General features: G+C 36.9%; 2 protein-coding genes across 3 annotated transcripts; one reads left to right on the forward strand and one right to left on the reverse strand.

Annotated features, from left to right (window-relative positions):
* Nucleotides 1-8,388: 8,388 nt before the first annotated feature.
* Nucleotides 8,389-38,460, reverse strand: LOC145981699 (UDP-N-acetylglucosamine transporter SLC35D4-like). Its single transcript, XM_083115097.1, has 5 exons — nt 38,125-38,460; nt 31,123-31,335; nt 27,149-27,310; nt 25,466-25,593; nt 8,389-9,069 (listed from the first exon to the last, which is right to left on the reverse strand). Exons 1-5 carry the CDS (start codon nt 38,245-38,247, stop codon nt 8,736-8,738), a joined length of 960 nt encoding a protein of 319 aa, XP_082971223.1. The 5' UTR covers nt 38,248-38,460; the 3' UTR covers nt 8,389-8,735.
* EloB (transcription elongation factor elongin B) lies at nt 17,956-51,126 on the forward strand. Of its 2 annotated transcripts, none has more exons than XM_083115098.1 (4): nt 17,956-18,090; nt 39,836-39,929; nt 41,468-41,609; nt 50,264-51,126. In XM_083115098.1, exons 1-4 carry the CDS (start codon nt 17,977-17,979, stop codon nt 50,373-50,375), a joined length of 462 nt encoding a protein of 153 aa, XP_082971224.1. In that variant the 5' UTR covers nt 17,956-17,976; the 3' UTR covers nt 50,376-51,126. The 2 variants fall into 2 exon arrangements, with proteins under 2 accessions (XP_082971224.1, XP_082971225.1); XM_083115099.1 differs by lacking the exon at nt 17,956-18,090 and adding an exon at nt 38,423-38,608.
* The last annotated feature ends 3,814 nt before the right edge of the window (nt 51,127-54,940 follow it).

The raw sequence follows: 54,940 nt of genomic DNA on the forward strand, positions 1-54,940 counted from the left end.
TTTTTTTTAACTATGCTTGCCTAACCTAACCTAACCTTACGGAAAATGGTTTGTTGGGCTAACATGAATGGTTTTTGGGGCTAACATCAATGGTTTGTGGGGTTAACGTCAATGGTTATTAGCATAATTTCAAATCCGGGCACAAAAGTAGGTATTTTCCGGTGAACAAGGTTGCAACACTGCACAAATCGAAAAAGCACTCTCACAACCAGTACGCTATCGCCATAATGTGTGTTACAGAATCGAAATAACGAGTAACAGTAAGTACTCGTAAATGTACGAAATAGGCATTATTTTCGTTACAAATTCATTATGTCACCTAAAGAAATGTTCCGTATTCCAGAATAGTACGTTAGCAATGTAAAAAAGTGCAAAATAAATTACTTATACGTGTCACCCCTTTAGTAAAGTAGTACCCCAATTTCTCGATTCCTGCTTTCAGTGCCATTTTCGGTTCTTCTGTTAAATTTTGGCTACAGATTAGAACCAAATATAAATGTTGGAACATGTGACAGCTGATGGCTTTACAGGCAGTGAGACAACCACTGCAAGTGATAGACTAGTGGCATTTACAGAATTTCTAATAGTAGTCATGTCTTCAATACAAGCAGCTTTAATATCAGTTACGCAAATTGGTTGTCTGTCACATGACTCTCAACTGTGAATTGTGCAAAAGGGATCATCACTGTATACAATCACAGCCATTTTTTCTTCCTCTTAAATGTATTTTGAAGACCCTTAAAATGCATTTTAGGAATTTATGGACTGATAAAATGCTGTTCCTTGTTTCGAACCACATGAAAATTCTATGTTACATAAGAAGCCAAAATGAGTTTTTTATATTAATTTAAGACTGTCTTGGCGGACGTTTCCTGTTGTTACGTCATTCCTGCCAAGTAGTTGTTGCTACTGTGGAACTCTTCACAAGTACCAGTACACTTCCTTATACTTCTCGTCGCCCCCTTGCTTCCATCATATAACTCACCCCATCCCCCCCCCCTTACCAGTTTACCCAATAGTATACATTAGCTATCCTAATCATTAAGTAATCCACAACAGAAGATTGTGCTTGAGGGTACATACATAGAGGCATATATTTTTGATAAATAAAAAAGCAAAATTTCGGTACAAAAACAAAGTCAATTTCGGGTTCAAAAGCGGTAGATAAAATTTTGGTGTTATAGCGGTGAAAAATCGGATCACAAGTGATATATGAAATTACATTTTGGTTTTAAAATTGTGAATACAATCCTAAATTTGATTTAAAAACTGCTCTTATTACACAAAATAAACATATTCCTTCTAATAGCACATTTATGATGAGGAAAATCAACTTCTATGCCAGAGACTGAAAACTGTAAAGAATGATGACATTTTTATCATTTTTACTAAGAAAAGTATTTACGAAAACTTGTTTCTGCAAAGTATGAAATGCTGCAGAAACTGAAAACTTCACCGCAGAATGCAGCAGAACAAGAAATAATCAATTTTGATGTAATGATCTTGCCTTTTGTGTAAAGCAACAATATTATGCCGTTGTTTCCATTATGTACCTGCAGATGGCTTGAGCATCGAAAGTCACGCGATCTCGCCAGTCGAAGAAGGGTTTCCAAACTCACCTTTTTTTTTTATGATAAATTGGCATGTCCTGGATGTGACGTATGATAAGTTAATCTCTCAATTTTTACTGTTAACCTAACTTAACCTACCTAACTTTGCATGTTTCGTGACTTGAAAGTACAATTTCAAAAACCCCATAATTTGTGGAACATAGCCATTTTCTTGCATAATAGAGTTGGAAACACTGATATTCGAAAACAAAAGCAGCATTATCATTCGCAAAGCAAGCGATATCGCACCGTGACGTGTGTTCGGTAGCACTTAAAAAAAATGGCTTATTTTAGTAGAAAAAGTGTTTGTTTTTGTGTATAAAGCATAATGGCACCTTGAACTATGTTCCGCAATACACGACTGGGAAGTACGAACCATGCGAAACGCAAAATATCATCATCCATGAAACTGGTAATATGTTTTCTCTATTTCAACCTTTTACATATTACCACACTGCCTCTCACCACCCATACATACACATACAAATATATTTACAATGTAAAGGGTCTGTGTGATTCAAATGCACCCAAAAATTCTAATTCAATTCAATTAAACGGTATATAAATATAATTTAAGATGCGGAGTTTACAATTCCCATTTCACATACTCAGACTAAAAATACATCTACAAACACAAGTCACAAAATGTTACGGGTTCTTCTGCAAAGAACACCAACAAAGTAAACGGATTGTGAGAATTCTGTTTTATTTTACACACAGTTTTATTTTCCATCCTCGATAAAAGTAAAAACTAAACTGTGAAAAGCTTTTAGGGCCATGGGTATCAAGATTATATGATACAATATTTTATTGTATCGTGATATCAGCGATATATTGTCTCCATGATAAATATTGCCAAATATTGTGACGATATATCAACGACAAGATATATATATATATCACCAAATATAGTGGATATATCGCCAAATATCGTGATGATATATTGCCTACAGAAGGATTCCCAAACTTGATCGTTTCACGGCACCCTTAGTGTTTCAAGATTTTTCCATGGTGTCACTTGCAACGCTCAGTTAGTGTGGTTATGTTGCTTGCCGTAGGATGAAAAATAAACACATATTTCAAATTCAGAAACATTATTATTTGTAAAAAGTACTAAATAAGCACATATTTGGAATAAGTGTCATTTCGGTGAAAATATTTGAACACTTCACGGTGCCCCTGTAAGCCAGCCACAGTGCCGGATCACTTTGTGAACCTCTTTGTCGTTTCTGATCAGTAGCCTACACGTTATATATCACCAAAATGTCGTGACTAGGGCTTGGAAGTTGAGGAAAAATCATTTTTTTTCCTAGTGTCCAAAGACGAGGCCCAACATAATATATGTTCATTTTTGGCCATTTTAGGCCCGAAAAAGGTGAGTTTTATTTGTCCTTTTTTGCCTTTTTCGGCTTATTGGTCCTATTTTAGCCATTTTTTTAGGTCTTAACGACCTTTTTTTTTTGCAATTTCACCTTCTTTCGACTACGTTTTTACTGCCCATTCTCAATTCGAATCATCATCAGTTCATCACCTCTTAAACATCCATTCTGTAGTAAATATATATATTTAAAAAAAAGATAAAAAAAAGGTAAAGTGCTCCTCTGTGCATAGCACCACACCATGAAGGCGTATAGGAATGTGGAGGTAACGCCCCACACTTTCTTGATTCGGTTGTGAGTGGGGGTGATGTGATCAGCATCATGCCCCTCACTGCCTTTACCCCTCAGGGTTTCCCCAAGGTACCCATGTTATTTGACGCTGGGTGGGCGCCGGGGCCGCTTCCATCGTTAGAAAAGTTCCCGGATTTGAACCGGCCGGGGATCGAACCTGGGACCTTTAGCATGGTAGTCAGATGCGTTACCGACTGAGCCACCGCGGCCACTTTATATTATATATATATATATTTGAACCATCCCTGAAATGAGAGAAAAACATTTTTGGATGACTGAATCAGGTACGGTACAAGGTCCTTTAACGGTAACTTGTCTGGAAGGTCGCGCTGTACGTAAGTGGCAACCTTCTCTTGTTTTGAGGCTTTCAGTTTTTTCGCACTGTGTGTTCCATACCACCAGAATTTCGTATTATTTTTTATTCATTAAATATGTAATTAAAACTGAAGTTATTAATTAATTTGGATCACATTTATACGTCCTTTTTTCTGCTTCTAGGTCCTTTTTGATAGTTGTAGGTCTTTTTATAGGTCTCTTTTTGGCAATTTATAGTTCTTCAACTTCCGAGCCCTAGTCATGACAATATATCGCCAACACGACACATATTTCCAAATTATCGTGACGATATATTATCTAACTGACATCGCCTGGACAATATTTTTTCAATATCACTATATATTGTCAGGATGATATATCACCCAATGCTAGTCAGTATATACGCATTAAACTGTTATGCTACTTATTTCTGCTCCTTGTAAAAACTGTCCCTGATGTACATTTCAGAAGCCAAGATAAACTTGGTACACTACAATTACATAGCATACTGCACATGTTCATTACTCGTGAATCATCATACTCTAAAAGCCAAATCACACAAAGCTAGATTCCCTACTGGAACAGCCTTGTTGGTGCTGGACTGGCTAGAAATGGCTCCCAGACTAGTTTTGATGACTAGAACATGTTCTAATTCTAATTTTCTTCCTAAACCTTTAATTTTGGCAATTTTATGGAAAACAGCAGCATTAGCCATTCTCCTATGACATTTCTATCAGCAAGTACGGTAATGTGAATCATGCGAGGCAAAAACTAGCAGGTGCGTAAGTACTACAGCACAAGTGCAAGTCAAAGCAGCATATCTAGTAGGAAATCTATTCTTGTGTGATTCAGGCTTAATGTACAATTCTGATTTTCCCTGTGATGTGCAACTTGATGTCATTTAGTCGCATTCATTTGGTTTGAATCCTTCTATTCTTGAAGCATTTTGGAGACACTGACACGCAGCTCTGTTGTGAATTAGATGTTAGTTCCATCTAAAGTATTGAAACCAAACTACATTTTGGCAGAGAATAATCGAAAACACCATCATTGCACAATTCTATCTCAGCATAACACAATATACAATGCTCGGCAATTCACTGTGATATAAATTAACATGATTTTGAGAAGTTGCAATTCTCTTCATAATGTAAATCACAATACTCAATAAAATTGGAATATTCTTGGGTCTACACAAACATGGAAACAGCATTTGCCTAGTAATATATTCTTTAAAAGGCCTACATACAAAAATAAATTCATCCGTAGTTACTATATATTTTCCACATATCGAAAATATATCTTGTCAAATTGTCAAAACAATAAAAAACTAGAGCTGAGCTTACAACAATACAGAACAATTATGAATGTTGTAATATAAACACTACATTGCAACCTTACTCATGTTGAACCAACAATGTTACCCTTAATAATTTATATTGTTAGGTACACTGTACTTGAGCATTATAGCAAATATAAATGTTAGCATCTAAGTATTGTACTGTACCTGTAACCCTTTCTTGACTGTTCACATAATCTACTATATCTGGATTTACGTCAATGATTTAAAGCCTTACCTGTTTTAACATATTGCTCCTTTTAGCACTAATAATCTTAGTACCAAATTTCATGACAATATAGTGCATGGTTGAACCCCTATTTATAACAACAAAAACTACCCTGACACTATCTTGGGCAAATAGAAGCTTACAAACTGACAAAACATCAGACCTGTGTCTGTTGCCTGTTTAGCCAGATTTTGAAATGCAATTCATCTAAAGAAACATTTAGTACAATGATGCAATATCTTCCATCAGACTATGAGGTACAGCAATGGCAACTAGGGAGATATTTATATATTAACCCTCCGTTATCCACGTCATAGTAGCACAAATGTCCCACGTGCGACACTCAGTGTCGCCCTATCAAAAACAACATTATTTACGAGAATTATTGATGCAAATTGATGTTGAATTACACTAGCACTTACTGGAAATCAGGCGAAATACTAGGGTTATTTTTGAAGTAAGGTCCATTTTGCATTTTTTTAAAAAACATTTCCTTTCTGAATTTACATACACTTCTCTATTTTTCTACATAATTCCCTTGCCGGTTTAAACATTTATCGTAATGAACTATGAGTTTTTGGATACCCTCCTCATAGAACTCTGCCGCCTGTGATGATAGCCAGTTACTCACGGTCGTTTTCACTTCTTCATCAGTGTCTAAACGCTTGCTGCCCAGGAAGGTCTTCAGATGGCGGAAGAGGTGGTAGTCGCTAGGTGCAAGGTATGGACTGCATGGCGGATGATGGAATACCTCTCAGCCAAAAGATTCGATCAGATCTTGAGTGTGAACTGCAGCATGTGCCTTGCATTGTCATGAATCAGTACGACACCGGCTGACAGCATTCCACGCCGTTTGTTCTGGATTGCTCGACGAAGTTTTCTTAGGGTCTCACAGTAGGAAGCTGAGTTAATTGTTGTTCCTTGCGGCAAAAGTCCACTAACAAAACACCCTGCCTGTCCTAAAACACAGTTGCCATGATCTTGCACTTTCAAATTGTCTGTTTTGCTTTCAATTTGACCGGCGATGATGTGTGTTGCCACTCCATTGATTGTTGTTTTGACTCAGGAGTCATGTGGGACACCCATGTCTCATCTCCTGTGAACATATGGCTCAAAAACTCATCACCTTCCTCGTTGCAGAGGGTCAAAAATTTTAAAGCAATTGGCAATCTTTTCTTGTGTTTCTCACTCATCAGTTTAGGAACCCATCGACAGCACAATTTCTTGAACTGTAAGGAATTCCGATGACAACTTGGAAATTGTGAATCTCCTGTCTGCGTGAATGTGGGTGTCAATTGCCTGCACCAACTCATCAGTGATTGCAGATGGCCGACCAGCCTGTGAATCATCATGGATGTTTTCCCGACCTTCCTGGAACAATCTCACCAATTTTCGCACTTTACTGTCACTCATTGTATTGTCTCCGTAAACTTCACATATCTGGCGATGAATATCCGCTGGTTTCATGTTTCTTGCTGTTAAGAATCGGATGACTGACCGTATTTCACAGTTGGCGAGGCGCTCGTTTTTCTTAAACATTACAATAAAGTGTACAACCGACACCATGAATGCAAATGGCATCGGATGCTGCTCAACGAATGTCGGGAGCCTGCACGTGCACTCATTCCCACACGCAATTTCAAACAGTATTCACAAACAGATCTTGCGCCTAGCGACACTAACTGGCTATCATCCCAGGCGGCAGAGTTCTATGAAGAGGGTATCCAAAAACTCATAGTTCGTTACGAAAAATGTTTAAACTGGCAAGGAAATTATGTAGAAAAATAGAGAAGTATATGTTAATTCAGAAAATAAATGTTTTTTTAAAAAATATTTACATACTTCGTTTTTATTGCAAAACAGACGTTACTTAATAAATAACCCACGTATATATGAATGCAAACATGTCCAGTTCGGATATTTAAAAACAATTCAAGAAATTGTCTCATAGAATTACAAGCTTAGACTCTTGAAGTAAATACTCCAAAATATTATTCTACAAATAATTAAAACTTTGCCATATAATGAAGTAAAAATCAACTCATCATTCACAAAATTTTCAACGTATTTTCAAAAATTTTGAAGTATTTTTCAAGAATTTTCAACATATTTTTCAAAACGAATTGAAATCGTACAATTTCTATGGATTTAGAAAGCAAGTCTCAGTCAAAATCTTACTCACTCGCAGAAAAAGGAATCAAATGCAAACTCAAAAGAAAATTGAAAAATATTTTTAAAATGTTAAAATCTCAATCTGTTTCCCCTACTTTTACAAGATATACGTAAAAAAAACATACTGACTCAAATAAAAGGAACAGAACGTTGTCACTCTTCAATATCGTTATTTTGACAACTCTGACATTTGACATGGTTTCTCCATACAAACAATTTGCATTCCGAACAATGTACTGTCGTTTTATTCTTATTTCCACCAAATTCATGGCTGGATTACTATGATTTAAGGTAGGAAAAGTTCCCGCACAGGGTACTGAGTGCCGCCTAAGGGGGACCAGTCACTTCAGAGGCGTGTAAGCAACTGAAAGAATGCCAGAAGAAAGGCATGAACGCCTCTATGTTTTCGGGGGAATAATGTAGATAGGTTACATAGTACTTCCCGACCATTATTTCACTGGTAAGAAACATTATTCAAAATTTAAAAAGAGGCAGCACTCAAGTTGCTAATCTTGTCATCCAGTGGAGAGACTTACACCTAGCAGGCTTAGATTCTTGCAACACTATTGCAATGAACAATTGACTTCTCAGTAGGGCTACGTTGATACCACTTTGAATCATTGATTGAATTGTTGTTTTAAGTCCACTTTATGCACAGAAAGGCTAATCGGGACTGGACCTACAGTCTTAAAGTGGGATCCAAACCACTGTGCCATGTGCCTCCACCGGGTATCGAACCCGGGACACCTTGATTACAAGGCAACAACACTACCACTGTGCTATTGGAGAAGGCCCACCACTTTGAATCAAAATAGTCACTCTTACATATTCCCACTGATACCTATACTTTAAAATAGTAACAAAAGTTGATGGAGATTGTCTATAAAAATTATAACAAAATGGCATACTTTTGCACTAAATTACAAGATATTTATAGATATATATTGGATCAGTAAAACGATCGGTAATTTTACCGATAAACCTATATCGATAGAGTACCGAGTAAGCTGTCCCATCCCTACTGTTATATAATCATAAATACAGCTTTTGCATATAATATTTGTGCAAAATCAATGGAAGCTTCTGATTTTGCATAACTTCCAGAATAATTAGACACTGTGAAAGTGTCACATGGAAATGCAGACCCCACGAACGATCAAAATGCCGGAGAAGTATTGGCAGGTGTCAATAAATAAAATCCAACCGGTACTTTCTGAAACCAATACCAGTGGTATCAGCAATACCAATCGATGAGTATCGGCTCAGCTCCACATTTCAGACATGAAAAGTTAAGCAGCAGGATGAGCAGTTGGACCCGAACCCTCACATTTGAGATAACCCATTCATTTGCCACCAAACTGGACTTACAACCCTCTAGTTGAGCAAATAGAACACGCACACTACACATCCAAAACATCCGCTTCGTCCTCAGTCGTATCAGACGGTACAAAAATGCTGGAGACGACATTTACAGCAATGGAAGCCCAAACAATGGTCGACAGCTGTGGCTGAAAAGTTGGCACTGCTAGCAGACAAGTTAAAGCCTTCGCTATCCCCTGCACTTTACCAAATCTCTTGTCCAGTCGGATGCGACACGTCCACACGTTCAGAAAAGCACCCAGAATGCCGCTGAGCAGGCAGCCAATGTAAAAGCGGATCTGGCGCCTGTGCTGGAAATGGAGGACAAGGAATGCTTCTTCTAGGTACAGGCTGCCTGGAGCAAGGACCACCACACTGGAACACAAAGAGTTCAGCATTACGATACGTACAGAAGCATCCTGCAATATTAGTAGATGCTCAAATCCAAAAAGCAGAATTTTTATCATGATTTCAGAAATCTATTTTTAAATATCAGCAGCCACATATCTAGAAATATGTTTTTGGGGGAGGGCTGAACCAAGTGCCGCATAATTAGGGCTCGGAAGTTGAGAAAAAATCATTTTTTTTCCTAGTGTCCAAAGATGAGGCCGAATATAACGTAACGCAACTCCCATGATGCATTTGGTAATAACTAGTTTTACACTGCCGTGCAATTATTAAGGGCTAAACAATAATATTTCATTGATGTTATTCACACCGAGAGCGTCAAATAGACGAAACATTCAATCTGCGATAATCCTGGCATAATCTATAACCCCCCTTGCCTTCTTTACAAGGATAACTGGAGAGTTAAAGGGTGATTGTGTAGGAGAAATAACACCTTGCTTTAATAAAGTCTCAATCTGATCTTTAATTTCATCACGAAGGTGAACTGGAATTGGATAGGATTTTAAGTGAAATTCTGTGTCATCTTTTAGCTGAATTCTATGTTTATAATTCGTGGCTCTACCTATATCATCCTTTGACCACGCAAAAATATGTGGATATTTCATTAAAACAGCCAAAAGTTGCTCTTTTTGCTGGGGTTCTAAATTCGGATTCACATCAAACCGACTAGGGTCTGCCCGTGCGTCATTGACGTTCCCTGACACTTCCGTTGCGAAAACCTGTGCCTGTTCACCAATTTCATCCTTATTCTCATCATTATTGTTACTTGTGATTGGCCTATCCCATGTTTCAGCTTTCCTGATTATAGTGCCCTACTTAATTGTAACATTATAATTTAAAGGATTTGTGATCCAAATGAGATTCGAATCCGGATTAATAATTGCTCTGGCAACCATCAATCCCATTTTCTCTTGAAACTGTAGGTCCAGTTCCAAGAGTGTCCTATCTTTGTCAAATGAATTAGCCAATTTCAATGGAATGCACAAATGTGTCCTGGGTTTCACTTTTATCTTTTTAGCAGCTACAAATTCTGGTTGCAAAACATGCTGTAACAAATGGGAAACTTTGATTGACACGTCAAAAGCTTTCTTATTCTCATTTTTAATTTGGTTTCTAGGTGTGCCAAATCTATGCAATATAAGCTTATTTTCCTCAAAATCTAACTTAGCCTTCTGTCCCTTCAAGAAATAATTTCCTAATATAGTAAAAAGGTAAAAAAGGTAAAGTGTTCCCCTGTGCATAGCACCACGCCATGAAGGCGTATAGGGGGTGTGGAGGTAACGCCCCACACTTTCTTGATCCGGTCGTGAGTGGGGGTGATGTGATCAGCATCACGCCCCTGACCACCTTTACCCCCCAGGGTTTCCCCCAGGTACCCATGTTATTCGACGCTGGGTAGGCACCGGGGCCGCTTCCACCGTTAGAAAAGTTCCCGGATTTGAACCGGCCGGGGATCGAACCCGGGACCTTTAGCATGGTAGTCAGACGCGTTACCGACTGAGCCACCGCGGCCTAATATAGTAACTTGATTAAAATCCTTAACGATTCTAAATGGATGAACAAATGTTTGGTTATGTATAGAAAATGGTAGTAACACAATTTCCTTAACCGTCAGTTGACTATTAGTGACCCCTCTAATCGCAGTATTTATATTAAATCGCTTGGCATTGACTGGTATGTTCTTATCTCCCGTAAGCGAAATTTGACTTCCACTATCCAGGATGAACTGTCGAATTTCCCCATCTACTTTCACATTGATGTAAATCAGATCTTCAGAAGGAAAAGTAGAGACCGTTAGACTTTTCCCCGAAGGTCCTACACCTAGGTCCCCGTCATATGCAGGTCTTACTCGTTTAAAATTGCTTCTGTTCTTACGAAAAGTAGAGTGATTTGTATTTACAACCTGATTAGTATGGTTATTTGGATCTTCGTGTCCCTGTTGTTGCTCCAAAAATGTTCGTGGCGATGAAGATGAAAAGTGCGAACGCTGAAATCGAGGGTTACCGCGATTGCGCCATTCGCCCCCTATGCGAGCTTTGCGACTGTGTGTCGAGATTATTATTGTGGTTGTTATGCCAAGTATTTCTATTCTGAGCTCTATGATTACTATTATGATAATAGGTTCTCCTATTGTTTCTATCTCTAGGAACATTTTCTCTAAGTGGATATGAGAATGATGACTCAGTGAATGAATGTTTTTTCCGATGTTCTGCAAGTGCATTTACTTTAGACTCAAGATTCTGAAATTGCAAAACTAAGTCTGACTCATGAGACTGGAGTCCCGTGTTCGACTGTAATTGATCAAGGTCTTGTTGTAGTGCATTTAATCTTTCCTCGATCTCCCAATTAGCCTGAGAATATGTTATGTCAACATGACCATTGACCGTGCGCTGCAACGGGATAGCTTGCTGAGTCGGCATGTATGCTCGACTCGATTCAGAACACGACAGAGATTTTGTCTCACATTCAGTTTCTAGAATTTTACGTTTTTGCACAAGATATTTGAATTGTTCAACATTTTTCAGGTCTCGTAACATTTCATGCACTGAATCATATTCCCTGTTATAAACTTCTTTCATAAAGTTAGGTTGTAAACCCCCGCTTATTTGCTTAATTTGCTCACTAATGTCCATGGCTGGATCTAATTTTAATAACAATAACTGTTTTTCTCTCACATATTTTGAAACAGGTTCATTTTCCTGATGGAAGCGTAATCTGATTTGTTCTTCTAATTGAAAAGTGTCACCCGGTTCCGTAAATTCTTCCACAATTTTAGTCTTTAAAGTTACAAAATCTATATCCTGTGCTTCCTGAGTTCGACTCCAAGTATTGAACCACTCCAATGCTGAATCACCCAAAAATGCCGGTACCATTTGCCTTTTCTTTAAGTCATTCCACTCATTAAGCATAGCTAAACTTTCAAATTTGTCAATGAATTTTAATACATCCTCGTGAATGTTACCTTGAAACTGGATAGTTTCGAGAATGTCGGGGTGGATAAATCTAGATTGTTCCATGATTCTATGATTAGCCTATGCGCAGGAAAAATGCTTGATTAGCTTAAAATTAGCACTAAGTTGCTTATTTTCATTTCTCATTACCCCGTGGCTTTGACAGGACATTATTAGCAATTCAATTGTTTACTCTCCCAGAAATTTGATAAGTTAGGTTCAACAATCGCGTAACAGAGTGACGACAGTACCGAACACATCTTTAAAATATTTAACCAACCTTTATGCAACATCCTAATGTTCATTCTCCTTTTTACACAACCCAATCGCCGAAAAACCTAGTTGAAGCTCTACTCTTATTTATTTGTGCCTTACCGCGTAGCATATTGCTAGGCCTACCTTTTGCTTTCTTTTCTTGATATTTGGTAATAATTGATTATTAACACAACGTGAAGCGCTAACAAGTGAAAATTCCGGCACCATATCGCACGTATGTAATTTGAAAAGCTAGAAGGCTCTATTACTTTCATCATATTTCGGGATGAAATAGATGAAAATCGCAGTATTTCATGTACTGCAGTGTTTTCTCATCGCATTTGCAAAAAAAAAAATGGATGAGAAGCCCAAAGCACATCCACCACGTAACGCAACTCCCATGCTGCGTTTGGGATCGAACCAAGAACCTCTAGATTGAATTGGGTGATGTAGTTATTTCTCATTCATGTCTCAGATGGTTATCACTCGCTTGGCCTAAATGTGATAAATGCAAGAGGTTACCTTTTAAAGGAATGGCGATAGAAATTAACTTAGACTAGATATGGGTTTTATACTCTCCATGACTGAACCGATATGGATTGGTTTAGAAAAGGATATTACTTGCCTTACAAATAGATGAAGATTGTTCCTACACTTGTGCTCTCAAATGTCACTGTCTGACCTCCCCGTCAGACATCGATCCAATCACACACCATCATCCAATAATCGTTCTCCACTTTGCTTCTCTCTCACAATCCGCAGTTCTTACTCTCTCTCGTATTCTCGCCAACTGATCATACCTCCTGACAATTCCAACACTCATGCCACATACGCCTTCCAAGTCAATCACCCGACCTTTGTCTGATTACTTATTCAGCATTCCTATCCCTGTTACCTGCTATGCTAAGACTTTATACTTCTTACCCAATACCTTGGATACAATACGATAATATATGTTCATTTTGGGTCATTGTAGGCCAGAAAAAGGTGGGTGTTATTTGTCCTTTTTTGCCTCTTTCGGTGTTTTTTGGCTTATTGGTCCTTTTTTAGCCTATTTTTAGGTCTTAACGGCTTTTTTTTGCAACTTCACCTTCTTTCGACTACGTTGAAACTGCCCATTCTCAATTCGAATCATCATCAGTTCATCACCTCTTAAACATCCTTTCTGTAGTAAGGAAATAATATATATCATCCCTAAAACGAGAGAAAAACATTTTTGGACCACTGAAGCAAGTACGGTACAAGGTCCTTTAACCATAACTTGTCTGGAAGATGGCGCTGCAAGTGGCAACTTTCTCTTGTTTTGAAGCTTTCAGCACGGTGTATACGACCAGACAGCACGCGCCTGCAAAGATCTCAAGTCAGATAAGGAGGTTTTGCGGATATTCATTAAATATGTAATTAAAACTGAAGTTATTAATTAATTTGGATCACATTTATACGTCCTTTTTTCCGTTTTTAGGTCATTTTTTGATATTTTTAGGGCAATTTATAGGTCTTCAACTTCCGAGCCCTACTCATAATAATAATAATGTTTAAATTAAAATAATAATTATATTAAATTAATTAATATTATATTTTTATTACATGAATAGCTTAAGGCACTGTACGAGGATAGTGATACAAGAGCACCTATTCAGTATGTAGCTTACGTGTAGTTAAGGTCAACAAAATTTGTAAAAAACTGCCCTGGCAAGGAAATTTATGACAAATAGTTAAAGGATTGAATATCATAAAAAGGATATTAGATCCAGTTGACGAAAAGTAAAGTTCCTGGTTAAAGTTTATGCATTTTTTATAAGTAGTCATAAATCTTGCATAATTCTTCTTTGGTACTGTCATTCAAAATCATGTGATACTAATATAATCCTTGCCTTCCAATAAGTTTGTCAGAAATAAATAACCCTCGATTAAACAAGTATATTTTCATTATTTAAATTTGATACTTAGTACTTTTTTCTGGCGGGAGGGTCCTAAATATGTTCTTGGATATCAGACATTTATTGTCATCTAAATATCCAATATCAATCATTCAGAATATCCAGATTAATTGTTCCATATAAAATGAATATTGGATAATCTGAAAGTCACATAATCTTTAGATTTCTTATCTAGTTCACATTGGTGGGTAGCAACATTATGAGTATCAAGTAGGATGTGGTACTTGGCAAAAGGTAATGTCAACAAAAATTGAACCTGAATGTAACCTTAGTATGGAAATATGTACAGGTTGTTTTAAGTGGCATGGTTTCATGTTACTATCTCAACACTCAGTGCAACAATGCTCCTTTGTGATATTTATAACAACAGAACTATCTTCAAATTTATAAACTGTGACAACCAGAAATATACATACCACAATCTTTCTGATTGTTGATATTAAATCCAATATATTAGGTGCATCCAGAAAGTAAGTTTCCCTGGGGTCATGAACAGAAAGGAAACATTATTTCATTCAATGATTTATTGCCACAGATACAACACTTGTCCAGTTACTTGTCAACGTAATTCCGCCAGAATTTAGGCACTTGTCATAGCGTGGGACCAACTTCTCTATACCTGCATCATAGAAGTCTGCCGCCTGGGCACCGAACCACTGTGTGACAGCCATCTGAAACTCTTCGTCACTGTGAAAATGTTGACCGGACAGGCTCTATCAGGTGCAAGAATAGGTGGTAATCACTGGGAATGAGATCGGGGCTGTACGATGGATGATTGAATACCTCCCAACTGAACCTGTCCAGAAGGGCTGCAGTACACATAGCCATATGCGGCTTCGCATTGTCGTGCCAAGATCACTTCGGCACTGACCTTACCACGTCGCTTATTCTGAATGGCTTGGCGTAATGTCCCCAGTGTTTCACAGTAATGGTTAGCATTCACAGTCTCACCTCTGGGCAGAATGCCTTGTCTGTCCCAGAACACCGTGCACATCACTTTTCACGCAGACACAGTCCGTTTGAACTTCGTCCTGCATGGACATCCACTGTGACGCCAATGCATGGACTGCTGCTTGCTTTCTGTGGTGCTGTATGCAACCCACGTTTCATCCCCTGTGCTGATCCGGTTGAGAAAATCGTCATCATCATGGTAACGCTGCAGAAATGTCAGCACCATACCCATGTGTTTTCCTTTGTGTTCGGGCATCAGTTGTTACGGCACCCACTGGGCACACAATTTCCAGAACAAGAGGCGTTTGGTAACAATGTCGTGCAACAAAAACCGAGAAATCTGCGGGAAATGGCTGCTGAGTTCTGTGATTGTGACACGACGATCCTCCAATATGCGCTGCTGCACCTGCTCCACAAGCTCGTCCATAACGGCTGATGACCGCCCACTGCGCTCGTCGTCATGCACATACCGGCCTTCAGTAAATGTCCTGCACCAACGACGCACCATTTGCTTGCTCATGATGTCTGGCCCATACACCTGGCACAGCTGACGATGAATTTCGATCAGCTATATGTTTTGTGCGTTAAAGAACTTGATCACCGAACGAACCTCGCACGTGGCAGGAATAAGAGCCGCCATGTTTCATCGGTGCCGCGACGCTACTGAGGACTTTTGGGAGGCATCTTCTAGGACATTCACTAGCCAGGGCATGTGACTCTCACGCATGTGCAAAACCGGTTTCAATACGCATGGCCTGCCACCTGTGGGCAAGTGGAAAACTTACTTTCTGGATGTGCCTAATACAACATAGCTCACACTGCATATTGTCAACATTAATTCACAGTAAAATTCCACCCCACATATTTAATAAAAAAACCTGAAATATTGCTTTTCCAAATACAGTAAGACCTCGTTAATTCGGACCCCGATAAGCCGGACTTTGCTTAATCGGGACAGGCAAAAGGCAAAATAAATAAATAATAAAAAAAAAGCAGAATGCAAGGTTATAAATGTGGATACAAGTCAACAAGAGAACTTCCCAAAGAAAAGGCAGTCAACCACTGATGAAATTCTGCTTCCTGCAGACTTTGTACTGCATAGTGTATGTAGGCCTATGCCCTTTAAATACACCATAATAAACGTGTTTTGGTGCTATAAACAGAGTGTTAATGCACTTTCTACTGTTCTTTTAGGTTATTTCAGTTAATCCGGACTTTCATTAAACCCGTCAACTTATCCCACTCATTAGTCTGGAATAATGAGTTTTACTGTAACATTGATTTTTTTTACTTGCAATTGTATTATTAATTATGAAACATACAAAAACTGTTTGCATATCCCATTTATATGAATGGTGCCTTGTATCAGACTCTACTACATATTAATAATGATTTGCATAGTGCTGCCATAGTGTGGGTTTTCTGTACATACAGTGGTGCAAGTCTCAAACTAATCATCAGCATAAATTGCATCATCCACTGTGCAGGCCAGACTTGGCTACTTTATGTTTTAACATTTGCTCATATCATGCAATAATGTTTTGGTGGAATAGAAGTTCTCAGATAAACAATAAAATTGATTCAAAGTTGGATGACGGGGAAGTTAGCCACGCTTGTGTTCTGAACCCACAGGCAGGATTGTTCAAGGTTCAGGAACACACAAATTCTATTGGGTTCCGTAACAGGACCGGACCCTTTTTTTTCACACAATTTAAATTTGGTCCAAGTTGCGTATTGTTTCATTTCAATACGGAATTTGGATCCTATTTAAATTGATCCGGAAAAAGGGTTCCTGGACCGAATTGGAATACTTTACAGATAAAAAGGTTCTTAACGATCCAGAATCTTCTGGAGGCAAGTTACCAGTACTGAAAACAAGGAAAGACAATAAAATGAAACCTTTCTTGATCTAAATTTGTAGGACAAACACCGACTGATTTCTCTGTATTTTAAGTATTTTTGTTATGTGTGTGTTCATGTTGTATGTGCATTTTTTACATTTCTTAAAGCATGTGTATTTTTGTTTTGTCTTTTTTCTTCTTTCTTTTTGTGTGTTTTTTATCCTTTTGTATTTTTTCTTTTTTCTTTGGTATTTTGATGTTTTATATTTCACAAACTGTTAGATATTTGAACTAAATTTGTAAAATGTGAAGTAGAGATGGTTAAGTGTAAGAAAAGGCTTGTGACTTAACTTCGCCATCCAAAAGAAGAAGTAAATAAATAAATATTTACGCTTGCTGATTTTCTCTCTCTGGACCAGAATGGAATTTATTTAAAATTCCTTAACCTTTAACAACCCTGGCCAGAGGGACTGGGTTTGAGTCCCAGCTGAGACTTCAGTGCTGTTTAGCAATTCATCTTTCACATATTTCATCAATTCACTTTTCATCAGTAATTCAATGATTACTCTAAAGGGACAAAATACAAGCCAGTAAAAACTTTCTTTGAAACTATTACTAAAAATGTACTAATGAAATTTATTGAACGCAATATGGATTAGATTAAAGCTCATGCAAAATAATTATTTTGTTGCATGATGAAAGGGTAAATATGTTGACAATGTGGTGAACGCAAAGTCCCATTCATGCATACCTTAACGGACTTGTTTACAAACATGACATGATGAGGTCATAGCATGAGTGATAAGACCTCATTGTTCTTCCCGGAAATGCTTGCTTACTACATACCAGCATGCTTTGCATGCAAGTGGCCAGGAAGCACAGACCTGCCAGTTGAGTCGTGGTGGCTGTGGGTGTGGTACGCAGTTGGAAGCCAGGATGGGAAAATTCGCTCGTATCTTGGGAAAAAATGCTTGCAGAGAGTGCCTGCACAGGCTCGGCTCGATAAGGCTGTCGCAGTGCCCACCTCCAGCTCAGGAGATCACAGATCATGTAAGTAATGTACCTTTAACTAGTACAATTTACTTACTATAACCTTTACTGGAAGAGAATCTCACATGCCTGTAAACTTGTTCCAGATGGGAACATTTCAGGCATGTGCTTTCCAAACTTGGACTGAAGTGCAAAAGAAATCGTAGCTCGAGAACTAATTGTCATAGAGATGATTTTTTTTAACTGGCAGGGACTATAGAAAAAGTAAAATTTATGTATTGTACCTCACAATAATGAAAGATAAAGAAAGAAGAAAAAAATCATTTAAAAAAAGTGGCACTTGGCATGTCCCTGTGGCTCCAAAAATAGACCACAGTAAATTAAAAGTGTGTGGTATATAGTAACAGTGGTACATTCCTACAATGATGCAAAGTTTCATTGAAAATACATTGATACTTCTTGGAGGCAAAAAATAATGTATAATAACCAGTCTTGCCAGCTTACAGAAAAACCAAGAATTTTGCTTCTACCGTCAACCCTATGGATGCTGGATGGAACAAATTTGCAGAGAAGCATATGTAAATTGGGGGGGGGGGGGAATTATGCAACATTTTTAAGTTGTAATTTTCTGGAAATTTTAAAATATTGGTCTTTGCTCCTGGACCTTACATGTTGTTAAAGTGTTATTTTGTTCTCATTATTACATTAAAAAAATATGAAAAAAGTGGCGGTTGAGGAGTTATAGACCATTTTAAACCTCCGAGGGAAACGAAGGACTCGTTCAAACTCAACTTGTTAATAAATAATAGTTACAATGTATACAAATGTACAAAAAAGACAGAACTGAAATGATATGGTATGTTAATTTCTGTCACATGGAGTTGGTAGTACATATTTGCAACCAGCTGTCGGGAGGAGGTTAACGCTGAAATCTCAATGTTGTATAGCTTAATTTTATAGCATGTTAGGCAGGGTAGCTACGATTTTTTGATTATGAAATTCCCTGACTTTTCCAGGTTTTCCAGACCAGAAATAAAATTTTTCCAGACATGTGTGTCGTTATGATTTTTGCTTTTGAACCTCATGTTTTTCAATTAAATATGCAGGCACGTTAATTATTATGAATATGAATATACACAGTTATTAGCTGAAAATTTACCAAGTGATTAAAATAATGCTATTCAATGAAAAAATAAATAACTATTGAACTTCCCCATTTTCACTAAGTAATTACAATTAAGGTGGTGTAAAAAAATCAATAAGAAATGTGGCATATATATCAAAGCTTTACAATGTAACCTGTATACAACCTCAATTAGCCTATATCAATACAAATGAGAAACAACAGAAAATTAGGTCATGTACCTTTAGAAAATATGCAATAAGTTTAATGATTATATTTTTTAATTTATTGAAAATAGTACATATTACGGAAATTCAGAACTTGAATGGGGCCGGTGACCAACCATACACCTAAAAAAAATATATACGCGGGCCATACTTTGGAATCAAATATCTCCATTATTTGAGTTTTCCACATGCTGGAACCAATTTTATATTACGGAAAACATCGAAATCTGTCTTTTAAAAGGTAACAGTTCTGAATGTTTTATGATTTTTTTTTTCAAATTTTCCTAGCAGGAAGACTAATTATCATAGAATTTTGGCAATCATTGTGACACGAAATTTGAACCTTCCTTAAAATAATGAGCACTATTTGGATTCGAAAAAAGTTATTTATGTTGAAAAACAAAAATTCAAAATGACCTTACTCAATCATACACGCTTCCCACGGACAAGGTATTCTCCGGTTGACAAGCGACAGTAAGTATCGTAAACTAGTGGGAATGAATGTAGAAATAAATCGGAACCTTAGTAGAGAGCATTCAGGGTCTTTATTTTAATTCTAAGACAACCAAACCTGACATTCCTAACCTAACCACAAAAGCATATATTGACAAAATCTTAAGTAATCGCTAAAACTCTGCAGTATGTGTTAACAGACATAAATAGAAATCGAACCATGTAAAAGTTGCATTTGTAGCATGATGAAATCGTAATAAAACAAAAGGAACTTGGGCTCATTTTCACCACTTTTCAGCATAATTTCATTCTACACGCAAACAATATGTAAAATTACTATCAGCATGAAACCAACATTAATAGCCTAACAACGATGTGTGACCAGCGTACGTTTAATTCCTCTATTTCGCACCAGTTTTTAAAACATAAATTCGTTCTACATGCACAAAACACGTGCATATTCTAATAATGACGTCACTGATACTGCATAAAAACACTAATTTCTCGGGTGTAACACATCTCTGCAATGTAAAAACTACGACAACGAGCAAATGAACTAGTTGATCAGGTTGCTTCTGAACGGGTCGCAAACGAAGGACTCAAAATCACAGAACGGGTTCACGGGGGGAACGAAGTAGTGAGTCCCTTTGTTTTTACTCGGCGTCCGCACTAATCCAGTGTGACGTCTACCACAGCCAGTTACGTGAAATTCTGCTCTTCAAGCTTTATTGCAGATCCAAAACCAATGAACTGTCCGAACACCAACCTGCTCCGCTTCACGTATTAAAAGAGAACGGGTTCCGAACGGGTGTGTTCTTGAAGAAAGAAAATTACCTCACCACGCACAAAGCTAAAGCAACATTTTTTCTGCAAGAAATTCTGAGGATGGCTGGTGCGTAGGTTTCGTCTTGAGTATCTTGTTCTCTAAGGAAAAATCTCACGCTTCTCCAAATTCCAGTCTTCAACAGGTTCACAAGAACGAGTCGCAAAATGAACGGATCCAAGAACCTAGATCAGAGAGTGAATAAATATAGAATCGAAATGCCAAGGAACCATAATTTTGTACGTAACAGACTAGAAGTCATAATGACGAGAGGAACAAGTTTCTGAACTGAATCTTTTGGGGGGACTGGAATCACAAGAACCGAATGCGGAAGTGGAAATGAACCGTTCGTTCATTTTGTAACTGGTTCTCCTGCAACTCCAAAATGCGCGTAAATTCCAGAAAATATGCAAAATTCCCCGACTATTCCATGACTTTTCCCTGACCAACCAAATTCCCTGACTTTTCCCTGTTTTCCAGGTTTTCCAGTCGCGTAGCAACCCTGTTATGTTATTCTGCTAAGGCATCAAGCTACAAGGGTGAGCTATTTAAAGTAACGTAAGTGCCAACGAGAGAATTAAAGAAAAGTTCTGGAAAAGTCCACTTTGCTTTACTTCAATGTCTGAAGATGAGAGTGAAGTTTATTCCAAAGTTTATCTTAAGCCTACTTTATGCTGACTGAATTTACAGTTTAACTGTTAACTGCCGAGGCTGATTTTCAGCATGTAGGTGCCAACGCCGTGTGTGTTTCCAGCAGGTAATTTAAAATTATGTAGGGTTTTGAATAAAAATTTATATCTTAAACTCCGTACCAGCTAACTGTAGACCAGGCAAACGAGAACAAGTCTGCGCAAGTAGTGATGCAAGATGGCTCCACCAATGAACAGTGAGAGGAACGGGATTGCGTAGTGGGCGACGGAAGTTACCTGATTTCCTATGCAGCGTTGCAAACTTTTGAAATGGGTAATACCGAACGCACACGGCAAACGGATCGTAATAACTCCAGGTCCATACGATTGGTTTAAGAATTTCTTAAGGAAATATTAGGGATAAAACTGCAAGAGCAAATTTTGACAAGCCGTGCATTTAGCGTACGGACTAAGGTCTGGACCGTACGGTTGGCAACACTGCACTTTCACAACTCGATTTTCCTCCTCCTCCTCTGCTGATATGCATGGTCCTGCTCTACAGTTAGCTGGGACAGGATATAGAAACTACCAACGCTAGAGTTACAAATTTTGGCTCATTTTGTTCAGTACAGATTAGACTGTAAGCCTATGGTAAAAAAAATATTTTATCAACTAGAAAAAGAAGAAGTAAAAAAGTAGTTTCTTTTTTACAAAATTTGAACTTCGGGCAGCCCGCCATGTATGATGTAAGGGTTCAAAATTGTAACTCCATATTGCCGGAAACGTGTTCCATTCTTGCAGCAAGAACTGCACACTTCCTGCTGATACTTTCCGAGAAAAACAGATTTTCTAAAGTAAAAGCTGTGCTTGTTTTTGAAGGGTCCTATCCTCCCACCAGAAAAAAATATATAGCCGGAAACTTCATGAATTACTAGAGGCACATATTTTTGGTAAATAAAAAAGCAAAATTTCAGTACAAAAACAGAGTCAATTTCGGGTTCAAAAGCGGTAAATAAAATGAAATTTCACTGTTATAGCAGTGAAAAAGCAGCATATAAAATGACATTTTGGTTTTAAAAATGTGAATATAATCGCATCTTAGGAATAGCGAAGAATGCAAGCAAGAAAAAGGAAAACAGAGAAGAGAAAGAGGAAGGGATTATCTACGAAGTGAAATGTAAAGAATGTCAGTGTGTGTACATAGGAGAAACAAAAAAGAGGCTGAAAGACAGGTTGAAACAACATAGGGATGATGTACGACTTAAGAGAGAGAGAAATGCGATATTTAAACACATGAGAGAAACAGGACATGACATAGAGTGGGGTGAGGCTAAGCAGATAGGAAGGGAGAAGAGAATGCTAGTGAGAAAATGGAAGGAGGCCAAGGAAATAGAGAAGAAAGGTGAAGAAGACACAATGAACTGGAATGGAGGACTGAAGTTAGACAAAGAATGGAAGAAGGTGTTAGAAAGAGTGGAAAGGACAAGACAGAATGAGGAGAGGAGAAGGAAGAAAAATGAAGGAAAAAGAGCGTGAGATAAAAAGTCCAACCACATTCTATATGGAAGTAAATATATTTAGCCTTTTAGGTGAAAGTACAGTTGACAAGGGAAAGCCACCTGCTAGAAAGTTCCTGTACAACTTTCTAATAGTCTGGAGGGAGTAATGTTTGTGTATATATAATGCCCTGTTTTTGTATCTTGTTACATTTGTACTTGATACAGTCTCTGAAGAAGACCTTGCTAGAAGGTTGAAACGTTACGTTTAGTTTATGTTTTAAATAAAATAAATTACTGCCTTGGTCAGCATATTTAGTTTTTGAAAAATGTAGTATGTAGCAGTAGTACATTCCTACAACGATGCAAAGTTTCATTCAATGAGACTGATAATTCTTGGCTCAAAAAAAATAACAACATTGTGTAAAGTGGCAGCATTGCCAGTTTACTGCACGATTTCCGGAATTTTGCTTTCATCTTATGGATGTTGGATGGACCAAATATGGAGGGAACCACGACAAAAGATCACTGTATGAGAACATGTAATACCCATGCTGAAATATTTCAGAAATTTTGGGTAATTACGAAAAATTTTGAGCTTTGGGCCTTTGCCCCTGCATTCCCACTGAACCTTTAATTGTCGCATGTTGCTTAAAATGTCTTTTTTTTTTCAAAGGGTGCTTGTTAATAGTAGTAACAATGGATATATTCTTTTGTACAAGGTGTACAACTTTGCTTCCGCCGTTTTCCGACAGGTGGCAATAACAGGAAGTAGCGGTCGAAAGAAGCAGATCGCCGACGTCACGCAGTTAGCTTGGACCTCTGCCAAGATAACCCCATTCAAACATTAGTCGAGTGGTGTGTGCATCGTGAAGTTTTTCGCGATTGAAAATCTCAGTGTACGAGCCAAATTCTCGCCATTTGCGGGAGGTTCTACTTTTTTGTTTCAATATGAAGAAAACTGCGGCTGAGGCTCATCGAATGCTCTCCACTACGTATGGTGAGGACGCTATAAGTGAGAGAACCTGTCGTGAGTGGTTTCAACGCTTCAAGAACGGTGACTTTAACGTCGAAGACCGGCATAGTGGTGGAAGACAGAAAGTTTTCAAAGATGCAGAATTGGAGACATTGCTGAGTGAAGACTCGCGTCAAACTCAAGAAGAATTGGCACGATCATTGGGAGTGACACAGCAAGCCATTTCAAAACGCCCGAATGTGATTTTGCAGCATGACAACGCACGACCCCACGTTGCCAAAGTGGTGAAAACGTACTTGGAAACATTAAGATGGGACGTCCTACCCCACCCGCCTTATTCTCCAGACATCGCTCCCTCTGATTATCACCTGTTTAGATCAATGGCTCATGAACTGGCTGACCAACACTTACGATCTTATGAAGAAGTCAAAAAGTGGATCGATTCGTGGATCGCCTCCAAAGATGAACAATTTTTTAGACGCGGCATTCGTACGCTGCCCGAAAGATGGGAGAAAGTAGTGGCCAGCGATGGACAATACTTTGAATAATGCCTGGGTAAGCAATGTTTTTCATTACAGCGTTATATTTTTGGGGAAAAACGGCGGAAGCAAAGTTGTACACCTTGTAATTCAAGTATGCCTTTAGAGGTATACTAATGAACAAAATAGGTAAGAGCTCAAATATACAGTCCCGTGCGAATTTATCGGAACAAGATATTTTTATGCATGATAGAGTCTCAAACTTGACTATGGTTTCATGTTGATGAATCTATGACATATCGTGTAATACAAATTATATAACAGAAAAAACATATTAGCTATTAAGAAATATTACGAATATGTAATTTATTGTTTCTGAATAGTGTAATTGATGAATTAGGGTATAAGTCCAAAAAAAATACATAAAGTGTGTAGTTATTGTCTTATTTCAATTAATTCGCACGGGACTGTACGTGTGTGTGAATTCGCCCACTAATAAATGTATGAACGTTGAGAAAATATTTCAAATAAAGTAGGCCAATCAGAAATGAGGTCTACAATCCCGTGCGAATTAATAATTGAAATACGACAATAACTACACACTTTATGTATTTTTTTGGACTTATACCCTAATTCATCAATTACACTATTCATAAACAATAAATTACATATTCGTAATATTTCTTAATAGCTAATATGTCTTCTTTCTGTTATATAATTTGTATTACACGATATGTCATAGATTCATCAACATGAAACCATAGTCAAGTTTGAGACTCTATCATGCATAAAAATATCTTGTTCCGATTAATTCGCACGGGACTGTAGTGCATAGTTTTCAATAGTGTTAATTCTGCCATGTGGTCAGGGCAAATTTCGAAAATCGGGCCTTTTCCCCTGCATCCCTATCCCTCCTGTTCCCTAATTGCAGTAGTTTAGAAATTAGATTAATTAATATAAATCTATCCCGTATATCACAGGGATAACAAATGGAAACAAAGGCACTTCTTAATAATAGTAACAATGGATATAATGTTTTGTTATTTGAGTATGTCATACCTTCATATGTATACTAAAGACCAAAAAAGACAGAACTGAAATGTTGTTTGTAGTTTTCAAGAAATGGCACGTTAATTGCTGCCGCATGCTGCTGGTCGATATATCAACCATCCAACCTCGAAAGGTTTAAGAACATAAATAATTAGTAAATGAGAAACAAAAGTGCTCACCTGAATATGTAGCTGTAATATAACTTGTCCATTTCCCCATAACGAGAGTCCGCAATGCGACTGTGTAGAGATTGCACGGTCATCAGAACAATATGAACCAACATCCAGAAGTAAGGATAATCTGAAAGCTAGAAGTTAAACATATTACACCACAGTTTTTTCTCTTTCACGTGAAGCAGAACTTATAACATTAATAACATTACTAAAGCCAAACTCAAGATAAATAGTAAACAGGAACCTTGAGTTCTTGCAATGGTGATAACTTTAAAAACATTAATGTTACCAGAAAGTAGCTGTCAGCAGATAAAATAATAACAAACATATTTCCTTATGCTTGTTTGTTTGAGTGTGTGTTTCACATCCACTTTATGCACAGAAAGGCTAATCGGGACTGGACCTACAGTTTAAAGTGAGATCTGAACCACCATGTGCCTCCACCGGGAATCGAACCAGAGACCTTATGCAATCAAAGTTGGAAAATAGTCTTCTCTTTATGTAGGTATATGTTCATTGAAATTTTGAACATTAAAATTTCTTTACGATGTTATTGGGCCTCACTGATGGCATAGCTGTAATGTCATTGCTTTGTAATCAAGGGGTTCCAGCTTCGATACATGCTAGAGTCACATAGTTGTTCGGATCCTACTAGAAGCCACTGTGCATAAAATGGACTTAAAACAAAAACTCATATATATTATTTAAAACTGTTATTGTGAGTTTCTACAAGGAGTTGTTCACAGCACTTGAAAATTTCTTCCTTGTCTAACTAACTCTCTAGCTTTCTTAAACCTGAAGGTTCATGGCTGCAGCAACACAGGCCTTCCATCTGTCCCTATCCTAAGCAAGATCTACATACTCTTTTCCCATCCCTACCGATTTCCTTTAGGTCCATCTCAACATTATCCCTCCATCTTCGTCTTGGTCTTCCTACAGGTCTCTTACCATCAGGTTTCCCAACAAGAATCCTGTAAACTCCTCTTTCCTCTCCCATTCGTGCCACATGGCCTGCCCACCTAAGTCTTCTTGATTTAATTATTTTAATAATATCTGGACATGAATATAAATTATGTAGTTCTAAATTATGTAATCTTTTACACTCACCTGTCTCCTCATCCCTTTTAGGTCCAAATATTTTCCTACGGGTCTTATTTTCAAATACTCTCAATTTATGTTCCTCTTTCACAAGTGTCACATCCATATAATACTACAGGAAAAATTATTGTTTTGTATACTTTAACTTTCAGTTTCTTAGATATTAAACGAGAAGACAATTATTTATGAAGAGAAAAGTAACATGCATTTCCTGAATTAAGCCTGCTTTTTATTTCCTCTTTAATATAATTTTCATTTGTTAATATTACTCCTAAGTATTTGAATTTGGAAACTGGTTCAAACGAGTTGTTATCAATAATTACATTTTGATTATTACCTAACACTTGGTTTCGGCCTGTAAGCATATATTTAGTTTTATCTTTGCTAACTTCCAAACCTAACTCTTTAGCTGCTGTGAAAACAATTTTAGCACGATTCTTAATTGTATTTATATCATCCCCTAATAAGTCCAGAGATTGTATCTTCTTCCTTGACACAATGTAAAGTTCTGTTTTCCTGTATGCATAACAATAATAACAAAATCCCAGCCAAATATAATGGAAAGAACATTTTCATCAACGCAATACTTACTGTCATATTTATGTCTAGAAGAATCACACATATTGCAGTTCCGAGGCACAGTATGGCTGCAATTGAACGAAATATTCCTGCGGCATGGAAATTTATGGAATGGTCTAGCAAGAAAATCGACGCCGGCAGCAAATTGCATATTGACAGGAACACAGGAATTGGCTGTAAATAAGAAAAAATGGAAAACATCTGTCTAAAATAATTGATTGATTGTGATTGAGTTGGTGTTTTAAGTCCACTTTATGCACAGTAAGGCTAATCGGGACTGGACCAACAGTTTAAAGTGGGATCCGAACCACTATGTGCCTCCACCGGGTATCGAACATGGAACCATTTGATTACAACGTGACGGCGCTACCACTGCACCATCGGGAAGACATTTATCTGAAATAAGAATGTCATGTCACCAATACTAATATCTAGGGATGGGCCAATATGAAATTTTGGCTGATACCGATATGAAATTTACCGATCCCAATATTCTACCGATCCGATATAAAATTAGAAATGGTCCTTGAAGAACCTGAAATGTTCGTTCATCTCCTTAATAAATGTGCGTTTCAAGGTGACTGCAGTGCAAAAGAAATTGCATATTTAAACATGTACTTTTTTAGAAAGTGGGGCATGGAGATTATCCATAAAAATTATAACAAAATGGCAGAATTTTGCACTAAATTATCAGATCGGTAAAATAATCGGTAATTTTACCGATAAAGCGATACACCGACATGCCTATATCGGACGATACTGATAGAAAACCGATTAATTGGTCCCATCCCTACTAATATCATTTAAATATGGAAAAATACATACAAACAATATTGAATATTTCCAGACTTTTTAGTCTGAAGTAAATTTCCATGACTTTTCCAGACATTCCGAGATTTTGTATTAATTTTAATGTTAGTTAGCCATGGATTTGTAGAATAGGGTTACCAGACATTCCGTAAAATATGGAAACATCCCGTTTGACGTTAAGGCATCCCTTTGTCCCATATTTGAACGATAAGAAAAAAGTAATGGAGTTTGTTATGTATATCCCTTGTACTAATTCAAGTGCTGAACGGTTGTTCTCTGAAATGAACTCACTGTGAACCGATGAGAAAAGCAAGCTGTCTGTAAAAACTGTGAAGTCATTTTTTATCGAGGATTGTGTCATTTCACAATAGGCTGCTTCAAAACAAACAACTCTTGAGTGAAATCAATTCTCCAGAGAAATATTTCAGTAGAGATTCAGACTTATAATACTTTTTCACCATGTACTATTTTCTTTTGAGTGCCTCTACTAAGTTAATTTCAATGTGGTTTGTCTAGAAATGTTTCAATTTAATGTACTATGTTATGTACATTTTTCCATTGACACATTCTCTGCGAGTGATTAACTTATAAAACAATGACAATGAGTGATAATACTAGAAAATTGCATCCCAAAAATGAAAATTATCGCTATTTTCACTGAAATTCAATCAATGATATGATTGTTTCAAATACACCCGCTGCAAAATGACTTCAGACCTCATGTGAAATCTGTCGTAGTAAATGGTCTATCACTTCGTAGCCTTGCATCTAGTGTTGTTTTGTTTCGAACATGGAAATGTTTCTGCATGAACGTATCTGGCAACAGCGTATTACTGCTGATAAGCGAATTCATTTCATTTTGTATTGTTAGTTGACACAGGGAGGGTGACTTTCTGCTGTAGTGTGTGTGATAAATTGCTGTGCTTTCGTGTGGTGCACTTTGTGTTGGATATTTTCCTACTGTATTTGTATTGGATATCTGACTACTGTACAGGTGTATTTGTGATATGCCGGGAAAGTACTGTAGTAGTGTGGAAAGAGCCAGCGAAGTGAAAACGTCCAGATAAAGACGATATGTAAATCAACCTGCTTCCGACTGTCATTCCAAAGCACAAATTCCGTGGTGGGAGGCAAAGAAAAACAACCAAATCTACAGACGCTCTCCTAATGAGAGAAATAAAGGAAAACCCTCGTCTGACAGCGTCAGAAATGCACCCGAGTCTGCTGGAAAAAGTTAGTGTTCGCAAGATCCAGCACCGTTTACAGAAAGACTTGGATTTGTCGTGTCGTACCGCTGCTAAGAAGCCGCTACTCACAGCCCGCATGAAGAAAGACCGCCTTGCTTTTGCAAAGAAATATGCACACTGGACACCAACACAGTGGAGGAAAGTCATGTTTTCCGATGAAAGCTCATTCCAACTGTTCCGAATGGAAGCTGCTAAGGTTCAACGTCCATCATCTTTAGATTGATACGACTGAAAGTATACAGTTCCGACCGTTAGGCACTCCCAGTCTGTAATGGTGTGGGGCTGTTTTTCAGGTGAAAAGGGTAGGGCAGGTTTATATTTCTTACCGCAAAACGTGACGATGAACGCAGACCGATATATCAATGTTCTTAAGGACCATTTAGTGGATATGCTTCAGATCCATGAGTGTGATATTTCCATGCATGATAATGCTCCTTGTCACATGGCTAAGAAGGTAAGGAAATGGCTTGAGGAACAACAGATAAAGATTGGCCTGGAAATAACTCCGATCTCAACCCAATTGAAAATTGTTGGCATCGTATGAAGCAATTCCTGGGAAAGAAGAAGATTCAGAACCTACAGACCCTCCAAACAGAACTAAAAGAAAATGAGGTGCATCGAGATGGAAATTACTTCCGAAGTCTTAGTGATTCCATGCCCAAGCACATCCAAATGGTTCTCAAAAGTAAAGGCAACATAACTCCATACTAATGTATGCATTTTTTGCTGTATCTAATAGCTTAATAATAGCTTTTCACATGAATTTTCTGTATTTTTGTGCTTTTGTTATGAGGTCCGAAGTCATTTTGTGGAGAGTGTATGTGCTTATTTAGTAATTTTTACACATAAAACATATCTGAATTTGAAATATGTGTTTATTCTTTAACTTAAAGCAAGCATGCAAAATAACCTAACACAGTTATTTTTAGTGGTTTCTTATTTGATTTTATCTGCGACATTTCGTTCTGGTTTCCCAGAACCCTTTCAAGCTACACATACAACAATGCAACCTCAGAAGTGTAGAGTGACCAGCCATGTGAGGTTGTTGTTGTATGTGTAGCTTGAGAAAGTTCTGGGAAATCAGAATGAAACGTTGCAGATAAAATCAAATAAGAAACCACTAAAATTAACTGTGTTAGATTATTTTGCATGTACAAAAGTGGTTATGCGAACCTTCAAGAAGAACATTGACATTAAGTCAAGCAGCGGAACGACTTGAGATGACCGGACCCCTCTCTGATTTTCTTCATATTTCGCATACTCACTAATTGAGGCCTCCTAATCACGAATCTGAAGTTAAAATTTGTCGGAAACACCTAGAAATTGCAAAATAAGGCGTTAGTTTTCGGAATGGAAACTGTCGATTTTCGCGAAATTTTTTGTTTCACAACCAAATATATATATTCCTGATACTACCACGACACCAAATTTTAACTATGTTTGCCTAACCTAACCACGCGCCAATGGTTCGTGGGGCTAGCGTCCATTCGTTCGCAATTTCTAGACATGACCGACAAATTTTAACTTCAGATTCGTGATCTGGAGGCCTCAATTAGTGAATATGTCAAATATGAAGAAAATCGGAGAGGGGTCCGGTCATCTCAAGTCATACCCAAGCAACCTAACCACACTAACTGAGCATTGTAAGTGTTCGTTAGGCCTACATTCTGACTTGGGCACTGCGGAAAGACCTTGAAACACTTAAGGGTGCCGTGAAATGAAAACGTTTGGGAACCTCTGCATTAGAAGAGCGACGCATTGTGCACGGTAGACTTCAAAAATGAGTGTCCAGTAATTTTTCTGAAATATCTGCGAACCCTATTGAAATACATTTATAATCACAAACAAGGATAAAAAGTTTTAATTATAACATCATACTGACAACAAACACAGGAAAATCAAACCACAACAATAGAGAATCAAACTCACCAAAACAGCCAGTGCTTTGGACCCAGCAACAATGGCCCCAACAAAGAAAATAAAATGTGGAAGAAGGCTAAATGCAGCCGTCCTATCTAACGGAGTAACCTCTACTTTGTACTTTTCCTTCCACGTCAGGCATTTCAAAATTAAGAATCCAATAAGCGTTTGCCATCCTTGGAAGATGGTTGGGTACGTGAACATTAATACTGACAAAACATACTGAAAGAGAAAAACATGTTAAGAACATGCAATTTAGAATAATAGATCAGTAACTACAATACTTATATGCAGCTGAATCTTAGTTTTACACTAGATATGGGCCGATATGAAATTTTGGCCAATATCGAGCTAGGAGCCAGCTCTGAAAATCAGGCGCCAGGAAACCATCTACTAGCAATTGTGCATACTACAGTAGGTTTCAAAAGTCACGCAATCCAAACTTTGAAAACGTATATCATGAAAATCGTAAGAGATATTTACACCAGGTTTTCTGCACTAAACTAATCCTGTAGGCTATCACTGGGTTCATCAATGCACATGCATTGCTCCAATGAATACGCCATGCTGAATCAATTAAATAAACAGGCACAGTAGTGGCAAAAGTGAGCGAAGAGAATTCAATGTAACCAGGAGCAACCTAGGATTCTCTCAAGAGTCCAATTTCGGCACAAAATCTTGATTTACAATTTTTCACGTAAATGTATAGTCAATGCATGCGACTGTTGGCAATATTTCGACCTGCTGGTGTTGCCATATATGGAGATATGTCCCAAAAATGGCACTTTTTACTCAACCCATAAAATCGCCAGTCAAAAATTCATCAAATGTTGCACATGACCAATATTGGTCGCAAAATGACAGACTGACATGGCATCAGTCATCAAATGTCTAATTATGACCCTTCGATAATTTTTTACATATTTTTCTTACTCAGAAGTTCATTTCTGGAAAAAATTGAATGCTGCTTTCAGTCAGTTATTAATTTATATAATTTTTTGTACGGAGTGAACTGATAATTTTAAGCATTGAGAAAGTGTGGGGCGTTACCCCCACACCCCCTATAAGCCTTCATGGCGAGGTGCTAAGCACAGGGGAACACTTTACTTTTTTTTTTAAAAAAATATCCCAATGGGTGAGGCTTTATAATGCAAAAAACCCGGTGTAAATATCACTTACTGTTTTTATGATATACATTTCCAAAGTTTGTGTTGTGCGACTTTTGAAACACTCTGTATAAGATGCTGAGCATCACGGTATTCAAAACATCGCTAAATTATTTGAGAAAGCAGGAAATGGGGTGTTGGGGGATAAAGGGTAAGAAATTGTTATTGACTCTATGGAATGTTCACAACGTTGATAACGCTGAATCTTAGTTTTACACTAGATATGAAATTTTGGCCAATATCGAGCTAGGAGCCAGCTCTGAAAATCAGGCGCCAGGAAACCATCTACTAGCAATTGTGCATACTACAGTAGGTTTCAAAAGTCACGCAATCCAAACTTTGAAAACGTATATCATGAAAATCGTAAGAGATATTTACACCAGGTTTTCTGCACTAAACTAATCCTGTAGGCTATCACTGGGTTCATCAATGCACATGCATTGCTCCAATGAATACGCCATGCTGAATCAATTAAATAAACAGGCACAGTAGTGGCAAAAGTGAGCGAAGAGAATTCAATGTAACCAGGAGCAACCTAGGATTCTCTCAAGAGTCCAATTTCGGCACAAAATCTTGATTTACAATTTTTCACGTAAATGTATAGTCAATGCATGCGACTGTTGGCAATATTTCGACCTGCTGGTGTTGCCATATATGGAGATATGTCCCAAAAATGGCACTTTTTACTCAACCCATAAAATCGCCAGTCAAAAATTCATCAAATGTTGCACATGACCAATATTGGTCGCAAAATGACAGACTGACATGGCATCAGTCATCAAATGTCTAATTATGACCCTTCGATAATTTTTTACATATTTTTCTTACTCAGAAGTTCATTTCTGGAAAAAATTGTATGCTGCTTTCAGTCAGTTATTAATTTATATAATTTTCTGTACGGAGTGAACTGATAATTTTAAGCATTGAGAAAGTGTGGGGCGTTACCCCCACACCCCCTATACGCCTTCATGGCGAGGTGCTAAGCACAGGGGAACACTTTACTTTTTTTTTTTAAAAAATATCCCAATGGGTGAGGCTTTATAATGCAAAAAACCCGGTGTAAATATCACTTACTGTTTTTATGATATACATTTCCAAAGTTTGTGTTGTGCGACTTTTGAAACACTCTGTATAAGATGCTGAGCATCACGGTATTCAAAACATCGCTAAATTATTTGAGAAAGCAGGAAATGGGGTGTTGGGGGATAAAGGGTAAGAAATTGTTATTGACTCTATGGAATGTTCACAACGTTGATAATAATAATAAAAAATCATTTGCTAACTTACGCTGTGCTGCAATTTGAACTTGGAATCATCAAAATTTCGTACATATTACAGCATAAGATCACAGTAGCCAGGCTGAATTTTTTAGTCACCATGGCGACCAAGATTTTTCGAGCCCTGGCGATAGAGTACCGATATAAAATTTACTGATACCGATAGCCAATATTTTTACAGACCCAACATAAAATTGCAAATGGTCCTTGGAGAGCCTGATTGGTTCATTGACCTCCTTATTACATGCAGGTGAGTGCAGAGCAATAGAAATTGCATATTACAGTTACTTTTTAAAAAGTAGCTCATGCAGTTTATTCATAAAAATTATTAAAAAATGGCAGAATTTTGCACTAAATTATAAGATATTTATAGATACATCAGATCGGTGAAATAATTGGTCATTTTATTTAAAGATCCAGAAGGCAGGAAAATGGGTCCCACATCATCTGAACGACAGACAAATGGAAAAGGGAAAAACGGTGTGTGAAGTGTTGCTTTCTCGGCATGAAAGAAAGTCTTTTTTTCTGCATCGGATAGTGACTGGGGACGAAAAATGGATATACTTCGAGAACCCAAAATGCAAAAACTCATGGGTTGACACAGGACAACCTTCAACATTGACCGCAAAACCGAATCGCATCGGAAGGAAGACAATGCTGTGCATTTGGTGGGATCAGAAGGGTGTGGTGTACCATGAGCTTCTGATACCAGGTGAAACAGTGAATGCTGTTCGCTACCGTCAACAACTCATCAATTTGAACCATGCATTGATTGAAAAGTGCCCAGATTGGGCGACAAGACACAGAAAAGTGATTTTGCAGCACGACAACACCTCATCACACACAGCCAAAGGTGTCAGACACACAATTTCTGCACTTGGCTGGGAATTCTTGTCCCACCCGCCATACTCACCAGACTTAGCCCCTTCGGACTACCACTTGTTTTTATCAATGTCTCACTCACTTTCCCAGCAACACTTCACCAATTACGAAGATGTCGAACAATAGCTTGCTGACTGGATCGCCTCAAAATGTGAACGATTTTTCTGGAAGGACATCCACAATTTGACTGACAGATGGGCACAATGTATAGCTAGCGATGGCGCATATTTTGAATAAAGCATTTGTTACCTTTCTCCCCAGATACACTTGTTGTCTTTCGGATCAATTAAGAATGATGAACCGGCACACCTGGTATAATTCTAAAATACACCAAGCAAACATACTTGTGCACATGAAAATACTGTTCTACTACAAACAGCACTCGCTGCATACAGAATGCATTTCATGTTGTGGAATGCTTTCTCTGCATTTATGCACAATGCTATATATATTTTCCTCAATTACCATGTCACAAATGCAACTTGACATGCAGGGTCATGGGCATCCAGAAGGGGGGGCAAGAGGGTGGTGCCCCCCCCCCTGGAAAATGAAAGTCAATCAAAAATTATATATTTTTCACATATAGTTTCATTTCAGCCACAATAATATGTGTTAATTATTGCATGAATATGATAAATTCAAATTTAAGCAATGTATTTTGAGGGAACAACACTATTATTGCAGAAAATGTGCATTGTTTGTTCCCCCTTGGAAAATAATACCTTCCTTGCCCCTCACTGGAAAAAATCCTGTGAATGTCTATGTGCAGGGTGGTCCAAAAAAGACTTTACAACTTTGAAAGGAATGTAGAAATTTCAGCGAAAAATCGTACTACATCACCTGTGAGTGCCTAATCTTCATGAACTTCGTAAGTGTATAACAATTATTTTGGAAATGATACAAAACTGGTTGTGGTGCCATTTTGTAGGGAAATACACCATGTTTGACTACTATTGTGGAATAGTACCAAATTCCAACAACGCTAGCACCAGTTCCATTAAAAATAGAAGATCTTATGTTCCACTTTCACCTGCTAATCTAGCTGAGATCAGAGCATGAACCTATGCTGCAGTCAAAAAAGTGGAGCCTGAAATGGTGCTGAGGGCATGGCAAGAAATTGACAGTAACAGTATGGTATAGTGAAAACACATTTCACTCGCTTATTTCCTAATTATTTACATTTGTACTTACCTGCTATGCATAGCGGAACATTTTTGAACTTGGGATTACGCTTTTTCCGGTGAAAAAAGCATAATTTTCCACATTGCAAGTATTTATTGTTCGTTGCTAATTCGCTTTCGTTACACACAATATGGTGGGCGAATCTTGACTGACGTTGTCTATCGTCAGCTGATATGCAGTGCTTCCAAACTTATTAACCGAAAAATGCTGCACAAACTATTCGCAGAAGGTTTTTAAGTGAAAATTGATCCACAAACCATTCACGGAAGGTTAGGTTAGGCAAACAGAAAATTAAATTGGAAAAAAAAAAAAAAAATTTCACAATGCAACCTTCACTTATTAACCGAAAAATGCTGCACAAACTATTCACAGAATGTTTTTAGGTGAAAATTGATCCACAAACCATTCACGGAAGGTTAGGTTAGGTTCGGCAAACATAGAAAAATAAATTAGAAAAAAAAAAGTTCACATTGCAACCTTCACATGTCATTTTGTAAAACTACCGCGTGGTTGCTACACTAACAGGGGGTTACATAATCGAATGCACGGAACATTTGATTCACGTAGTCGACAGTAATGGTGGTAAGAGCTATCGTGCATCGGAGATACATTTATGTCGAAAAATACACGATTTACCTGCCGAATAAGTTGAACAAAGGGAGAAAACACTTCCACAAGCTTCCAAAAGTCTACAGAAACTCAGTTCCATAAGTAGTTTCTCCTGTAAATTTGAAGAAATGTGTTTTCACTATACCATGCTGTTACCGAAATTGACTTCAGATGGGAGATCTACAGTATTACCAATGGGAGCCACATCGATCCAAAATAGCATTTTTTTTTTTTTGGTAAAACTTGATGTACAGTACTTCCTTAAGAAATGACACAGCAGCCACAGACTCACTGTACTTTCTCTCCTGTACTGTACTAGGGGACTGTTGGCATGTGATACTGCTTTTAAATTTGAGGTGAAAAGGGAATATTCGAGTATAAAGAAGGGCCCAAGTTCCTTTTGTTTTATTGCAATTTCATCAAGCTACGAATGTAATTTTTACATAGTTTGATTTCAATGTACGTCTGTTAACACATACTGCGGAGTGTTAGTGATTACTTAAGGTTTTGTTCAAAATATCCTTTCGTGGTTAGGTTAGGCAGGTTAGGTATGGTTCCCTTAACATTAAAATAAAGTCCCTAAATGCATTATACTAAGGTTCTGATTTACTTCTACATTCATTCCCACGCATCTACGATACTCACTGTCACTTGTCGACTGAGAATATCTTGTCCATGAGAAGTATGTAAGGTAATTTTCAAGTTGTTTTTTTTAACAAAATAACTTTTTTCAAGTCCAAACAGTGCTCATTACTTTAAGGAAGGTACAAATTTCGTGTTACAACGATTTCCAAAATTCTACGATAATTAGTATTTGTGCTAGGATAAAACATAAAACAATCGGAACCTTTACCATAAAGAAAGAAGTCTTAAGTGTATGAATTTTTCAACGAGACTGGGGAATACATATTTTTTTGAGTTGCATGCAAACATACAATTCATGTGTCACGTGACATATTTTGGCCCTGTAATTGATTAGTGAAAAGTGTATATTTTCAAGGTTCTACGTACACAGTCATGGACACTTCTCAGCTGAAATGAGCACATTAAGAGTCAATGGGGTTTTCACAACCCAGAAGTGTCTGTGACTTCATATCATAACAATGTTTTTGATTCAAAGGTAACATGTCTTTGTTAGGTTAAGAAAATTAGATTAAATGTTATTAGTAATTTGACATTTACCTTAGATTTTATGTTTATATTTGGTTAGGTTATCAGTGGTGTTTATGTTAGATTATGAGCGTTTGGTTTGTTGTTGAACCCTCACACTTTCTTTTTCTCTTGGTGTATGTGTAATCGATGAGAATTTGATGGAAATGCTGATGAAAGTAGCAAAGGTTTTTTACTAACACGGGTCATATTTTGGTATCAAATATCTCTGTTATTTCTAGTTTCAGAACCATGAAACAAATTTTATGTCACACAAAACATAGAAATCCATCGTCTAAAAAAATCGATATAATTCTGAAGGATGTACAGACAGTCAACAGACTTTCAAATCATTATTGTGATTTATCGTTTTCTTAATTCATTCGACATTTCAATGGGCTATTGTCAGGGACAAAAAAAGAAATAAACCATATGCCACAAATCACACAACAATATTTTGCTCTTGACAACACATGTGAATTTGTTGAAAGGATGAATGAATAAACAAAAGTATCAACTGCAAAGAGTTCATATTTTAAAAGTGGTGCTTGATACATAGTCCTATGTTGTTACTGGCTGGAAAGCTTATTTCCATAATTTGTTCACTAGTGACACTGAATAAGGTCAAAAACAGAACTTTTTTTCTATTTGATCAAATTCGTTTTATGAACCAATGCTAACAGGAAAGCACAAATTCGACATAGCATGTACTTTTCTAATTTAACAAACAACATTATAACAAGTACCTTATTTATAAAAACAGTGGCGACAAATAAAAATACATATAAACTTAAATCGACGTATCCTGATCTAGAAATACGCTTCATGTGGTCTTTCAATGGGCGGCATTTTTCCTCCATTGCATACATAGTAACACCATGCCTTTAGCCGCTTGTCCAAATATTAAGGGCATTATCAACCACACAATTTACAACAATCCTGTGTAACTTTTCTAACTGCCACGTTTGTAGATAACGCATCAACTATCAGACTCAGCTGATGAGCACAATGCGGCGACTTCTAAGAAAATAACAAAAGCCTGTCAAATTCCGCTTATTTTGGGACCAATAATCAGAGGTTTTACTTAGAGAGGCTCAATAGCAGTTTTCCTACTATATCTCATAGGCCGTAGGCATAGAAACAATTGCATCACGCTGGATCGAAAGCTGGAGTTACGATAACCTCGAATTGTCATCATCTTGGGGAACTGAAGGACAGGACATTGCAATGGTACGTATTTATCTTAATCGGTTGAAGTAAAAATGTGTTGTCTGAACAATTCCACTTTAATTTGAAATATAGAAAACCATTACTTTAAATGAATTATAGTGCTTAAGACATTTGTGTTGATGGGTGCGTTACCAACGTAACAACAGTTATATCTAAATAAAAACATTTTCCCTCAAGTTCGAATAAATTTATTTCTGATTTTGGCTGGTATTTCTAACATTGGGTACCTTTCGTTAAAAATAAAATAAATGCCGGAATGGTAGAAAATATGTGTGTAGCGTTGTGTGATCCCGTAAAATTATTTTCTAATGAAGTTTATAAGGAGATTCGCAGAGTTATTATTGTTATTATATTTTTCAGATTTCACGGCGTTCACGAAATACAATTGTGCGAGATTAAAATTAAAAAGGCGGTTAAACTTTGTATGACGGAGTACAGCTCATCAAGAGAGTTATCCAGGACTGTGCTTAGATTTTCGGCGTTTTAGGAAACCATGCATTTCTTAGAAAATACATACATTATTTCTTTCTTCGTTGTGTTTATGCATATTCTCGTACGTTCCCGCAAACCATGAATCACTGAGTGATTCAGTGTTGCCGCTACAGTAATTTAACAAATTTATGCTCAAGAAATTGTTACCATAAGAGTATATTGAATGAAAACACAATTAGCAACACTTAATTTGCATTTTCTTCTTCAGGTTCACAGGGAAATTCAGTGAGTTTTTGCTAATAATTGTCGGTACTAATCTGATATTCCCCGGATAGATTTCTTCATTTTTACAGAAGAAACTACTTACAGTAATAAGTTCCTGTAGCATTGTCTAACATCTGGAAAGTGTTTTGTGTGATGTGGGAATGTTTCATACCGGGGAATGGTAGATTTTTACCTAATTGTCATTATTAATTTTTCAGTTCTCATGGTTTTCAAGAAAAACAATTGCATGAGGTTAATATCAAAATAGTGGTTCGATGTTGTAGGACAGTGCATCTGTTCAAGTAGGGTGACCAAGGACTGCAATTTGCAACATTTCATTGTTTTTCTTCTGTTCTTTTGTAGCCTTTGAGGTACAAGAAATTGCTGATGAGTCTTGTCAAGTCTAATGCTGAATATTAAAGCAATGAAATTGTGGAATTTCATCTAGGTTGGATGACATGGTATATCAAACCTAACATTATTAAATGTGTGTAAAACGAGGGGGCTATATTTTGTACTATTCTATTCCAGGATGTATTCCTTATGATTAGAAGAAAAAAGACAACTATCTTCACAGATGCAAAAGACACAACTCCAGTGTACGAGCTCAAGAAAATGATAGAAGGTGGGTGAAATTAGATTGCTATACTTTGATGTTTTTCATATCATGTGTACAATTCATACTTTGTGTCATTGAAAAATGCTGCTAGTTTTACAATTTTTTTATAAATTTCATTTTGCCACCATTCATTCTCATCTTTGCATTGGCCAGAAGTGGCAGAAAGGTGAAGAAAATAAAACAAAGCACATTCTTCATCCTCCCATACGACAGTCATTACACAGTCAGAACTTGGACCTTTTTAGGTACACCTTGTGGTGTGATTTGTGACTAATTTAGGGGCCGTTGACCCACTGTACTCCCTCAAGAATTATGTTGAATTTTTTTTAATTGTCAGATTTCGATGTTTTACATAATATAAAATTTGTTCCAGCATGCAAAAAACAAAAATAACAGACATATTTGATCCCAAAATATGGCCTCCATAAGTAAAAAGGTGCCGTTTTTAGGTAAGAGTCTGGTTTACGTCCTTTTCCTAAGGAATACGTGTCATATATCGTTGGAAAGGTTATTGTATAAGGAATTCAACAAAGTAAATCCCAAGGCGAGGAAAAATTTCCTGGAGGAGAAAATTGAGAAAACCCGATGTTGTCCAGATATGCATGATTGAACGTACTGAGGGCATTTTTCGATGATGAAGCACATATTTAGGGGTGAAATGAGTGCTAATGGAACCTAACCTAACCTCGTAGGCATACCTCGTTCCCGTGAATGCTTAGTGGGGCTATCGTGAACAGGAAGTATAAAAAGAAAAAACTTACCCTAAGAGATGCCAGAGTGCCGGCTGTCTGCTAGCACGGTTTTGAACGATGCACTGAATTATCACTGGGGATAAACGTATTTTACACTATCTAGAAGTTTTTGGAACCTGTTCTTCTTTAACATGCATTCAATCCTGTTCTTCTTTAACACACATTCACAACGCGGACACAAAGACGAGCATGCAGTGTTGTTAACTCCTATCGGTTACCACCAAAAGGCAAGAAGGACGTAAACTAGACTCTAGTCGCTTTTTATTAGTAAAAACTATTTGCATGCATACTCAGACACACGTCAAAAATAACTAACTGTTGTTGTAGAGTGTCGTATCGGGTGGTGCTATTCACTTGTGCAAAGTCTTCGAACTATTCTACTTCTGCAAGCTAAAAATAACTGACTTTTCATAAACCATGAAAATTGCTTTTCTTTTGCTTTCTTTCCACTTTGTCGAGGGGATGCCTCCCCGATGGGCATAGTGAAACATCATCGCCTTGTAATCAAGGGGTTATGGGTTCAATACCTGGTGCAGGTCCTGCTCTAGGTCCAGTTCCGATTAGCCTTTCTGTGCATAAAGTGGACTTAGAACAACAATAATTTTCCTAACTTTCTCGAGAGGGTTCACAGGGTCGTAATTTATCAGTGGTTATGCAAACTTTTAAGAAGAATGTGAATATAAAATATTTAATTGTGTAAATTAGCTATTTGTACCTTGAGCTTTCATGGCACTCTTTCTTTTAAAAAATACAGCTTCCAGTAGCACTATTTTACATTTATTATGTTTGCAGGAATTCTCAAAGTGCCACCACAAAATCAACAACTTTATAAGGATAATCAAACGATGGAAGATGAAAAGATGCTACAAGATTATGGTCTGACTTGCAGTGTTGCAAAAGCACAGTCTCCAGCCACTGTAGGACTTGCAATCAGGTAAGGCGGTGGTTATTTCTATAATTAAGGACAAGAATAAAAAATCTAAAAATAATTTTTGTATATATTAAGAATACCGGAAGTATCTCCGATTAATTTAAAATTCGGCATACTCACTAATTTTGGCCTCGTAATCACGAATCTGCAGTTAAAGTTTGGCGGTCACGTCTAGAAATTGCGAAATAAGCTTGTCAATTACCGCTATGCAATAACATGAGAACCATGTTTCTGATATAGAGATGTCTTCCTTTCTGCACAACGGTCTTGCGTAAAGTTGAAAAATATGTTTACCCCATGAACCATTCACGTAAGGTTAGGTTAGGCAAGCATAGTAAAACTTAAGGGTGATTGTAAACATAGTTTTGAAACGCTAATCAAAAAATAGTTGTTTTCTTCATAAATCAATGGTGTTTATTCCGTTCGTGTACCCACTTTTTTCGACTAATTTTGCAATTTCTAGACGTGACCGCCAAATTTTAACTGCAGATTCGTGATTACGAGGTCAAAATTAGTTAGTAGGACAAATTTGAAAGCAATTGAAGATACTTCCGGTATTCTGTATTTGCTCTATAATTTCTATTGGGGCTGAAACAATACTCCGTACTGGTACTCACAGTGACTCCAACTAGAGTTGGAAATGGATCATTACATACCCAGAAATGGGTATTTTTTCTCTATAGCATGCATGCCCTACCAAGGATGGCCACAAGATCCAGATAACTGATATTCAAACTTCAAATTATTTGATATCTATCTTGGATGCAATGGATAATTTGTATATCCAGGTAATCTAGATATCACGCTAATACAGTTATTCCTGATGTACTTTTTCAAGTTCAGTAAGTTATTCTGGTAAGAATGGCATCTGAAATGAAGGACATAATTACTGAATGAACGATAGGGACACCATTCTATGCTTTTTTTTTTTTTGTTACGGCAGTGCATTTGCACTAAACATAGTAACACAGAAGAGTTCTGTTTTTGGCCAAAAAGGTAAACATTAAAAAATTTACTGAGATTCCATAAAATGCATAGACGGACACATTGGATGAAGGATTTGCAGAGAATCCGTACAGGAGAAATATGAACATGATGAATGAAAGAATATGCAGAGCACCCATAAAACGGACAAAGGATAAAATTGTTCTGATAATGCACACATTCAGCTATTTCGGATATCAAAATATCCATCTTCATAAAATTTTACCCGGACTTGGCCATCCCTAACCACTACCAGGAGTCCTATAGGTTCAAGTTCCAGCATGGAAATGGGTGTTCTATCTAAGGGACCCTTCATCACTCATCCTCATCTTCACAATTAGCCAAAAGTGGCAGAAAAACAAAGTAGCATTTTTTTAAAAAAATATCAATAGCATGCATTATGTCACCTCTATCATGTGTAGTCTTGTTTTTTTTAGACACTGAAAGGGAAAGTGCCTATTCTGGTGCATTCAGGTTGTGTACTTATTGCTTGTCACTTAAGAGCTGAGACATGAATGAGTAGGAGACTTCACACGATAAACAGCACTCCCCTTTAGAACTAGTTTTGTGCTGTGAAGGCTAAATTAGTTCTAATGTAGTTTGAATTAGCAGTTTAGTAACAACTTATTTGAAATAGGACTCCAATGTTAATTTCAGTTCATATCAAAATTCCCCATTTAACTACATGCCATAGCTCATCCATATATTGAGTGTACAATTGAAGTTTTCTTTACCATTTACTATACTTATATGCAGTGATCAGAATGCTACATTTTATAAGTAGCTTCGCTACAACTACAGCTGCTCTTCCAAAATGTAGCTTCGCTACAGCTACAACTACATTTACCAAAAAGTAGCTCGCTACGCTACTCCTGTTCGCTACTTCGCTACTTTTGCGCTACTTCTGTATTAAAAACTTAACCAACTATATGGCTATTCAAAAGAAGCCCTAGTATGATAGTTGTACGTACTGAAAAATAGATTCTGTTATTTATTACCATGATTCCCTTCATTCTATAATTTTTATAGCAGTGTTACTTCAGTTACATAATTTTAATAAAGTGTTTGAGAATAAAGTACTTTTGTAAGTGGCATATCAATTCAAAAAACTAGGTCTTACACGTATCCGTGATGTTCTGATTGTCATTTGAAAAATATTTATGTGACAGACTTCTTTTTAAAATTAATTGGAAGAATATCACATGTATCGAAATTAACTAGAACTTGTTGCACAAAATGCGAATAAGATAAAAATGTGATATGTAGCAATTTAATCTTCTTAACTTAAACAGAATGTTATTTGGGGGATGGCGGATATTTGCTCGAACCTTGAGGATAGCTGGGGGATGCTTCTAATGGTATAAATGAGAAACAGGTGGAACAATGCTTTACGTAAGTCTTTCTGTTGAAAATGCTTCCCCGAAGACACAGTGGAAATTGTAATTGTCACCTTGTATTCAAATTGCCCCAGGTTCGATACCTGGCGGAGGGCACATGGTGGTTCGTATCAGCCTCGATCAGCTGATTTGTGCATAAAGTGGACTCAAAACAAACACTAGTTGGGAAGATGGGATCCTCCTGCTCCTCCATTCCCCACTCATCATTCTTCCCCATTCTCACAATTAGCCAAAAGTAGCAGAAAACGGCCTTAGATAAGAAAATAACTAAATAAACAATGCATCCTCGTTGCCATGATTAGAAAAAGTTACAGGAAAGGGACGCAAAAGTAGGAAAAATACATAAATTTGAAAACTGTGTATTTTAACAAAAAAATGTCATTTCTGCAGGAAAGTCAATAACTTGTACGTTTTTTTTTACAATATGATAAAATATATTGAGGAAACTGATGTGTAAACCCGAGTGTTCTAAACATATTGTAATTTTCAAATTTGCGAAGAAATATCATGACCAAAATAATTGTAATTCCAGAAACAATCGTTCTTGTAACAATAATTTCCTGCCGGTGTGATCCTATACACTGACAATGATCAATGCTGTTAACGTACTGAACCATTGATTGCTGGCACTATTGCTTTGTCAGATTAGTAGAAAATGGATCGCCCGTTTTTGCACTGTAAGTTGTGTTTTACACAGTAATTATCGATATTTTGCTGTCTGTTATGCCATCAATATCCACAGGATTTGTTACAGGGGTGGCACAAACGGGGCATTTTTTCCTGGCAGTGTAGCAAATGCGGCATGATTCTCCCCAAAATAGCGATGCAGCTAAAATAAATGGCTATTAGCCTGAATATATTCATATAGGCCAGTTAGTTATCTGGATATTAGAATTATTCAGATGCTAATGAAAAAATTACGCAGCTATTTATAATCTGCGATATAAAGATATTTATAATCTAGATTATCTGTATTTGCATGTAATGGACTTTGTCTTTTTGAGTCTCTTGCAAAAGTAAGCAATATTGTCATTTATTTTTGACGCCGTTGCCACATAAAAAAATTTCCTCAAAATGCTGAGTAAAAATATAGCTGTAGCGAAATTTTCGCTACAACTACAGGAATTTTGTAGCTTCGCTACCGCTACAACTACAATTTAAAAAATGTAGTGCCGCTACAGCTACCGCTACAAATTTTGTAGCTAGCTACAGTAGCGCGCTACTTCCGACCACTGCTTATATGGTAGTAGCTGCTAAAGATAATCAGTGCCATAATTATACTCATTCATATCTCTTCAATCTAAAGTACAGAACTGTGTGTCTTTCACAACAGGTCCTAGAAGAAAAATACCACACCAGAAAGTATAATTTTATTAAATTAGCTCCAGGTAACATGGAATTAAATGTAAAAGAATCCTAAATACACAATAACCTTAATTCTCATCCAGGCAACAATTTCCCACTGCACCTTTTATAATGCAGGGTGATTCATATAAAACTGACACTTTTCATTATCAACGTATGTGAGCAAGAATAGCAAATTGTTACAGTTTCTGAAATATAGCATACATTGGATGCTAAAAATATCCTCCCCCTTCCTAAAGGTACAGTTGATTGCAGTATGTTCATTCTCATTACCAGTGATTTTATTTGTTATGTTCTCCTTCAATTCATCCAATGACCGAGGGTGTGTACCGTACAGTATCCCTAAACCCTGAAAGGGTTAAGTGGGGTACAATTTGTACCCCAACTTATTTTCTATAATTTTGTGTTGTCTCTTCAGTCTACCTGTAAAATATTTATAAAATCATTGTTATAGACTTTTAATGCACGTAGGAGGCTTCACGAAACTCGAATACCTGAGCTAATTTTTATACATGAATGAATACAGCTGTACCTTGAAACACGTAACTTCCTTACAGTCAGTAATGGTTTTCTCAGAAATTATATGAACAATGCAGTTGAAACATTTTTGAACATGCTTATTACATTTGTGAACATTTCAATGTTCATTATTTTTGCAACTCTTTACACTTGAATGTTACTGTTTTTGTAGAATGTTCTTTGCAAATCAATTTGTAGCATGCAGAGCAGGTGGAATCAGTCTTTCTGTCCTTGGTTCTCGGGCAAATAGAACATCTCCCGTGTTTTCTTCAAGTTAGCTCACTCGATTCCATCTGTTGTCTTATTACTCCAGGTGTTACCACAGCTCTCATAACATGTGCATGTAGATTACGAGTAGTGTTTGGCAATATATCGTTCAGATGATATATATCGCGATATTGAAAAAATATCGTCCAGGCGATATCAACTAGACGATAAATCCTCACGATATTTTCACAACGTATATCATGCCAGTGATATATTGTCACAATATTTGGTGATATATATCATGTTGCCAATATATATCATCATGATATTTTGGTGATATATATCATGTCAGTGATATATTGTGACGATATTTTGCAATATATAGTCATGATTTTTGGTGATATATCATCATGATATTTCAGCAGTATATATTGTGTCAGCAATAAATCATTACGATATTGGCAATACATATCGTGAAGACGATATATCACTGATACCACGATACAAAAAAAAATATTGTATTGTCTGTGATATTTTCTTGACAGTATATTGCAATATCAAATTTCCAATACCGTCCATCCTAATTAGCAGTTTCAAGAAAGTTACAAAAATGTTACATGAAGTGCCAAGCAGGGTACTTTTCATACTTAGCAAAGAAATGTTTTTTTGTTTTTTTTAGCAGAAAATTATATTTTGTTTCAGATGAGTCTTTTATTGCTACATTTCTCAATTATTTAAAGTCGGCTATAAAAATTACCAACAAGCAAGAAATACTATGGTAAGAAATATTACAGAAAATTAGAGCTTGGGGACAAATTGTATTCCGATTGGCACTCTATGTGTTAAGATACTACCACCACGGAAAGGGAGTTTGGGGGTATCAAATCAGGTAATCTCGGTGGTCATAAATTTCATGAAATTATTTGGTCCTCAAAGAAACTTTCGATCAATGCAAATGACCCATTTGATGCATGGCATGTGGCAACATCTTGCTGAAAATATCTTGATGAACCTGTCATTCAGTTGCTCAACAAACACGAGGAAAGTTCGTAGCGTACACTTGCATCTTTACAAATGAGTCAGTGTGGTGACAATATCTACCAAATCTCGTACAGTTGTGCTTTTCAGATGTCATGAGTCATCTGAAACTAACACAGATGATCATGATTAGAGCCTGGATTTATAAGCGAATGCATATTTTTTTCCAGACTTTCTTCTTACCATTAAAAGGTTATACTTCATATTACATACCTTGATGAGCTATTTAACTAAGGTTGAAAGTGCTTATAAATGCTTATTTTATGATTTTGGTGTAAAATAGCATATTTTACTCAAATCTGTCATATTTCAATCACACTACGGCATTGGGATGACAAGATCAATGCTTCTAAATAGCTGCACGAGAGAAACGGCATCCTAGAAAAGATACAGTGCATCCATAATTATTTTTCCAAATTACCTGATATTATAACACAGTTGAAAGCTCGAAATAATCCATGGCAACATTCGCTTTCTCTCATTGATGGAATTTCAGTAACGTTGTCTTCAGAAACTCACGGTGTTGGTAAACTTTTGTCCGACGAGATTAGTCAGGAATTACTGAAAAATCCTGGTTACAAAACACTGTGCCATATTTATAAAAAGATTTCTGGCGAAGAAACAGACATTGAAGAGGAATTCACTGAAGAAGAACTGTGGTGTTTTTCACATGCGCCTGTGATGTCATGTTACGTGGAAAGAACATTTTCACTGTATAAATCATTCTTCACTGACAGACGCAGGAGCTTCACACAAGACAATCTCAGGATGACCTTCCTTACATACTGTAACAGCTATTGGTTGTCCAGCGAAAAGAATAGACTGTTGGGTATATGAGAACAGCGTTGCCGCTTGCCGCAGGGGCGAGTAACGGACCTGCTGGCAGTGAAAGTACAATACCAAACAAACGTGCGTGGCGCTTGAATCGCGGGTACGTACAAATTGAAGACATAAGTTCACGGTGAGCTATTATTAAAAACAAGAAACAAATTCACAAAATTACATAAACTGAAAGAATAATTCTTAATGAACTTACTTTTCTCTCACATGTCACTCCAGGGGGTTAATTCCTTCCATTGTAGAATCATCACCAGAATCATTTTCTTCTGTCAGATCATAACTCTCGCTGGAATCTTCACCCAAGTGGATTATTATCTGATCAACGTCATCCTGCAATTCATCTGCATTCCACATTTCCTTCTCTATGTCCATGACATGTTTTACGTAATTTTGCCAGTTTTCAACTGTTACTGTCTTAAATGATTCAGTAATTAAATTTTGAATGTCTTTAGTTTTGAATGTAGTGTTGTTACACCGCACATAATGCTTAACCTGTGACCACACAAGTTCAATAGGGTTCAGTTCGCAATGATATGGGGGCAAACGAAGCACCGTATGCCCCATCTGTTTTGCCATCTCATCGATCTTATACTTATCGTACTTAATTTTATGAATATTTGTAAGTTCCAGTAGATCTCTCCGTAAAATGTCGTCATCATAACGAATGCCATGAGATTTCAACCATTCTCTTAAATCATTCTTCTTCCACGAGGTTGTAGGCATTGGCTCTTGCTTGCGGCTACTATAAGAGGCATTGTCAACAACAATAACAGATCCCGGAGGGAGATTGGCGAGCAACTGTTCCCGAAAATACATCTCATACGTTTCTCCATGCATTTCATCATGGGCATCTGCTGTATTCTTTTTGCACTGAAACACAAGTTGGGCATTTTGCAGAAAACCGCGTTCGTTACCCGCATGCACTAAAGCGTATCGCGCTCCGCGAGATGTTGGATTTTTTTAAACCAGTGGAAAGACCTGCCAGAAACGCTTGTTTTGCAGTTGTAATTGTCTTGTCATTCCATTCATAATTGACTGAGTTTCCGGTGTTCACCCAGGATTCATCAGTGTAAACAATATTTCTATTTTCACGCCTAAACTTCCTAACCTCTCTTAAATATTTATGTCGAAGAGAAACTAAATCTTCTCTTTCCATTAACATGGATTTGTTGCCCCTTTTCTCATACGAAAAGCCAAGTTCTTTGAGAAAGACATGAAACGTTGATCTTTTAAAATTCGGTAATGTGGAGTCAGAATTAACAGCAACAAGAACAGAATTAAGTGTTGGGGGTTTGTTTTTAAAAAAGAATTCGTGAACTTTACGTCGCACAGCACTTCTGACAAAATCATTATATTTTACATTTCTACTTGTAATTGGCGATCTTTTCCTGGGTCGTTTCTTACCTGGTGTTTCAAGAGGACCTTGAGAAACCTCGCCCCGAATTTTATACACAGTAGCCCGAGAAACTCCAGTTGCTTTCGGCGTCTCGCTGGCTAACCAACTTACACTGCGATCCGGATTTTTCTGTTTTAAATAAACAAACATATTCATTACTATTTGCCTTTCTTTACGTTTGAGAACCTCACCACGCCTTCTCATCTTTACACTATTTTCCCTCATATTTCAGTATTAAAACCAACGGTTTTTTACAGCACAACACAACACAACCCAACGCTCAGATCCGCCACAGTCATTCCTCGTCGAAACCAACGGTCAGTCACCCTCTCCTTCCGTGAAATTTTGTCTACCGCGGTACTGGCTGAGGGGGTGTGGTGGAAAGCAGTCGACAACGCTGGGCTCGCCGTTCCCCTCCGTTCACGTGCCCCTGCACAAACAAAATTAAAAACACGCGCTGCTGGAAGAAAATTTTGCTGGTCTGAAAGCTTAACCAGTTCCAGAATAGCGTTTTACATTCGAAAGAAAAGCAAGTGTGTTCACCTTTGCGGTCAGTAGTGAAAACAAAATTTAAAAAGAGGGAGGATGTAGGGAAAGTAAAAGCCCATTTGAAGCAACAGTCTATTCTTTTCGCTGGACAATCTATATGAATAAGTTAAGAGATCTAATAAACAAATATTTTTTTCAGATTTTCCTGTATTTGTTTATGCTTTTTTTTTTTTTCATTTTTTGTGCTTATTAACTTGCTTATTTTACTGTTTGATTGTGCTTATAAATCCGGGCTCTAATCATGATGTATTCCTGTCGAAATAAAACTGGAAAGAAATGTGTAATGTGAATTACCATATATACTTAAGGAATACACTGTATATTGAACCTTTGGCAATACATACAGATAATTTATTTTCCAGGTTAGATAATGGTGAATTCGAACCATTGGAACTCACGCCGTTTTCATCGCCACCTGATCTCCCTGATGTGATGAAATCGCAAGAAACCAACGGCCAAGAACAATCCTCATGAGCATTTCGTCATTTTGTAACTTGTACAGCTGCTTCCATCAAAACTGTTTACTTCATGGGAAAATTGGTGTGCACATATTTAAAGAACAACAAAGAAAAATTAAACTTAACTTCAGAATCATTGAAGTGTTTTCAGGATAGTATTTATCTAAATTAATTGAAATAAGTTAGAAGCATTTTTTAAAATAACTTTCCTCCATTTGGTGTGTTGGATTACTAAATACGAACTGCATAGATCTGAACACAAATCTCTAGCAAAGCTACGCATTAAAATCGTATTAGACATAATATTTTTTGGATCACCTGTGCATTTGTGAATAGCGCCTAACTTTTTGTTCATTTTCTGTGGAGGAAAACAGACAAAATTAATGAAAATAGATGCCAGAAGACTAATGTATCATTTTTTTATATTTCATCCTCTCAATAAATCCTAAAATCTCAAAAAAGTCGTCATAGTTTTTGAGTTTGTTTAATTTGCGTTGCATTTGTATAATCAGTTTGAAAGTTTCAAATGTTGGATACGATACTTTATGAATGATAATTTTATTATGTGTAACTTTATTATGGAGTGAGATTTCAAGTAATGTAAAAAACAAAAAAAAATATTTTGTGCCGAAGTCTGTGTTGCTCAGGGTTTAAGGGTAAACCCTAAATTGTTCACTCATCTCTACCAACATGCAATTGTTAATTTATATACATATATAATACCATTTTGTGTCCTAGCAGACACCAATAAACATTATGAAAATTTGTTTTTGAATTATTTTTTTAAACTACTTAATGATGTGCATGTGTGTGTGTATGTATATATAAATATATATATATATATATATATATATATATATCTAAATGCCAATTAATTACCATCTTATGTTTTGCACCATATTTCAAAGAAAGAAAAGAACTGAACAAAACCTACATGCACCTTTGTTTTCATGTATATTTTCCAGCAGTTTTCAATGTGTATGAAGAAAATTTAAAATATTGTTGGCAAATTTTTATATGAATTTCAAATAATAAAAAAAATCCTCAGCATCAAATAGACAAGTGTGCTTGTTTGTCCTATAATTATTTCGTATAGATTTTCAACATGTGCGGAGTTTTGTACCTCTGTGTGACATACAGGAGCCTATGTTATCTATTACTTAGGAATGGTTCCCAGGATATTAAAATTCCAGGTAGGGAAACACAAATGAAACATCGCTGTTAGAGTACTCTTGCTCCCTCATACTTGTTCAAGTCACACTCGATTGTATACAATGGAATATCATTTTTATGTTACAATAATCGTACATATTTGCTAAAGACAATAAAAAAAACACAAACAGCATGATAAATAACACTTTAGGAGTTCTTCCAAGCTTTCGATTCAATCTCTGAATCATCATCAATGCTATCATAATCGAACACATACAATAAAACCTCATTAATCTGGACTAATGAAGGGGATAAGTTGACCGGATTAACTGAAATAACCTAAAAAAACATTAGAAAGTGCATTAAAACTCAGTTTATAGCAACAAAACACATTTATTATGATGTATATAAAGGGCATAGGCCTAAATACACTACACTATACTGTACAGTACAAAGTCTGCGGGAAACAGAATATCATCAGTGGTTGACTGCCTTTTCTTTGAGAAGTTCTCTTGTTGACTTCTAGCCACAATAAAACCTTGCATTCTGCTTTTTTATCCTTTTGCCCATCCGGATTAAGCAAAATCTGGCTTATCGCGGTCCGGATTAACAAGGTTTTACTGTATATAAAATGTAAAATATCCATCCTGGCAGTTTCAATCCACAATCATGTTTACACTAAGCCACATTTTAACATGGAGATGATGGCTATGTTCACTAAGTTTCAATTTCACTCAATTTTTGACTTCACGATCCATATTTGAGGGCCCACTGGTCGTGATGGCGAGTCGTGTAATTTTTTGCCCTGCATTCAAATATGTAACTAGAATTTTCCCACCAGGTACAGTTTTTCTGTGTCGGTTACTTACTGGAACTGAATTGTAACGTTCTTTATGGCCTGCCATGGGATGCTTTAACCGATATTTAACTCTCATGCGAGTTATGAATTTTTTCTTTTCAAGATGTATAGGTGGTGTGTTATGCTGAAATCAGGAAGTCAGATCTGTGTAGGTTTATGCATGTTCTTACATGTTCAATAGTTAAAGAGGAAAATATGGAGAATGGGGAATATGCCTTATATTCAAATATAGCAAATATAATTGGAATATTTGTGGAGACTTAAAGGTGATTGCCTTAAGCCTGCATCACACGGAACTGGATTTCCAGTAGGAATGCCCTAGTTGGTGCTGGACTGACTACCCATTTGCTAGTTTTCGCCTCACACGATACTTGTTACTTGTCCATAGACTTTTGTTCCCATAAGACATTGCGAGAGCAGACAATCTGTAAAGATGGACGAGCAATTTGAAGAATGTTGTAGGAGAATTACTGCTTTGTGCTTTTATTAAACATTAAAAGGTATATGGTAATCAATGTATACTGAACAAGCTTTTTAATGAACTGTGGTATGCATATTCATACATGAAATTTGCAGGATTCATTCAAAAAAAAAAAAAAACATTTAATACACTTGTAATAATAAGGATTTATATTTTCGGTTAATCATATTTGACACGTATACATCTCATCGCTTTGAATAAATACACAAAAACCCTGCTTGATGTAAAAATCTAAAAATATATTCGCATTCAGCAAGAATTATACTTCTAGATTCAGTTATTTTTGTTCATATGATAGAAAAAAAGTTCATTTTTGTAGACCAGTGCTGCGGTTATGTGTGTACTACTGGACTTCAACTGTAAACCACTGCCAACTTTAGCAAAGAAGCTCTCAATTCCGTACGTTATTTAGCAAACTCTTTGGTGTTTGAGAGAAATGCTCTCCCTGCTGCACTCTAATCCCTATACATAATACAGCAAAGTGGGGAACCTGCCCCTGTGGCAGAGAGGTTAGCACATCTCGCTATGATGCCAGTGGTCCCGTGTTCAAATCCCAGCATGGGTGTGTTTGCATTGTGGTGGCCATCTGGGGGGGCACTTCATTATGCAACAGCTTTTTAGGAAAAAAAATCTGCCAATTGGATTTTGCTCCAAAATACTAAGTTGGCAACAATGGTACATCCAACTGGGCTTCCCTTCCACATGGGCTGCATGTTTATTTCGGCTGAAAAAATGGGACAAAGACTTTTCAATTTACCCAATTATCGATATTAGCAAATACTTTTCTGGAGTCTGCATATTTTGAGGAGTCAAACTTTCACGGAGTCTATTGTTGCAACAGCATTGCAGAAATAACTGAATTTTGGGACTTCTGCTGGACCTTTAGCATACACCAGTGAAGTAATTTTTCAAAATTTTCTCTTTTGAAAAACAGCTGTATTTGCAATTCTAGAAAACTATATCTGTGTAGAATTCCTTATATAGCATTCACATGATTTTCACGTGGTTTGCTTTCGCAATATATCGTCACAATATTTTGGTGATATCTATCGTGCTGGTTATATATTTTGGCAATATATATCATGTCAGCAATATATCGTAAAGATATATCGTAGGGATGTGCCGAAGCCGATTACAGATGTATGAAAATCGGCAGAAATTGACATATCAGCATCGGTATCGGAATCTGCAAAAATCCGATATTTAAACCGGTACAGATTATACTAGAGTTTTACCTTCTAATAAGTTTTATATTCTAGTTTTGTAAGATTTATTGAAAATTTGGTTATGATTCGTCATTATTGTAGAGTTTTTGTAATAAAATTATTCCAAACTCTCATTCAGAGGAACAACCTAACTATAAATTGGAAATAAAACAGTACATTGCTGAACCAGGATCTCCTGTTGTATTGGAAATTCAAAAATGAGTATTCAAAATTGAAGCAGCTGCTGAGAAAATACTTGAGCATACCTGCTGCATCAGTATTCAGTGATTGGGTGTTCAGTGTTGCTGAACAGATTTGCGATAAGAGAAGAAGTAGGTTACTTCCTGAAGTGCTTCCAAATCTCGTATTTCTGAAGTTGAATCTGGCAGAACAGGAATTCATTTTGCATTTCAAAGAACTGCTTGTGTATTAATGTTAAATCTTTAGGTTCGCATAACCTTTTGTAGATGCAAATGTACATTCACATCTCTTGAGATATATATGTATATACATATGATATGCAATAGAAATGTACATACCAAATTTATTTTTATCATGCACAAAATAACATCCCATTTCTGTTTAATAATCTTATGTATCGGAATCGGTTAAATATCAGTATTGGTTCCAAAAATTATCGGTGAGTACATCGGCATCGGTAAATTTTCAGCTTCGTCACATCCCTAGAAAAAAAGGTACCAAGGCAAATGGAGTCCCCCTATGCTGCCTGACTTCAGCTGATCCACGAAGAGAGATATCCCAAATGGAAAATATGCCCAGCAAATCATTATCTTCAACGTTTTATAAAAGCCAGAATGACGTATTTATACAAAGATACATTAAGTAATGATTTCATAAAACTTTATACGTCTGTCACACAAAAA

Source organism: Lepisma saccharinum, chromosome 30 (assembly GCF_977018435.1).
Source record: "Lepisma saccharinum chromosome 30, izLepSacc3.1, whole genome shotgun sequence".
Classification (NCBI taxonomy): domain Eukaryota; kingdom Metazoa; phylum Arthropoda; class Insecta; order Zygentoma; family Lepismatidae; genus Lepisma; species Lepisma saccharinum.

What these genes read in the sequence shown, in the direction of transcription:
- EloB (XM_083115098.1), top strand. Translation starts at nt 17,977, where the DNA reads ATGGGAAAATTCGCTCGTATCTTGGGAAAAAATGCTTGCAGAGAGTGC. An exon ending in CTCAGGAGATCACAGATCAT is followed by an intron (nt 18,091 to 39,835) that starts GTAAGTAATGTA and finishes ATTCTATTCCAG; the next exon opens with GATGTATTCCTTATGATTAG. An exon ending in ACTGTAGGACTTGCAATCAG is followed by an intron (nt 41,610 to 50,263) that starts GTAAGGCGGTGG and finishes TTTATTTTCCAG; the next exon opens with GTTAGATAATGGTGAATTCG.
- LOC145981699 (XM_083115097.1), bottom strand. Translation starts at nt 38,247, where the DNA reads ATGTATGCAATGGAGGAAAAATGCCGCCCATTGAAAGACCACATGAAG. An exon ending in CCAAAGCACTGGCTGTTTTG is followed by an intron (nt 27,311 to 31,122) that starts GTGAGTTTGATT and finishes TCTTATTTACAG; the next exon opens with CCAATTCCTGTGTTCCTGTC. An exon ending in TATTACAGCTACATATTCAG is followed by an intron (nt 9,070 to 25,465) that starts GTGAGCACTTTT and finishes TTTGTGTTCCAG; the next exon opens with TGTGGTGGTCCTTGCTCCAG.